Genomic DNA, 72,089 nt, shown 5'->3' on the forward strand with positions numbered 1-72,089 from the left:
GGAGTTTAGAAGACATTTGTTCCAACCCTCATGAATGACTTTGAGGGGTTCAACACTTCAGCAGAGGAAGGAGCAACAGATGTTGTGGAAATAGCAAGAAAGCTAGAATTAGAAGTGCAGGCTGAAGATGTGACTATACTGTTACAATCTCATGATGAACTTTGAATGGATGAGGAGTTTCTTATGGATGAGCAAAGAAAGTGAACAGACTACAGTATAGCATAAATATAACTTTTATATGCACTGGGAAACAAAAAAAATTGTGTGTGACTGACTTTATTGTGATATTTGCTTTATTGTGGTGGTCTAAAACCAAAACCACAGTATCTCTGAGGTATACCTCTATTAACATTTGTGATAGCAGAACCTGCCGAAAGTTGTCTGAGAAATAAATGAAAACATCTCTATTTATAAAAACAACTTACATAGAAAATTAGCCATTAAACAAACACATACATTTATTTTTATCAATGATTTGTATTCACCTTAAAATACTCCAAATAAGAAATGTAAAGAATTGATTTTGACAAATTGAAAATCACTCATTTTTTATGATCATATTTTAAAAATAAATTACTATCATATATAAAATGGTACCAAATAAAATTATCATGCCATATGGACAAAATTAGTTACAGACAGTCCCTGACTTATGATGGTTCAACTTACTTCGTTTCAACTTTATGATGGTGCGAAAGCAATGAACATTCACTACACGTCTCAACTTATAATGTTGTTACATCTGAATAAACCCATCATAAGTTAAAAATTAAAAACACACCTTCAACTTATGATACTTTCAACATGATGGGTTTATCACAGTGTAACTCCATTGTAAATCGAGGAGCATCTGTATATACTATGAAGCATTTTGGAGGGAGGGGCATGAGAACATAAACCACACCTTTGGCAAAATGATGAACAATGAGGAGCTGTGGCCCTTCCTGCAACTTACCAGGGACTATGTAGTAGCTTGAAATGGTCACTAATTAAATGGTTTCATAAAACCAACCATAGCCTGGAGGCTTCTGCTGATAGACAAATTATTTTTTGTTTGTAAAAATGTATTACATCATTCATTGAAAAAAATCTCCAAATATTTTATTTTTTAAATTTAAAATGGAAAGTTTTTATTTGATCCAGCAATCTGATTACTGAGCATATATCTGTAAGAAAATAAATTTTCTGCCCAAAAGACATCGGCACTCACATGCTCATCACTGCGCTATTGACAATAGCAAAGACATGGAATCAACTGAGGTGCTGATCAATGGTGGACTGGATAAAGAAAATGTCATACTTATACACCATGGAATACCACACAGCCATAAAAAAGAATGAAATTATGTCCTTTGTAGCAGTATGGATGCAGCTGAAGGTCATAATCCTAAGCAAATTAACTCAGGAGCAGAAAACCAAATACCACATGTTCTCACTTATAACTGAGAGTTAAACATTGAGCACAAATGGGCATAAACATAGGAACAACAGGGACTATGGACTCATAGAGGGTTAAGGAAGGGGGTCAAAAAAGTACCTATTTGGTCCTATGCTCACTGTATGGGTGACAGGCTCCATCGTACTCCAAACCTTGGCATCATACAATAAATCTATACATGTACCCTCTGTACCTAAAATTAAAACTTATAATTTTTTTAAAAAAAGAAAGTTTTTAGAAATTTTAAACTGACCCAGATTAAACAGCAGTTTTAGGGGGTGGGAAGACTGGAAAGCAGACAAAAGAAAATGGCAAGAACACAATGGGAAGAATGGGGATGAGCTGGTGAACAGAATTCAATGCAGTGGGCCTTTTACTAATAAAGTGCACTTTCAAACCAGATAAAACTGTGATAAAATGGTAAAAACAGCATTTTACTGGTCCAACCTCATTACTGAATCAATGAAGTATGATACAATATGTAACTGTTGTGCATCAGACTCATCAACACACAGAAACTCAATGTGTGTTTTTAAACAAATGAATCGAGGAATAAATGAATGGATATGAAATTTATGTTTCAAGTCTTTTGGACATTTTATTATGGTACTTTATATTTTCTTTTGTAAGTTACTATTTTCTAAAACATTTATATTTTTAAGAATATTTGATGCTTTCTTGGGATAGTAGGATGGAATATTTAAGAATAGTACTGATCATGTGCATAGAACCAGTCAAAATTTCTGTTTTCCAAAGCAGAATTTGAAATTGTTTGTAGAAATGTATTATTTCAAATGTATCAAGTAAGTTTTCTGTAAATGTTTTGTCTTTCTAATCTTTTCAAGACTAATTGAATTAAACTCTTATTTACTTTTGAATAGAAACAGGCTGAAAAATAGCTTAAACATTAAGGTTATATTACTGATGTCTTTTCTCACTATTTCTGTGGGAAATTGTGAAATATAAGTGCATGTCTTGTTGACATAACCTTTATTTATTTATTTATTATTTATTTGAGATGGAGTCTTGCTCTGTTACCCAGGCTGGAGTGGAGTGGCGCGATCTTGGCTCACTGCAACCTTCACCTCCTGGGTTCAAGCCATTCTCCTGCCTCACCCTCCCAAGTAGCTGGGACTACAGGCGTGTGCCACCAAGACCAGCTAATTTTTTTTTGTATTTTTAGTAGAGACAGGGTTTCACCATGTTGGCCAGATTGGTCTCGATCTCTTGACCTTGTGATCCACCCACCTCGGCCTCCCAAAGTGCTGGGATTACAGGTGTGAGCCACTGTGCCCGGCCCATAAATGTTATATTTTTAAATAATATATATCAATCTATTTGTCTGCAGTTCATGGATACTAAACTATATTCATTTACTTCTGCATAAAGCCATATCAGTGACTGACCAATACTCTATCAACTAAGTATGAAAAGTAATGTAATAATTTTTAAAAAATTATTAAGAATTTAAACTCTCTTTGGAATTATTTTAGAAGAGCTATCTCTACTTTGTTTTTGCCTAATCTTTTAGCAGAAATCTAATGAAAAGAAAGCTGTTTAATTGTATTTAATATTTTAAAATTCCAATAAGTTTTCAGATTGATAGTTTGCAGCTAAACCCTGCCTTATTTTCTTTTTTTTAGCCATACTAACATTCTCCAATTTCAAATCATGTTAGGGAACCCAGAAAATAAAAGAAGGTTATCCATATTTGTTTTCTATTGCTGGGTAACAAACTACCACAAAATTAGGAGTTATAAAAACACACACTTATTATCTCATGGCTTCTGTGGATAAGCTTAGCTGGCTACTCTCCCACTTAGGGTTTCATAAAGCTAAAATCAAGGTGGAAGCTGGGCTGTGTTCTCATCTGGAGGTTAGAATGGGAAAGAATCAACTTCTACTCTTGCTCAGATCATAAGGCAGAATTAATTTCCTAGTGTCTGTAGAACTGAGGACCTGGGCTTCTTGCTTTCTACCAGCTGAAGGCTTCCTTCACTTCCTAGGGGCTGCCTAGAGTTACCAGAAGCCACACCGCTTCCTAGAGGCTGCCCACAGTTCTTTGCCATTGGACTTTACTAACATGGTGGCTCACTTCATCAAGACAGCAAGGAGAGTCTCTAGAGCAAGTTTGCTAACAGTAGAGTGTTTTATATAATGTGATGTCATCCTGACGTCACATCCACCACCTTTGCCATTTCCATGGCTTAGAAACAAGTCACAGGTCCTAACTCACACTTAAAGGGAGGGGGCGACAAAAAGCAATGACCATCAGGGGAAGAGATTGGGGTGCTACCTGACAGTTTGCCACACTGTCTTCCTAAGAAAACCAAGATCTAGAATTTCTAGTAGAATTTTCTTTTGTTCATCTAAGAATCAATTGATTCTTAATTCTAAGCTTCAAGTGTAACTGCATTTTTATGGGTAAGTTAAACGTATCCATTTTTAAGCCTGTGAAAATATTTTGAAAGAAAATTACTACATTACTCTATGGGATACTTATATATGTATATATAAGTATCTATATAGAAAGAAAATACATTGAGAAAATATGTATTTGTTCACAAATGTATACAAATGAATATTTTGATATATAGACACATTTAAATAAAATGTAAAAAGCACATATATTTTGGGGGCTTTTTAGATTTAAAATACATTGTTGATCACATCTGCTAATATTTCATATTTACAAAGGCAAAGCCACCATCTAAATTAATGGTCGTAATTAGCAGATTGAGTTTTTCACCACAGGCAAATATCTGTCTTTTAGAGTTGTAAATGAGCATTTAAGGGTTGAAGCAGCAGGTAGTATATTCTCTGAGAACAAAATGATTATTTAACATAATTTATAAAGAATGAAATATTCGTACTAATTAATTCTTAAATATAGATTATGTACATGAATTCTTAATATTCCATTTTATTTAAATTTTATTTAATATTAATTTAGCCAGTGAGAAGAAATTGTGAAAGTTTTATTTGGTAATTTTGCTTGATTTCTATTCTGTTTATATAGAGTTTCTGAGTATTATTCTCAAGAATTAGGTGAAAAAGTTTTTAAATTAATTATCATATACAGATTTAGAAACTCACTTTAACATGAAAGATAGCTTTATCTATCTTTCTTTATATTTATCTATAGATCTATATATATCTTTATATCTATATATCTTTATATCTTTATATATCTATATATCTTTATATCTCTCTTTATATTAATCTAAAATATTAATATTTTAATATTTAATGTAATTGACACATTTCCTAACAATTATTTTAATAATTATCTATGGATTATGTTGATAGGTAAAATAATGAGTGAAAAATCAACCCATGGAAAATATTTGACATTTGATATATTATACTGAGAAAACTACCTCTGGGATTGTACCATAGGGATCTTGCTAAGCTGCAATACCTTAGACAAATTAATTAGTTCTATTGACCCTCAGTATAATAGACATAGTAATTATTACCTAACATAGTTATTTGATTTGGAAAACAATATGCAAATATATTTTATTCTGGGAAACCTAAAAATTGTGCCTCCTTTATTCCTGCACCTCACCTTGTAAAACACATAAATTAGTTCACAGGAATTAAAAACTTAAAAACCCAGATTATTATAACTTTTTATTTCAAAATAATTTTAAACACCAAAGACTCTGTAAAGACATTAAACAAACTGCTTATTACATCAGCTAACACTTCATATTTACAGAGATAAAGCCACCATCTAAATTAACAGTAGTATGTAGGGCTGTACGTCTTGTTAAACTGTCTTCTCAGTCTTTCGATACGTTCTATAAATTTTTTAAGGAACGTTTTGTTTTCTGATACAAAAACACATTGCATGGCTCATTCTTCATGGTGCACTCATTCTTATTTTGTTGGAATTGTGTTTAAATGCTAATACCTGGATGCTAGATGTACTCTTTCCAACTTGGGTGAGATCTCACATTCTCAACAATTTGCATGCCTCTCAAATAACAATAAAATGTCCAAATGATAATTACATTTCTAGTTTACATCATTTTTAAAAATTGAAAAATAAATTATAATTGAAACATAGTAAAATCAATTGCAAAAAAAGGTTTAATCGGCCAGGCGCAGTGGCTCACACCTGTAATCCCACCACTTTGAGAGGCCGAGGCAGGTGGATCACAAGGTCAGGAGATCGAGACGATCCTGGCTAACATGGTGAAACCCCGTCTCTACTAAAAATACAAAAAATTAGCCAGGCTTGGTGGCCGGTGCCTGTAGTCCCAGCTACTTGGGAGGCTAAGGCAGGAGAATGGCGGGAACCCGGGAGGCGGAGATTGCAGTGAGCGGAGATCATGCCACTGCACTCCAGCCTGGGTGACAGAGCGAGACTCCGTCTCAAAAAAAAAAAAAAAAGTTTAATCATATAATTTGACCACTTATGTTAACCAATAAATTAAATACAAAAGTAACTCAGAAAATCTTAGTCTTTTGGGCTGCTACAACAAAGTGCAATAGACTGGGTGTTGTATAAACTATAGACATTTATTTCTCATAGTTCTAGAGGCTGGAAGTTCAAGATCAGGGGGCAGGCATAGCCAGGTTCTGGTAAGGGCCTTTTTCACATTGTAGACTGCCAACTTCTTTTTGTATCTTCATATATCCTCAGAAAGACAATGAGCTAGCTCTCTGACCTCTCCTTACAAGGGCACTCATCTCATTCATGAGGACTCCACCCTCATTACCTAATTATCTCTCAAATGCTCTACCTCCAAGTACCAACACACTGAGATTAGGGTTTCAACATATAAATTTGGGGAAGACACAAACATTCAGTTCATTTGCATTATCTTAATGTACTACTAGCTCCATATAAGCTCAAAGGCTGTGAATTACATATATTTTCTTTCTTCCTTTTTTCCTAGCTTTATCTAAATTCAAGGGCACTGTGACCTTTTATTTACGGATTAAATGTGCATTAATCTAAAACAAAATCACTGTGATATGGTTTGTCCAGGTCTGCCACCAAATCTCCAGGTGGAGATAATTGAAGCATGGGGGAAGTTCCCCCCATACTGTTCTTACGGTAGTGAACAAGTCTCATGAGAGCTGATGGTTTTATAAAGGGGAGTTTCCCTGCACACATTGTCTTGCCTACCACCATGAACGACGTGACCCTGCTCCTCTTTCACTTTCTGCCATGATTGTGAGGCCTCCTCAGCCATGTGGAACTGTGAGTCAATTAAACCTCTTTTCTTTATAAATTACCCAGTCTCAGGTATGTCTTTATTAACAGCATGAGAATAGACTAATACACACTGAAATACGGTATTATAGAAATATAGTATTATACTGACCACATGTCTCAGTTTGGGGAGAACAGTCCAGGTTAACTGCCATCCCCTGAACATAAATATTTATGTTGAACTATTTCAACTCTCAGAAGTGCCCCAGCTTGGACAAAACTCATGCAATTGACCAATATCTAATTCACCACCTGTTGTGATATGTTATTGGTACCAACATGCTCTAAAAATGTTCCATTGGTCAGCTCTATTATTCTAATTTTTGATATGCAATTTTTTATAGAAGGTATATATTGTCTTTGTCAATTCCACTTACTAAACTCTCTAAAAAAACCCAATAAACTATTATCTATCATCCTTGTCATGAAAAGAACCCTCTTAACTTATCAGTATCTACGTTAAATTACAGAATTTCACATGATAAAATATTTTTAAACACTTTCAGACAGGAAATACACATTTTAAAATGTGTTATTGGTAATTATTAGAAAAGTATAGGAGTATATCAGCTTGTTTATAATTTTTTAATAAAAATAAAAATGTGAGCCTCTCAAATGTCCATCAATAAAATATTAAGTATTTTAGTACAAAAGAAAATTATACAGCCATTAGCACAATCACATAGTGCTCAAATAATAGATTAAGTAACTTGAAGAGATTTCCACAAAATAACAAAGTGGTTATCTCTTTTTAGAAGAACTATGGGTAATTTTTACATATTTCCTTATGTATTTATTATATTTTTAATACTTACATTTAAGCTGAATGGATTTATAAGCACATATGTATTTATTCAGTCATGAATATAATGCATCTTAACATTTATCTTGTGAAAATTATTTAACCATAGCTCTAAAAATAATATCCTCCAAAAGAAATTTAAAGTCACTTATATTCTTGGTTATTAAAATGTATCTTATCATACTTTTAACAGGAACATGAATAATAGAGGGATTTTATATAACATTGTATTCAATTTTGACATATTTGACATATTTTAGAATATGCTTTCATTTTTATATGCATAATATGCATGAAATATATAAATATGTGTGTCTGTACACATACTTCATAAGTTATATATGTCATTTCTACCAAATGGCACCTTAAATCTTAATGAAATTGGAAAGTTATTTCACTTTTTCGATAAGTGTAGGTAGCGCCCAACACAGTGTGGATGCAAAGTTCTATGCTTATCTATTAAATATGCTCAAAATATCTTTATCTTTGGTTATTTTTAACTATCTGTTTTATCAGTTTTTAATGATGATAAACTTAACTATCCAGCAATTTTGTTTTTTCTTCACAGATTTGTGCCTATAATATTACATAGCAAAGTTTACTTCCTGAGTTTAACAGTTACCAGTGAGTAAAAGCATTCTTTCTTTCGTAATATTGTATACTAAATTATATGCTATGTGACATTATCAGTTACTCCTTATGCTATTTTGATTTATTTTTGGGGGAATAGTGCATTTCACCATTAATTATGGAATTTATCTGTTTGTAACTGCCTACTAAGTTTTTAAGCACCATTTATTATCAGTTCATCTGCAGCCTTTATCATATACTAAATTTCCATACATATCTGAGTTTGTTTCTTGGCTCTCTATTCTATTTCACAATTTCATTTGTCATTCCATGCACCAGTGCCAAATTACTGGAGGTATAGAGAATTTATAGTAATGTCTGGAAAAGTTTGTTCCCGCCTACTTTCTGGTTTCATTATTTTTATTGCTATTCTAACAGTTATTTTTTTCCACATGAACTTTAGTATGACCTAGTCTAATTCCATTAAAAATAGTTGCTATTTTTTGGAAGGTATGAGTTAAAATTTAGAGAAAAACTTAGGGAGTACTAACATCTTTATGACGTTGGATTGCCCTATCTAAAAACAAGAAATATCTGTCCATTTGTTTAAGTCTACTTTAGTGTTTTTCAGAAATGTTTTAAACTTTTCTTTAAATAATCCTATTAATTGTGTGTTAATTATACATCTAAATAACTTACTGAGTTTCAAAAGTTAGTTTCATCAATGATTTTTAAGAGTTTTCCAGGTATATGTTCCTGTCAGCTACAAATATAGTTTTACTTCTTTACCTATTCTTAAGCCTCAGCCATTTCTCTTGATTAATTGCATTGATTAATACCTGCAATAATGTGCTGAATAGAAGCAGATGTTGTGGGCATACTGCCCTAATTCTTGGAAACATTACTACTCTTTCTCATTAAATAAGATGTTACTGACTTTAGAAGATATGTGGGTGTCTGTGCATGCAGGTAAATGTGTGTGTGTAGATATGTCTGTGTGTGTATATACATAATACACATATATATACAAAACATATGTATTACGTATATATACATAATACATATGTGTGTTACATATGCATGTAAGTGTGTATACATGTATACATATACACACGTATATATGTAATACACATAATACATAATACATGTGTGTATATGTACATATGTATATTATGTAATATGTACATAATACATGTGTGTATTTGTGTATATATAATACATGTATACATGTATACACACGTATCTGAACACATATATGCAACACATTAATCCGTGTAAGTGGAAAGTTTTGTTAGATTATAAATTTAAATATTTCTTTTCTACTTTTTTTGTTGTTCTTCAGGAAGTAAATTACTATGAATGTTTTTCTTTCTTTTTCTGCCTCCTATTTCTACTACTTTCCATTTTTACCTTTTCACTTCTTTTTTTAAAGTCCCATTTTTATGCTATCCTGCTAAAGACTGCTATCCTGCCTTTTGTCAATACTCATAATTAAAATTCAATTTATCCTCCTTTGGATATTGTATACATTGTTATTAATTTCTGACATCATTTTGCCTTTTTCTTTTTTGTTCAGTCAACTGTCTTTGTCTTTATTCCTGGGTTTGGTTTTGTTGTTTATTTCTATTCTTAGTTTCTGAATTTATGAATCAAGGTTGTTTCTCATATTCTTAAGTGCTTCTATTAATATATTTATTTCATCTTAATGATCATTATAGTTTTCTGTTTTATAATTATTTTTTCAGGGAGAATTTTCCTCAAATGATAAATGCCAGCAATATTTTTCTTGTTCAGTAAGAAATATCTGTCAGAAGCTTGTTGTAAACACTTGCTTACAGAGATGTCTCTTTGAGAAACAGTTCCATTCACTGAGAGAAAATAGCGCATAATGCATAGGCTTAGGGTTAGGGTCAAGGTTAGGGTTCATCAGTGTTTCTACAACATGCCTAGTTTAATGGTGCTCTTCTCTGTCATTGTTGCAAGGTTCAGTTTCTTACCTTATGTTTGTTTGTTTTGTCAGTGTTAGTGAAAAAAAATTAAACATATTAAAAAGGTGGAATTTTATTTTTATTTTAGGGCTGGCCAACATATAATTTTCATAGCATATTGTCAAGTTTCCGTAAGAAAAAAATTTTTTAAGGTTTCTTATTTAGCCTGATATATTTTCACAGGAAACAGATGCCAAACTTGATAGGGCAATTGAGGCACTCTGTACAAACCTGCAGGTAAATGTCAAGCACACTGACAGGGCATGGCGCAGAGTTCTGGGGCCAGCAGCACAAAAAAACTACACCATCTCTTTTCTAGAAGGACAAAAGGCCAAGTGGTTGCCTGAAACCTGGGGAAGCTGCCAAATAGAGTGGCAGCCAGCAGGAGCTCTGGCCATCCATAGATGGGCACAACTGAAATGGAGAGGTTAATTTGATCAGGTCTGCCTGCCCTGCTTGCTTCTGGTCACTTGCTTTTTGTTATTTTTTTTTTTTCCTTTTTCCATGAAGCTGAAGGCCATGGTCACTGAAGGCTGCACTGATAAACACTAAAACTTAACCTTCCCTGGCTACGTTATGGATAACATTCATAGGTCACCATGGTAATGGTCACTTCAGTTGTTTTTCAGGAACTTGGACCAGCCCCTGTCCAGCTCAAACCAGCTGAGACCATGGACCCTTCAAGTGGACCTGTACAAATGCCAAAGAAATGATCTCTGACTTCAGAAGGCCAAAAACTCACCCTCAGATCACCATTTAAGCCACATACAATGTATCTTCCATATATCAAAGACACTATGAAAAAGTATAAAGATCAATGACAAAGCAAAAAAAATTTTACAACATTTATGACAGCATAATAGTTAATAGAGAGATATTTAAAATATATATATATACAAATCTTGAGAAAGAACACAAAAATAAAATATAATTTTAAAAAAGATGTACATGGATATTTTAAGGGAAATTGAAATACCAATTACTACTAAACTTAAGATAAATTCACCAGTAATTTTTTAAAAAATCAATTAAATACAAGGCTATAGTGAGCTAGCGTTGCCACTTTCTATACATATGTCCTATGAAATACCATGAACCCTGACTATGCTTGCCCAGAACTAACCTGTTACTTGATTTTTCCCATTTTTCTCCACTGCCAATAGCATTTCCCCACTCCTTAAACCACCCCATTTCCCTAACCCATGAGAAGCCTTATCTTCAGGGAGGAGGATGTGAAAATTGTTCTTCCACCTCCTCACTCAGTGGCCTTGCAAATAAATCTTTTCTCTTTTGCAAAACCCATGCCAAAATGATTGATTTACCTTGTGCAGGCAAAACAATCCTGGACCTGGCCAGTAACCCAACCAAACCAGGTGAGCCCACAAGACTGGAGCCTGTTTAGTAAGCGTGCTCCTCCCCTGTCTCATCATACACTCAGTCAATTGGCATATTTTGAGCGCTCACTATAGCCTGGTATTTAATAGATTTTTTAAAAATTACTAGTGAATTTATCCTAACTTTAGTCATAATCGGTATTTCATTTTCCTTTAAAACACCCGTCCATATCTTTTTCCGATTTTATTTTGTTTTTATGTTCTTTCTTAAGATTTGTATGACATGTATATTTTAAATATCTACTATTATTTTCTCACAAATATTGTAATTTCTTTTAGTTTGTCATGGATCTTTATACTTTTTTGTAGTGCCTTTGATATATAGAAGATATATTGTGTGTGACTTAGTATACTAGGGTTTAGTATATTATTTCTTCTGAAGACTATTTCTTCTGGAGAAATCAGAAATACCTTCTTTATTTAGGAGTCTAATACATTTGTAGATTTTATTGTGATATCGACTCAGTACAAATTTTAAAATAGTTCAAAATTTGTTCATGTGTGGTTTGATAAAAATTCTAAGGTGTGTGTGTGTATGTATGTATATGTGTGTGTCTGTTTTGTTAAAAAGGTAAACTGAGGCACAACAAAATTCTAAAGAGTTGCCTTGAGCAAACGTTAATTCACAAGTCAGGTGCACCAAATCAGAAGTGTTTCAGAATCTCCATCAGGAAAACACAAGAGAAAGGACCTTATAGGATTAACAAGGAAGTAAAGCAAAGAAAATATTTGATTCGTTACAGTTATACAGTTGTCTTATTTGGTCTAACCATTGGAAGGTCTCTAGTTATGTTTATTGGTCACTTCTGATTGGTTGCAATTAAGTTATATTTTTCTTTAATATAGGTGCTATGGTCTGAATATGTCCCCCAAAATTCATATGTTGAAAATTTATTCCTTAATGCCACAGTGTTGGGAGGTGGGGAGTAATGGGAGGTGCTTACATCATGAGGGCTCTGCCTTCATGAATGAATTAATGCCTCTATAAAAAGGGCTTTTGAAAGCTGGGCTTGGTGGCTCACGCCTGTAATCCCAGCATTTTGGGAGGCTGAGGCGGGTGGATCACCTGAGGTCAGGAGTTCGAGACCAACTTGGGCAACATGGTGAAACCCCGTCTCTACTGAAAATACAAAAATTACCTGGGCTGGTGGTGCACAGCTGTAGTCCCATGCTACTCAGGAGGCTGAGGCAGGAGAATGGCTTCAACCTGGGAGGCAGAGGTTGCAGTGAGCTGAGATCATGCCATTGCACTTCAGCCTGGGTGACAGAGTGACATACTGTCTTAAAAATTAAATAAATAAATGAATAGGGCTTGCAGGAGTGAGTTTACCCTCTTCCATTCTTTTGCCATGAGGACAAAGCAAGAAGACCCTCACCAGATACCAGATGCTGGCACCTTGATCTTACACTTCCCAGCCTCAGAACTATGAGAAATAAATTTTTGTTCTCTGTTGTGGGAAGTCAGGGACCCCGAATGGAGGGGCCAGCTGGAGCCGTGGCAGAAGAATATAAATTGTGAAGACTTCATGGACATTTATCAGTTCCCAAATAATACTTTTATAATTTCTTATGTCTGTCTTTACTTTAATCTCTTAATCTTCTTATCTTCGTAAGCTGAGGATGTATGTCACTTCGGGACCACTGTGATAATTGTGTTAACTGTACATATTGACTGTAAAACATGTGTGTTTGAACAATATGAAATCAGTACACCTCGAAAAAGAACAGAATAACAGCAATTTTTAGGGAACAAGGGAAGACAACCATAAGGTCTGACTGCCTGCAGGGTCGGGCAAAAAGAGCCATATTTTTCTTCTTGCAGAGAGCCTATAAACAGACTAGCAAGTAGGGAAGATATCGCTAAATTCTTTTCCTAGCAAGGAATATTAATAATTAACACCCTGAGGAAGGAATGCATTCCTGGGGGGCAGTCTATAAACAGCCGCTCTGGGAGTATCTGTCCTAGGTGGTTGAGATAAGGACTGAGATACACCCTGGTCTCCTGCAGTACCCTCAGGCTTATTAGGGTGGGGAAAAAAACTCCACCCTTGTAAATTTGTGGTCAAACCGGTTCTTTGCTCTCGAACTCTGTTTTCTGTTGTTTAAGATGTTTCTCAAGACAGTACGTACACAGCTGAACATAGACCCTTATCAGTAGTTCTGATTTTGCCCTTGTCCTGTTTCCTCAAAAGCATGTTATCTTTGTTCTGCCTTTTGCCCTTTGAAGTGTGTGATCTTTGTGACCTACACCCTGTTCGTACACCCCGCAACTTTTAAAATCCTTAATAAAAACTTGCCGGTTTTGCGGCTCAGGTAGGCATTACGGTCCGACCGATATGTGATGTCACCCCCGGAGGCCCAGCTGTAAAATTCCTCTCTTTGTACTCTTTGTCTTTCTTTCTCAGCTGGCCAACACTTATGGAAAATAGAAAGAACCTATGCTGAAATATTGGGGGCAGCTTCCCCCGATAGTTCTCTATAAGTTACCCAGTCTCAGGTATTCTGTTAGAGCAGCACGAAGGGATTAGGACAATATGCATGTATAATAAATAGCTCAAATTAAGTTTTGATAATATTTATAAATCAAGCAAGGTTAAGATCCCCTATAAGGTCTAACTAGCTTAAATGATTAATTTTTATTTTTCATTTTAAGACACACGGCCTCACTTTGTTGCCCAGGTTGAAATGCAGTTGCTACTCACAAGTGCAATCATAGTGCACTGAAGCCCTAAAGGGATCTCAAGCAATCTGCCTGCCTCAGCCCCCTGGAGTGGCAGGGACTAAAGAATGAGCCACCACATTCAGCTTAATTATCCCAATAATTTTTTAAATAATCCATTACTTTTCATTTTAATTATATGCATCACATTAGAGTCTCTTTAATGACTATGTAAATTGTTTCACTGATCTATTTATGCCAGCTAACTCTTAAAGATTTAATCATTTTTGGCTTCTGATAAGGCAAGTCACTTTGAAGCCTGTTTCTGTTCACTGAGTCCCACGTTTTACACTGAGTTGTTTATTTGGGTCTTTCCATGAGTTTCCCACTCACAGACAATAAATCCAGTAGAGACCCTGTGTTGAGAAAACTGGGGTGGAGAGCAAGAAAACAACAGTTTGCAGAACACTTTAAGAAAACTCAAAAATTTAGCCTGTCCAATTTAGCAACATAAATCCCTCTTTATATTGCATTTATGTAAGTTGGATAAAGTGATCAAATCATCTGTGAACTTCTTTGAATTGTCATTCATAAAGTATAAAAATGGCTTTATTCCTGTCAGAAAAAAACATGTATACACATAATTGTTTGATTTGATATCTGTACTTTCTAGTCAATGTAATACAGTTTTGAATTGGGAGTTAAAGATAATCTCAACCAGGGAGGAAAATTACTACCCAGCTTCAGCTCTGATTCAGAGGAAAGTTAAGAGTTGTTTCCACATTTAAAAAAAAGTAAGTGCTAACATGTCCAAAAGCTATGTCTGCTTTCAGTGATGAACATGTTTTCTTGTTGCACCTTGGAAAACTGGGCTCATGAATGTACATCGCCTCCCTCATTCTCTGGACCACCTGCTAATTTGCTGTAAGCAACAGAATTGATGATACTATTTTTGTTTCTTAACCCACTAAATTACCTCATGCCCCAAATGATCTAATTGGTATTCTGTTCTTCAAAGCATCAGTAGTTGATTTTCATAAGGAAATGAAAATGACAGGCGAAGTTCTTGGCCTGAGCTCCTTGCGGGCAAAGCAGTCATGTGACAGGCTCGCTGTCTACAACCTCTACAGAAGGTGAAGCCTTGCTCAGCATTACCTGATGGGGTCCTATATTAAGGCTTAGAAACCCCAATTTAATTTGATTAACTATTCTGCCGTCAAGTTGTTAGCTGTTGCTCTTCCAACCCCAGACTTCAGAGACCTTTTACAGAGCCTGTTGTAAATAAATGCATTTGACAATCTACAGGATATGGTTTGTCATTCTAATAATATTGACAAAAACAACTGGATTTAAAGATGCAAGTGTCTGGCATGAGGAGTACGGGGACAGCAGAATGAAAAGGAATATTTAAGAATGCAAAAGCCAGTCAGACAGCACAGCTCTGAGCCTGGCAGTGCCCCTGCAGGGGCACTGGTTCACATGCTGATTGTGAGCAAGGAAAATCTCATTTAAACCAAGTGGGAAATTATAGTTACCAAATTGGCAATTACCTCATTCGTATATATATATTTCACTGCTACGTTCCCATCATTGCATGGGTCGCTTCTGACCTTAGGGCTCTTTACAATTCTTGATTTCATTAGTATAAAAAATATGAACTCTGAACACTGTCGGGCGTGACTTCCAGGCAGAAAGATCAACTGTGTGAACCAAGTTGAGTATCTTCAGCAGCCCCTGAGTTGTTGCACTGTGAACTGGGTATACAGACTGCTAATGCTTTGTTAGGAGTTCTTTCAACATGGAAACTACTTGACACATCAGCTTTGAAGCAGTGTGGCGTATGCATGCTCTAGAAAGGTAAAATGCTAAGGTCTGTCCTGCTGAAGAGTCCAGTGGTCACACCAGTTTCACATTACATAGGAACACAGCTTCTTCACAACCTCTGACCATCTCCACCCTCTGAAGTGGTCCATTGGATCTAAAGTCCCAGCATGCTGTGTTATTTGTAACACGCTGAGGGCTCTGCCCCACTTACATTCTTTACCTCTTCTATATGATGCATTAAAATATTTTGGGATCCATAATGAGTCTGATTTGTTAAATGATTAATTTACCCAAATGTTTATGAGCATCTATTACAGGGAATTCTTGGTGACAGGTGGCAGAATTTAAAGGAGAAACACGATAGTCATTGCTTTGCCTCCTCTGAGCTAAATATCCTGCACGGGAGACAGGTGCATTAAATTAGAAATTACAGTAATAATTATTAAAAAGCCAAGAAACAACAGATGCTGGTGAGGCTGTGGAGAAACAGGAGTGCTTTTACATTGTTGGTGGGAATGTAAATTAGTTCAACTATTATGGAAGACCTTGTGACAATTCCTCAAGGATCTAGAACCAGAAACACCATTTGGCCTAGCAATCCCATTACTGGGTATACACTCAAAGGAATATAAATCATTCTGTTATACAGATACATGCACACGTGTGTTTATTGCAACAGTCTTCACAATAGCAAAGACATGGAACCAACCCAAATGCCCATCGATGACAGACTGGATAAAGAAAATGTGGTACACACACCACTCTATGTGTATGATATACACTATGTGTATATCATATGTGGTACCATGCAGCCACAAAAAGGAATGAGATCATGTCCTTTGCAGGGACAAGGATGAAGCTAGAAGCCATCATCCTCAGTAAACTAACACAGGGACAGAAAACCAAACACCACATGTTCTCACTCATAAGTGGAAACTGAACAATAAGAACACATGGACACAGGGAGGGGAACAACACACATTGGGGCCTGTCGGGTGGTGGTAGGGAAGGGAGGGAGAGCATCAGGACAAATAGCTAATGCATGTGGGCCTTAAAACCTAGGTGACAGGATCATAGGTGCAGTAAACCACCATAGCACATGTATACATACGTAACAACCCTGCATGTTCTGCGCATGTATCCCAGAACTTAAAGTAAAAAAGTAAAAAATAAATCGGAATCAAAGTCAATTTTAAAAAATTTAAAAAGAAATTACGGTAATAGTTGATGAGTGCTATCACAGCATTTGAAGGGGCAGTAAGAACATATATGTAGGCCAGGCACGGTGGCTCATGCCCATAATCCCAGCACTTTGGGAGTCCAAGGCAGGTGGATCACGAGGTCAGGAGATCAAGATGATCCTGGCTAACACAGTGAAACCCCATCTCTACTAAAAAACACAAAAAATTAGCTGGACGTGGTGGTGGGAGCCTGTAGTCCCAGCTACTCGGGAAGCTGAGGCAGGAGAATGGCATGAACCTTGTGGGGGGAGCTTGCAGTGAGCCAAGATCACACCATTGAACTTCAGCCTGGGCGACAGAGCGAGACTCCGTCTCAAAAAAAAAAAAAAAAAGAACATATATGTAGCAAGATAGCTTACCCTAGTCAAGTGGGACTAGATAATGCATTTAATAAACAGTTGTTGGGCATCATTAAATGCATAAGATGACATTTAGACTGGTGCCTGAAAGATTATTTGGACTTGGTTCAATGAAAAGATGACAATGTAGGGGCAGGAATGCAGGTCAAGATAGAGAGAAGAACAAGCATGGAAGAAGACCAGAAACCAAAGAGAGCAACGCATTTAGAGAAATTCAGATAAGATCAGGACAGCTGTCAAAAACTAGTGATAAAAGTAGGACTGGAGGCCGAGGCCATGAGAGGTCTTTTAAGCCAAGCTAAAGAATCTGAAATGTACGTTGATATAGCCCAATGGTTACATTGCTCACAAGGTGCCTACTAAATAAGAGTAGACTTTTTTTGTATTATTAACATCAAATTTATACATTTCTGAGCACTAATTGAAGGTGTCTTGTGAAAAACTGTGTCACACAGGTCTTTCTACAGAAATACTCAATAAAGGTCTAATGATTCTAAAACTGAATGATTTTGCCAAATACAAATTATAATGTCATCTCTTTGTAATGATTTTGTAATACACATATTTGCAAATTTCCTTACTGGTCATCTTAGCAAATAGTATTTTATCTTTAAAAACAGTTCTTCAACCTTTATCAAAAGCTTAATTTCAAAAAAAAAAAAGTTAAAGGCACTGAAATAGATGATTGCAAATTTCCAGTGCACTGAAATATAATCATAAGCACATTGAATGGAAACGCTATAAATAAAAATAACTCATCAGGTTGTTTTTCTAACCAGAGGAATGCAGAGTAATTAAACCAAGAAATTAAAATCTGTAAAAATAAAAATGTAATGCTATACATCAGATTTACTGATGATTTGCAAGGAACTCATTGATCTCACGGTTTTGAAAAAGGCTGGTTTGGTCAAATTGCAGTCAATGCCTTGTTTTGCTTATCTCAAGGATTGTCTTTCATTAGCAAATTTACAAAGTACATTTTCATGTCAACTTAAATTGAATAATCCATACAGTTAAAAAGTGTGTGTTTAGCTGTGTGTGTTTCTGGCAAAGAGCTTCACAGGAGTGATTCTCATTAAAACATCTGATAGTATGATCTAATTAAAAATAATCTTCATAGTTACAAAAATACAGGCCAATGCCAATGACAAATATTCGTGCCATTCTACTTAATATTATTGATGAACAATTATAAATGGTTGAAATACACAATGGGTATTTTTTTTCTGTGTGTACATGTAGAAGACAATTCAAAGACAAGTCTTCATATAGAAATAGAGAATCATAAATTGATTGTAATTATCCATGAGAAAATATAAAATTTTTCATACTATTCCAGGTATGCCATGAAATATCTTCTTACAGATTTCTTAGCATGCACCAATAATCAACTTATATTATTTTCTATATGCAAATGATAATTTCATTAATTTAGCCACTTCTCAATATCTCAGTGTTTCTTGACGAATACATACATTTTTATTTTTATTTCGGTGTTTATAGGGAGAGCTGAAAACTGCTGAAAATGTTAATTTTTGAAAATGCCGTCAGGTGTCGCTTAACAACAGAGATATGTTCCGAGAAATGCATCGTTAGGCAATTCTGTTCTTGTGCCAACATCATAAGGTGTACTTACACAAGCACAGTGTCACCTGCTACACTCCTAGGCTGTATGATATAGACCACTGTTCCCAGGCTGCAAGCCTGTACAGCATGCTACTGTACTGAATACTGTTGGCAACTGTAACACAATGGTAAGTATCTGTGTATCTAAACATATCAAAACAGTAAAAATATCGATTTTTTAAATGGTACATCTCTATAGAATTGTTGCCATGAATTGATTGCATGATGTGAAGTTTCTCTGAGTAAAGGTGAATGTCTGGGACATTACTGTACACTACTGTAGACTTCATCAATGCTGTACATTTAGACTACAATAAATTTATTAAAAATAAATTGTGCTACAACATTACAACAGCTATGATGTCACTAGGCAATAGGACTTTTTCAGCTCCATTATAATCTTATGGAACCACCATTATATATGCAGTCCATCATTAGCCCAAATGTCATTATGCAGCACCTGACTGTATACATACACATATACACCTACAGACATACATACACACACACACGCACATACACACACACAAAAGAATACCAATCTATTTCTATGGATCAAACAAAATGAAAACGTTTGTCCTCCTCCTCCACTCCTCTTTTGATTAAAAGAGATGGGCTTCTGTGAAAAACATGAAAAACTGGGAGCAAGGAAAGGAAGTAGCTCTTTCCATATAGCCACTCTCTCTTGGAAGCAGCTGCCCTGTCCCTCCATGCTCTTTCAGAAGAGTAAAGTCGGTTGGGCATGGTCGCTCACACCTATAATCCCAGCACCTTGGGATGCCGAAGCGGGTGGATCACCTGAGGTCAGGAGTTTCAGACCAGCCTGGCCAATATGGTGAAACCCCATCTCTACTAAAAATACAAAAATTAACTAGGTGTGGTGGCATACACCTGTAGTCCCAGCTACTCAGGAGGCTGAGGCAGGAGAATCACTTAAACCTGGGAGGTGGAGGTTGCAGTGAGCCAAGATAGCGCTGCTGCACTACAGCCTGGGAGAAAGAGTGAGACAGAGTGAGACTGTCTCAAAAAAAAAAAAAAAAAGGAAGAGTAAAGCCTAGAGAGGCAAGAAAGAGTAAAGCCCTATATCCTTTCTTGGTGCCATGAAGTCCTGTCCACACTTCTGTGAACAGTCCCTTTATCAAATGCTCTAAGGAGCAGAGAGCACACAATGGTGTTGCTAATATTTTAGATTTACAGATGGGAATATGTTCTGATTGATATTTCTCTAAAAATGTTACATTATCTAATCAGCCTTGCAAATTCATCACATTGAGTGCATAAATTTCCCACCCATATAAAAATCAAGAGTGGATATAAATGACAAAAGTGATGGATTATGCTACATATCTCCTGTTAATCTCTGCAGCAGTGAGCATTAGCAGGAGACAGAGGCAGGAGAAGAGGAGGTTGGTGGCTTAATTTTTGGCTTCTTTCTTGTTGGGTCACTTCAACTGGTCCATCACAAAAGGCCATGTCTCTTTTCCATATGCCTTCATTCCCTGGGTTTCCTTAACTGTAAGGGAGGCAGAGGCTCCCTCACTGTCAATAGATCTGTGGCACTGCATTATTCTTTGTTGGTTTCTCTAAGCCGTCCTCACCCTTTGTAAGTATTTTGCTCATTAACTTTCCCCAATTTTCTTGTTTTTTTTTTTAACTAAAAAATTTATCTGAAGGTAAAAGCATGAAATAGTCATATACTTCAAATATTTTGTCCTAACTTAAAAAACGCAAAAGATTTTTCAGTCTTTCAAAATAGGTTTACTGCCTTTTGTTTTCCATTATCATTCTTGTGTAGAGTTTATTCCCAATACATTATTTCACTGTTTCTGGCTTTTTTTTTTTTTTTTAAGTAAAACGAGAACATAAAAACTCTTGTGAAAAATATACTCATGCAGAATTGTAGATTATTTTTCTTCCTTACTTTTTTATATCTTTAAATCAACAGCAAGACGAGCCTGATCACCATAGTGAGACTCTGTCTGTACAAAATGTATACAATTAGCTGGGTGTGTGGTAGTAGTCCCAGCACCTGTAGTCCCAGCTATTGTGGAGGCAGAGAGGCGAGGATCACTTGAGCCCAGGAGTTGAAGGTTGCAGTGAGCTCTGATCACACCACTGCACTCCAGCCTGTGTAACAGACTAACACCTGTCTCTAAAAAAAGAGAAAAAAATCAACAGCAAAATTTTTAAGTGACTTTCTCTATCAAATTTTTTGAACCCATTCCACTTGGTTTTTATAGAAACAACAATCTTTGCATGAATTTCTTTTCTCTTTATTTTATTTATTTATTTTTGAGATGGAGTCTCATTCTGTCTCGCAGCCTGGAGTACAGTAGCAGGATCTCAGCTCACTGCAACCTCTGTCACCCAGCTTCAAGTGATTCTCCTGCCTCAGCCTCCCGAGTAGCTGGGGCTACATGTGCCTGCTACCAAGCCCAGCTAATTTTTGCATTTTTAGCAGAGACAGGGTCTCACCATGTTGGCCAGGCTTGTCTCGAACTCCTGGCCTCGCCCGCCTTGGCCTCCCAAAGTTCTGGGATTACAGGTGAATTTATTTTCAATTAGCAAAATACAGAATGCAAATACACAATATAATAACATGTCCAACTGGCCTAAACGGGTTTGGGAACAAAAGCCACTGACAAAGATAAGCACACAGCTCTACTGGAAGAAGGAAAAGTGAAAAATGCAGGCAACCAGGCACAGTGGCTCAACATGCTATGGGAATCAACGAATATATTTTACCAAGGAATAGTGAGTATCAGTGAAGTCAGCACATTGGTTAGGCAGAGTTTGGTTGGGAGAGTTACCATTAGGTTGGCGCAAAAGTAATTGCGTTCGCACCAACCTAATAGTAAGTCTCTTAGTTTTGTACCAACCTAATATAATTGTGTTTTTGCCATTACTTTTGCACTAACCTAAGTGTATCCGTGGAAGGGATGAGAGTGCTAAGGAAGAGTGTGTAGAAAATGATCTGAAAGGTCTAGGACAGAGTCACAAGGCATACCAGCATGTCAGAGTTGAATCAAGAGGGAGATCATCTGAGAAACAGGATTAGGGGAACAAGGTCAGGAATGTTGGAGGTTTACCGGGAATTATTTGTTACTTAAAAGAGCATATTTCAAATCCTAATGTAGTTAAGTTCACAAATCATTTTTAGTTATATCGTAGCTTGGCTGCTTTCTGCTGAGATGTAGGGGACTGTTTGCTTCTTGAGAAACAGGGTATTTTGAGATGAGCGCAGGACAGTAAATTAAAGAGTCCTAGCTGTGAATTCTGCCTCTGACTCTGATGTGTCACAATTACTCAGTGTCTCTGAGCCTCGCTTACCTTAATTGTAAATATGAACAGTGAGAATTCATACAGCAGCCATGAAGATCAATATAAGGGGTCTTGCACAAAACTTACTCTTCAAAAGTGCTAAAAAACATGTTCCCTTCTTTCTTCTTCAGTCTATTCTATCTAGGATGCATTGGAAGGCAGCTGAATACCATAAAGAAACTCCCAGCCATTATTTCACAGCATATGTGCGAATTGCTAGCTTTGCTCATATTGTAAGTGGCTCAGTTTAATTTCTCTACAACTGAGGGGAAATGTCCTGCTTCATAGCCCGGAATATATGCTTTGTGATGTCTTGATGGATTGTATTGATTTTATTTCACACCACTTTTGGTCATATTTCTGAATTCAGGTGTTCTTCCATGCCATGCCATTTTAATGGTTCAGTTGAGCGTCTGGTTTTGTGCAATGTAGCCGTCCTGTTGAGATCCAATTCTCCTCAGTAAGACATCTTCCTGTGGGGAGTCATAGCACGAACCTCCACGTCCATAAAAGTATCTTCTATAGCAACAGCACCCCTCCGAAGTGTAATGAAAGGTCCATCATTTCCAGATACCCTAACCAATGCTTCCTCTCACTGTTAAGCTGATTAACAGTATATTGAACGCATATATAGAAAGACATGCACACATATGTTCATTGCAGCACTATTCACAATACCAAACACATGGAGTCAACCTAGATGCCCATAAGTGGTTTTCGACTGCGTAAAGAACATGTGGTACATATACACCATGGAATACTATGCAGCCTTAAAAAAGAATGAAATTGTGTCCTTTGCAGCAACATGGATGGAGCTGGAGGTCACTATGCTAACCAAATTAATGCAGGAACAGAAAACCAAATACTACATGTTCTCACTAATAAGTAGGAGCTAAACACTGAATACAAACGGACACAAAGAAGGGAACAACAAACACCAGGACCTGCTTGAGAGCAGAGGGCGGGAGGAGAGAGAGGATTGAAAAGCAACCTATCGGGAATTATGTTGATTACCTGGGTGACAAAATTATCTATACACCAAACCCCTGTGACACACAATTTGCTCATGTAACAAACCTGCCCATGTACTTCTTGAACCTAAAATAAAAGTTGGAAGGGAAACAATTTTTAAACAGAAAATTTAGTTCTACTAATCTATAGTCTCATTCCATTTTGCATGTATTCTTACACTATCTTGTCAACTTGTTACATTTTTCATGTTATCTATAGGCCATAAGTTACTATCAAGGAGAGATTCATAAAATGTGTTCTTTAATAGCATGCTAGTAAACAGTGTGGGCCCTGAGAATAGGTTAAAATATGAATGTAATGTATTAATAAATCGATAAAATGAATATAATCCTTTACATCATCTAACAGCTAATTTTCGGCACAAACTACAAAAATAGTAGAAGGAAGATACAAAATTGCAATTTTCTTTCTCTCCTATTATCATAAATCTAGAAGTTTTAAAAATAAGTTTCAAAGTAGTATGGGACCAAAATTTTCCAAAGATAAAACCCAAAATAGTTCCAGAGATTCATCTGTTCATGACTTGCTCACAGCGATTTGTGCACCCACCTGACCTGCAGAATTTCAACTATCACATCAGATGAACTTTAGAGTCAGCAATTGTGGAAAAATGCAACTGTAGCCGGCACTGAGAATATGGATTCTCCACATCAAAAACTCAGAGTTCGTTACTGAAATATACCAATGTAGAGTTTTCATATTCAATTACTACTGTTCTTGGCCGGGCTCAGTAGCTCACGCCTGTAATCCCAGTACTTTGGGAGGCCGAGGCGGGAGGATCACGAGGTCAGGAGTTCAAGACCAGCCTGACTGACATGGTGAAACCCCATCTCTACTAAAAATACAAAAATTAGCCAGGGGTGGTGGCACATGCCTGTAATCCCAGCTACTCAAGAGGCTGAAGCAGGAGAATAGCTTGAACCGGGGAGAAAGAGCTTGCAGTGAGCTGAGATCACACCGCTGCACCCCAGCCTGGGTAACAGAGTAAGACTCCGTATCCAAAAAAAAAGATAATTATTACTGTTCTTAAGGAGAAATTGGATAGTGCATGATGATTACTATCATGACAGATTCTGAGATATTGACTCCAAACAGTTTTGAAATTTTTATTTATTAAAATATGTTCAAAATTGCAATTCATATTCAAAAGTTTACTCTTGATGTTCTGAATAGCATTATTAAACTCCATGCCCCAGCTACCCACGTAACAACAAATAGAAAAATAACGATGGCAGCTGTTTTTATCCAAATTTATATTCTTGCACGTGCTGACTTTATTTTTTCATAATAGAAAATATTTTCTCTATAATACATGATAGAATATTATGGGTATTAATTAAAATATTTGACATGACAATAATCTGACTAGATCAATAATATATCTTGGCCAGGCGCGGTGGCTCAAGTCTGTAATCTCAGCACTGTGGGAGGCCGAGGCGGGTGGATCACGAGGTCAGGAGATTGAGGCCATCCTGGCTAACACAGTGAAACCCCATCTCTACTAAAAATACAAAAAATTAGCCGGGCATGGTGGCGAGGCTTGCAGTCCCGAGCTACTCGGGAGGCTGAGGCAGGAGAATGGTGTGAACCCGGGAGGCGGAGCTTGCAGCGAGTCAAGATCATGCCACGGCACTCCAGCCTGGGCGACAGAGCGAGACTCCATCTCAAAAATAAAAATAAAAAAAGAAAGAAAGAAAGAACATATCTGAATTACCATGTTACTACGAAGTTAGTCTTCTTTGACTCTCTAAGCCAAATGATTGCATAAAATAAGGAAAATACATAAAATCCTTTGACAATAGTTCAGCCTTGTTTCCCTCTATTGTACCAAACTTAGAAAGCACATTGATTTCAAAAAAAAAAAAAAAAAGACTCAACACAATTAGTAGGGTAGAAAAAAATTGTAGTAATCACTGTGGACGTCCAGCTTTGAATAGAACTGAAATTTGCTAGGTTTCTAATATGTGCTAAGTACTCTGTATAATTATCTAATGACAATAAATTAGAAGTGAATGTTATAGTCACACTCACTAGGGGAAGAACAGATTTACCTGTTTATCTAAGGTCACACACCTGGCTCATTAAATCCAGGTGGATTAATTCCAAAGTACTTGCATCCTCAAGTATGAAGACACTAAATAGTGACTCAAGTTGGTACAGAGTTGAGCAATGGAGGACAACTCCTCCAATTAGTGTTTAAAGTAAATAATGCAACAACAGCAATATCCTCTGAGGCAAAGATGCATGAAAAGAATTTGAAAATCCCCACTGCCCCTACGATCAACCCAACGGCCCCCTCTCCTCTACTTGATACCCAAGGCCCTGCAGGAAGGATGTTATGCATGTGCAGATTCTCAGATTCTTTTCCCCTTAAAGGCTTCCCCATCACTTTTTCTTTTTTCTTCAGAGTCTCTTTCTGTCATCCAGGCTGGAGCTGGAGTGCAGTAGCACGATCTTGGCTCACTGCAAACTCTGCCTCCTGAGTTCAAGCCTCAGCCTCCCGAGTAGCCAGGACTACAGGCGCATGCCACCACACCCAGCTAATTTTTCTGTATTTTTAATAGAGACGGGGTTTCGCCAGGTTGCCCAGACTGGGCTTGAACTCCTGACCTCAGGTGATCTGCCTGCCTCGGCCTCCCAAAGTGCTGGGATTACAGGCATGAGCCACCATGGCCTGCCTCCCCAGTGCTCATTTTTAAGCTGATTGTAATCTGCAAAATTTGTAGTACAAGTTTCCTGCCTCAAGAATACTAGCATACTGGGTCCTGGAACAGATAAAATAAGCTATTTGGATTTTTCTTCTTTCATTTGTGAAATATAAATAATAAATCTCACACGGAACTCTAAAATGAAGAATCATAAACAGACCATAGTGTCTTTTACAGAAAGAGTCTTTTGGTGCTAAATATTTGTCTCTGCTATTTAACTCGGCTGTACCTATTATAAGCAAATGTAATATTAGCATAAGAAAAAATGGGCAATTAAACATTGCAAATAACTTTTGTGTTATGACTTGCAACAAACTAGTATTTGTAAGAAATTTCATGTAGCCAAAAGGTATAATTTTGAACCAGTATTAATGTAAAATAAATCTTATATAGTACGCTAATTTATTTGCTCACATTATATCACATTAGTAAAATGAATTAATTTGACTTATAGAAAACTTGTTGACATCTTAATAAAATGTATCCCAGAAAATGACGAGGACATTATTAAATATGAAGTACCATTGTCAAGTAACAGTCACTTTAGCATATTGTCACTAAGAGACTGTTCTCTCTTTCTCTAATGGACATTAGAGCTTTATGCTGGTAATGAAAAGGAAATTTGTATAGTATGTCATTCAAAGAATAATATTCTGAAAAACATTTGGAGAATTTTTCAAAATATTTTTACTCTTTTCCATCAGTCAGTTAAATATTTTCAATCTTGTCTCTTGGATTACACATATTATAAATATCCAGAATAATCTTGCATGTGTGTACACAGATGTGTGCAAAATCTTGTTACTTCTAGTCTTTTTGGCTTGAGACACCAAGGTGATTAAAAAACAGGAAAAATACATGCATGAGAAATCTTAATAACAGAAAATAAAATAATCTCCTATATCTCACTAGTTATTCCTTTTATGAGCACAGATTATATGCTCTGCCGTTATCTCCTCCCACCATAAGTATGAGGCCAGAGAGATTCAGTTCTTGACTATCATCTGGGCTTGGATATCGGTCTAGGAACCAGAAACACTGTACTTAGGGTTGTCCACCATCCAGGTTTTTTTGTTTGTTTGTTTGTTTGTTTCTACCAAATAATTCAATCGGAAAATTCAACCAGAATTCTAAACAAAGATCATTTTTTAAAAGAATTACTTAATTACTCTCCAGGTAAACTTCTAAACAAATGCACTGAGTAATTAAATGAAAAGTAGGCAACAATTTACAGGCATATGATGATGGTGGAAATTCATTTTAGGAGCTGGAAGAATCTCTTAGCTCAAGTGACCTGGGTCAGCATTCTTATACTCTGTTGCCATCTTGGCTGACTCCATACGCCATTATACAAGAGCTCACCCTGGTACTTTAGCTCGTATTCATTTGCAACTCTCTTCTGCAACTCCCCTTGCCCACATTTTCCTGCATACTCTTCCACAGACTTTATTTCTCTTGCTTCTTTGCTCAGCTCCTGAAATCTACTATGAATAATGTATACAGGGGACACTGGATACCTTCACTGGTTTTCTGTGCTGAGCTCTCTCCAACACGAAATTTACTACTTTGTTTTCTGGTAGCATCCAAATTACGGTCTGTGCACTTCTTAAAAGCCTGGTCATCTGAACTTTGCCCCTGACTGACAGTCTTTCTGCGTAGTGAAAAGAAACCATTTCCCTTGGTTTCCAGTAGTTCTTGCAGAAAGTCAGGAGTAGGGTCACCCCTCTTTTCCTGCCCTCAAAGGAAAAGAATAACCTTCCAAAAAATCTTTGCTTCTGTGGTGCATTAATTTTTTACACTTTTAAACATCCTCTAGTTGCAGAAATGGGATATCAGAAATTATAGCGGTTAGCAGAAGTGCTGCACTGGTCCTTTGGAAAGTTCACTCCTGAAACATATGGGTATTTGAATTTTACCAAGACATTTGACAAAACCTTTCATTTCAAAATGGTAAAATGGTGAAATGTGGACTTCATACTCTTTAATGACTTTCAATTTTAGTTTTTCTATCATTCATCCAAACTGGTGGATTGATTTCCACCGTGAGTGACATTTATAATTTATGATAGGGGACTCCATCTAGCACAGTCCTATTCAGCATTTTTATTAATGATTTGAATTAGGATAAAGAAAGAATACTTAGAATAGTCAAGAAAACACAAGGAAAACATATCTTAAAGTTTACATTGTGAACTGAGTCTACTAAAACAAATTTGTGAGATGGATTCATGTAAAATATTACAGCTAGTAAGTTATTAGCTATTTCTTCATTTGTGTGGATTTCCAAAATTTTTCATTACATTTAAAAATCAATTCTTGGTGCTAACAGCTGTTGACCAGTGAAATACATTATTCGATGGGTATTTTTGAGAATCAGCTATAGCTCTGAACTGAGGCTGCTTGAGTGTCAATTCTGAACTCAATTCTCACCAGTTATGTGACTTTATTTAAGTTACATAACTTCTCTGTGCCTTTGGGGATAACACTAGTGTTTATCTTATATAATTCCTGAGAGAAAAAATAATAAAATAAATGCACATTATTTGAGCAATGCCTGACAGATGGTATGAGCTCTGTAAGTCCCAGTGATTATGATTATCTTTGCTTATTATCTTTTCTAAATATCTTTGCATCTGGACTATGTTTTCTTCTATATTCTGGCTTAAATTTTATCTTCAATAAAAATGGTGTGGTGAGAGAAATCCTCTGTTAACTGCAACTTCTTTTTAATTTTTATCTGAACGTAGGTTTACGTAGCCACACAGTACTGAAGACTTTGGAAGTTTCCTTAAAAGAGACGGCCCACAGTTCATCACTTTGCAAAGAAATGAACAATTCAAGAAAAAAATTAGATTAAATCCTGAAATTAAATCCCAGATTTTAAAAAATACTAGTAAAAATGGATCCACATGCCTTGCTATTAAGATCTAATATTCTCCCACATATGTAGTAATGAAGATTGGAAAGACATCCCTTAGGCATTCTCATGAAATGATCTGTATAAACAGCTTAAATAGAAAGTGTGATTAAGGCCTCCTCAATAACATCAAAATCACCTCCAACTTAATTCTACTCATTCAAAGAAAGAAATTACTTCATTTCTAAGTGAACACAAGATTCCTTTTTAAAGTAACAATTGGCAAACAATATTATTTGGCTTTGATATGCAATAAACCTAAATGCACTTTGAGGGTTATTAAATCACTGGGATCTTCAATGCCAAGAAGAATAAGAAGATACAATTGCTTCATTTTCTTCATGCTTTTCTCTGTGGACTGAATGTTCTGATCTTATTTACAAAGTGATTTTTGTATTGGAAAGGTAATTTTAAAAATCATGCTTTTAGCAGAAAGGACTGGGAATGAAAGTTAATATAGTAAAAGAAAAAAAATGATCCAGAGTAATACGTTCTATTTCCATTTCACCCATTTCTTGTCCCTCACATGAGTGGAAAAAAAATGGATATTTACATTGAATTTTCGAGAGTTTGACATGTTCTTAACTAAGTATCTTCAATAGAACATTTTCAAAATTCTCTTATAAACATCTCTCTACGAGCATTTTCCCAGGAACAGAAGAGGTCTATTTATAACTAAGTCTGTAAGCTCTGCCAGAAGGAGACGCTTTGCCTCTTGGAGGAAGCCGCTTCACTGAGCACCCAGCAGTCATGAAATCATTCCCCTTCAATACACAAGCTGTGCTCCTGAAGTTTATTAAAAGGTATGTGAAGAACTTTAAATATCTGAAGAACATGGGATATGACTATGTTTATATTATACAAGTACAAGATAAAGATATTTTTGAACGTTGACTTGATTTCTGATCCAAACAAAACGAAACTGAAACAGCCCTTTAAATTATGCACACATCACAATCTTTCCTCAAGCTATCTCGGTATTTCAATCCACCATCAGATGCCTTAAATATTATATACTGCTTCTAACTACTACACCATCATTCATTCCTCTACATTACCACAAGCTGAATTTTTATTTATGTATGATTCTCATCATTCTACTATAACTTCTCTTCAGTAAAATAACACCTCCCAATATAAATCACTTTTTCCAAGGAATGCTTATACGCTGTTGGTGGTAGTGTAAATTAGTTCAATGATTGTGGAAAGCAGTGTGGTGATTCCTCAAAGAGCAAAAAACAGAAGTACCATTTAACCCAAAAATTCCATTACTGGGAATATAACCAAAGGAATATAAATCGTTTTATCATAAAGACACAGGCATGCATCTGTTCATTGCAGCACTATTAATAATAGCAAAGACATGGAGTCAACCTAAATGCCCATCAAGGGTATACCAGATAAAGAAAGTGTGGTACTTACATACCATGGAATACTATACAGCTGTAGAAAATACTGAGATCATGTCCTTTGGAAGGAGCTGGAGGTTATTATCCTTAGCAAACTAAAACAGGAACAGAAAACCAAATACTGCATGTCCTCACTTGTAAGTGCGAGCTAAATGATAAAAACACATGGACACACAGAGGGGAGCAACAGACCCAGGGGCCTACCAGAGGGTGGAGGGTGGCAGGAGAGAGAGGATCAGAAAAAATAACCAATGGGTACTAGACTTAATACCTGGACGATAAAATAATCTGTACAACAAAGCCCTGTGACATGAGTTTACCTATATAACAAACCTGCACATGAGTTTACCTATATAACAAACCTACACTTGTACCCCTGAACCTAAAATAAAAGTTTAAGAAATTACTTTTTCCTCTTCTTCCTCCTTATTCTATTTGTGCATTCAGCAGCCAAACATTGCACTGTTCCTTCTTTGAACATCACCTGCCTTCTGTCTTTCCAATCCTCTTTCACCTCATTTTCAGACTTCCTTCTTGCAGCTTCCCCTAACACTCTTCTTTTCCTAAAGATGTTCTTTTCTCCTATTTTCATCTCACTTCTACCCAATTTTCACTTTTTATATAAATCTTTTCAACAGTGTTCTATAATCAGAAAATGTATATATCTATCTGAAATTTCTTCTGAACTCTAAAAAGGTATTTTAAACTATGTCTAAAGCATCTATAGTTGGTTAGACTTGAGTCAACTAAACTAAACATCTAACCCTCCAAAATCCTTTTCAGTGTTATTTGTTCCTACCTTACTTCATATGATCACTGCTACGTCCAGTTAGAAACCCATACATCATTGTTGAAATCAGTGTTCTCTCACCACTACAAAACATCTACAAATTCTTTAATTCTAATAAGAAGATGGTTTTTATTCTAATCCATTCTCAATATCTCTATCATTGTTCTGGTTCATTATCCCTCACTTGGTCTATCATAAAAACCTCCTTATTAGCTTTATGTTCTCCAAAACTTTGAGGGTTAACAGTCAATACCTCCTTCTCAAACATTTTCTTGCCCACCAATATCATCTGCTATGAAAGTTTATTGGAGTTTTCTTACTTGTGCTAAATAAGATATTGTATCCTTAAATCCTCCTTTAGAATGGAGAAAGGCCAAGTCACTTTGAATACTTGGAATTATATATTATTAACACTTTTTTATATGCTTGTTATTAATGATGTGATGGTGCTGGGAAGTATCATCAAAACTTATCCTTTTGGATACTTGGATATTCACTGATGAGCTTTTGGCCCCTTTCTCACCCTAAGCAGAAACGAGATGGCTTATTACACAGAGGCCTTTAGCTTCTGAGTCTGAAAATCCCACTTCCGAATTCCAGATATGCCACCCTAGTTTAAAGAAGAAATAACAGCTTGGACATTAAAATTTTTTCAACTTCTGTAATCCCAGCACTTTGGGAGGCTGAGGTGGGCAGATCACTTGAGGCCAGGAGTTTGAGACCAGCCTGACCAACGTGGTGAAACCCCGTCTCTACTAAAAATACAATAATTAGCTAGGTGTGGTGGTGTGCACATGTAATCCCAGCTATTCGGGAGGCTGAAGCAAGAGAACTGCTTGAATCTGGGAGGTGGAGGCTGCAATGAGCCAACATCATGCCTCTGCACTCCAGCCTGGGCGACTGAGTGAGAACCTGACTCAAAAAAAAAAAAAAAAAGTTTATCAACTCCAGTCAAATGTGCTTTCACGGGTTGCCCTCCTCCCATCACCATCACCAAATCCCAAAGCTACCCATGGGAAGAGGAAGAGAGCTGACAGAGCAGGGTTTGCAAACCAGCCTTTGAGAAGAGAACAAAAACCATATGGGAAGTACCTTCTTACTCAAGATGGACCAAAAAACACCTAAGGTAATTACACTGGAATTTGAAGGTATTTCTGGAAATAAGAGATGACAATAACTTCTCCTCTAGGCTTTGTTGCACATGAATGGTGGAGCACAGAAACTGTCAAAGAAGTAGAGCTTGAAAGGGGTGTATGAGAAGGGTGAATGGATGTGGGTGGAATCTTCACTAGATGAGCCAAGGGAAAAAAGATGGAGAACCTCTCTGATGTCACAAAGTATGACTGAGGGTGGGAAGTGCTGAAGGGAAACAAGAGCCAGTGCAAGGTAGAATGCTGCAAGTGGTGTGCCTGGCCCCGCTAAGAACAGGAGTCTGCACTGCTAGGGATGAGAGGTCAACTGCACAGCACCATGGACAGCAAATATCATAGCACCATTAACAGCAGAAATGAGTGTAGCATGGAAGCAGAAATCATATGGGACCTAGGAGTGTGTGTTGCATGTGTGTGTCAGAGAAGGAGAAGGAGGGGGACAGAGAAAGGGAGAAAAATAAAATTCTTTGTAGGTTGCTTCCAAAGCTACTCGTAAGTCTTATGGTGATACCAAGCGACCCAGAGGGAGTGTAGTGGACCAGCACTTATACAGAATTTTAAATTTGAATTAACTGAGCTTATATCTTGCACAGGCTGAATATTCTCCTGAAAAAAACACATATTTTCAAAAGGAAGTAACTAGAGTATTAGTGTCAAAAATATGGTAATTTTAGCTAAAGGGAATTATCAGGAGTAACTATAACTCAAAAAGCTATTTTTAAAAAGAGTAATGCATCCTATTAGGGAAAAATTCCTTCCTATACACACTGATAAGACACTAACATTGACTTAATGCTCAAGGTCCCATGTTCCTCTACTTCACTGCCATCCTCTTCCCCACCTCCCACCACCTGTTATAGGAGACCTGACTGGTTACCTATTTCCCTTTCAGCTCATCCCTAGCCCAAGGCTATTGTTCCCCTTTGGCTTCCTTGCCAAAAAGTCTCCCTATCCATTTTGCTGACTCTTTCTTACTAAGCCTATAAGATGCAGATTATTTGTTGATTCTCTGGGGAAGCATCTCAGACCAACCCCAGGTTGAGTCATGCTTTCTCTTAGGGCTCCACTAATACCCTATGCACATTTCTATGGCTGTCCTTGCCAGGCTTCATTAAAGCCTACAGATTCCATGTTGGTTTCCCGCAGGGCTTTGAGCTCCTGTGGACAATTATGGTTCTCCTACATATGAATGAGTCTATTTCACTGAGCATGATGCCTGACATACAATAAATGACCAATAAATATTTAATTCAACAAATGGGTAGAAATAATGTCTATTATCAAAAAGACAAAAGATTAACAATTGTCGGCAAGGATGTGGAAAAAAGAAACCCTGGTAAACCGTTGATAGAAATGTAAATTAGTACATCTATTATGAAAAACAATATAGGGGTTCCCTCAAAAAATTAAAAATAGAAATACCATATGATTCAGCAATCCCATTTCTGGGTATATATTCAAAGGAACTGAAATCAGTATGTCAAGGAGATGTCTGCACTCCCATGTTTATTGCAGCATAATTCATAATAGCCAAGATGTGAAATGAGCCTAAGTGCTCATCAAAGATGAATGAACAAAGAAAATATTATACATACATACATAGACACACACATACACACACAAACACACACACAATGGAATGCTATTCAGCTTTTTAAGAAAAGATCTTGTTATTTATGATAATGCATATGAACCTGGACAGCATATGCTAAGTGAAATAACCAGTCACAGGAAGAGAAATACTGCATGGGTCAGGGTTAGAGTTAGAATTAAGGTCAGGGTTAGGGTTAGGGTTAGGGTTAGCCTGAATACCTACATGCAAAAGAGTGAAATTGGACCATTATCTCACACTTATGGAATCTACATGCAAAAGAGTGAAAATAGACCATTATCTCACACTTGTGGAATCTAAAAAAGTTGAACGAACAGAAACAGAAAGTAGAATGGTAGTTGCCAGGGGCTGGGGAGAGAGAATGAAAAGAAAATGGGGAGACATTAGTTAAAGAGTATAGTTTCAGTTGACAGGATGGAAAAATTCTGTAGATCCATTGTACCAGTATGGTGACTATAGTTAATAATAAGGCAATACATGATTTTAAAATGCTAGGAGATTAAGTCTTCAATGTTCTCAACACTAAAATAATATGAGGTGATAGATATGTTAATTAGATTGATTTAATCATTTTACAATGTGTACATATACCAAAATATCACGTACACTGTAAATATATACAATGTTTTTCAATTACACCTTAATAAACCTGAGGGAAGAAAGGAAATAAAAATAAAATGTTTCTGAATAAATTTAACCAAGGAAGTAAAATATCTATACACTAAAAATAACAAAAAATTGATTAATAAAATTGAAGAAAACACAGATAAACAAAAAGCTATCCCATGTTTATGAACCAAAATAATTGATATTGTTGACATTTTCATACTACCCAAAGCAATCTACAGATTTGATGCAATCTCTATCAAAATTCCAATGGCATAATTCACAGAAATAGAAAAAAAAAATTCATGTGAAATCATAAAAGACCCTGAATAGCCAAAGAAATCTTTATAAAGAAGAACAAAGTTGCTGGTACATCATGCTGCCTGACTTCAAAATACAGTACAAAACTGTAGTAATCAAAATAGTATGGTACTGGCATAAACACAGACACATAGACCAGCGGAACGGAATAGAGAGTGCAGAAATAAATTTAAATTACACATTTGTGGTCAATTTATCTTGGACAAAGATGCCAAAACTACACAATGAGAAAAGGATAGTCTCTTCAGTGAATGGTGGGAAAACGGAATCTCTACATTCAAAAGAATGAAATTGTACCATTATCCCACACAATATACAAAATCAACTCAAAATATATTAAATATTTAAATGTGGGACTTGACATTCTCGCTAGTAGGAGAAAACAGAGATGAAAAGCTCATGACATTGGTGTTGGCAAAGACTTTATGTATATGACCCCAAAGCACAGGAAACAAAAGCAAAAGTAGATAAAACTGTATCAAATTTAAAAGCTTCTGCAGAGCAAAGGAAACAATCAACAGAGTAAGAGACAACCTACAGAATGTATGAGAATATTTACAAGTCAGGGATCTGATGAAGAGTTAATACCCAAAACATATAAGAAACTCAAACAACTCAATAGCAAGAAAACAAACAGTCAGATTAAAAAATGAGCAAAGGATTTGGGAATAGATATTTCTCAAAAGAACACATACAAGTGATCAACAAGCATCTGAAAAATTGTTCAACACCACTAATCATTAGAAAAATGCAAATGAAAACCACAACACGATATCATCTCACACCTTTTAGAATGGCTATTACTGAAAAGATAACCAGTGTGGAGGGAAAGGAGCCCTTCTACACTGCTAGTGGGAATGTCAATTGGTACAGACATTAGAGAAGACAGCATGGATGTGTCTCAAAATTTTAAAAATAGAACTGTCATATGACCCAGCAATCCCACTCCTGGGTATATATGCAAAGGAAATAAATTTGGTATGTCAAAGAGTTATCTCCATTCCTATGTTCACTGCAACATTATTCACAATAGCCAAGACATGAGGATACTGTAAATGTCCATGTACGGATAAATGGATAAAGAAATTGTGATGTATACATATAATGGTATATTAATCAGCCTTAATAAAGAAGAAAATTCTGTCATTTGCAGCATCATGAATGAACCTGGAGGACATTATGTTGAGTGAAGTAAGCCAGGAACAGAAAGACAAATATTGCATGATCTCACTCATACGTGGAATCTAAAAAACCTAAAGTACTAATATATACTATGACATGGATGAAACTCAAATACATTATACTGTGTGAAACAAGTCAGACACTAAAGGTTCAAAGTGTATGATTCATTTAAATGAAATACCCAGAATAGGCAAACCTATACAGACGGAAAGCACTGGCAGTCGCCAGGACTGTGGGGAGGTGGGAATGACAAGTAATAATTGCTTAAATGGTGCAGGGTTTCCTTTTGAGACGATAAAAATAGGAACCAGATAGTGGTGTGGGTTGCACAATATTGTGAATGTACCAAATGCTATTGAATTGTACACTTTAAAATGGCTGAAATGGTGGATTTTATCTAAACAAAGAAAGTTATTTTATCATATGTATGTTTTGTTAATCTTAATTACTCACATAATAATATGTTGTGAACATCTTTCCATGACATTAATCTTATGAAATACTTAAAAATTTAAAATTTTATGATTTTTTTAAAGTGAGCTCATAGAAGCAGAGAGTACTGTGGTAGTTGCCACACTATGGAGGGTGGTAGAAACAGAGGTTTAAAATTTCAGTTTTAAAGCAGAAATAAGTTCTGGAGATCTAATGTACAGCACAGTGACTACATGTAATAAACTGTATTGTATACTCAAAATAAGAGGGTAAGAGAAGATCTTAAATGTTCTCACCACACACACACACACACACACACACACACACACACACACACACAATGGTAACTATGTAAGCTGGTGAATATGTTAATTAGCTTGATTGTGGTAATTATTTCACAATGCATCCATATATCAAAACATCATGTTGTATATTTTAAGTATCTTCACTTTGTAATTGTCAAGCATGCCTCAGTAAATCTGGGAAAAAAACTTAAAAATAGATGGATAAATGAATATTGAATTTTAGTATCCTGATGATAGGATACGAAAATGCATCATCAATGGGATTATGTTTAGCAAACACAAAATACATTTCTCGGACCTCAAAAATTGTCCACCATAGTCTTATTAATATATAATTCTTTATTTTTGCTATTATGACTAGTTCATCAACTTTACACATTGATATTCTTATGGAGTAGTTTACTGCCACACCATGTCACTTAGTTTACAGAAAAACAGTAAGCAAGGTGAAACAACCCATCCCTGAAAGGGTTTGATAAATATTGGCACACTCAGAGCAGAGTTACCATTATAAGATATTACTGGAGGTAGAATAATAGATCCAAATTAAGGGCAACTTCAATTTCTGTACAGCTAGGCTCTAAATCTCAACGATATGTACTGTTATGCCGACTTAGGTGCTATTAGAAGAAGGAGACTGATTTTCAAAGTTTACTCTTACTGCTGAGGGGGGAAAAAAGGCAATGATTTTTTTAATTGTGTGGAAACTTAGGGCAAATTAACTTCATTTATCTCAACAATTTTAGTGAAGGGTTTGTGTCTCAGGCTGCTTTGTAAAGGTAAATAGCAATGTGGATTACATTCAAGACAAAAAACACAAGAGATAACAGACGATCTTCCTCATTATTGAGGCTCATGACTAGAACAGAACATTGGTAACTTACTAAAAATTCCACCAGGTCTTATGTTTAAGGAGCCTTAAATGATTTACCAATTGAAAATGTAACTAATAATGTGAAAGAAAGTGGGAGAAATACTGATTGTAGCCATAAGATTAAATTCCACCTCCAAATGTCTTTTTTCCTTAACTATGTCTTACATAAGTTGCTTTCTCAGACAGCAAAAAAAAAACAAAAACAAAAACAAAAAAAACAGGTCAATTTGGTTAATGCAGGCATCAGAGAGTTTCTTCCATTTATTTATTTATTCACTTATTTATTTATTTATTTATTTTTATTTTTTTAGAGACAGAGTCTTGCTCTGTAGCCAGGCTAGAGTGCAGTGGCTCAATCTCGGCTCACTGCAACCTCCGCCTCCTGGGTTCAAGCAACTCTCCTGCCTCAGCCTCTGAGTAGCTGGGACTACAGGCATGCGCCACCATGCCCAGCTACTTTTTGTATTTTTAGTACAGAGTTTCACCGTGTTGGCCAGGATGGTCTCGATCTCCCGACTTCGTGATCTGCCCGCCTCAACCTCCCAAAGTGCTGGGATTACAGGCGTGAACCACTGTGCTCAGCCTGAGTGTTGATATTTTTAAGGAAAACATGCGTTGGTTCCTTAGTTACGTAGGCAATTGTCTCAAATATTGTATATATTTCCATTTGCCAAGACGTTTGGACACAGCTAGTGCATCTCAAACTGAAGTTGCAGGTCGTTTGCCCTGAGTCTACTGTGGAACCTGAACAGGCACCAAGAGCCAGACAGAACCAAGAACATTTCATTACCAAGAAGAAGGAAGGTATGATAGAGTGCCATACCCAGCATGACTCAGAGAAGAGTTTGTTTCATCCTTGGTACTAAGGTTTAAAAGTACTGGATTGAGTTTTTTTCCCAAACTATTTTCCTAACCATTTAAACAGCACTGTCTTATCATAAATCATGTTGGCTTAGGGCCAGTAACATATGGCCTTTATAGAATTTCCCTTTTGAGTTAGATAAACGCATTATTTTATAGCAATGAAATTTAAGTCATGATTATATCCTATAGAAACATACAGTCTTTAGAGAAAAATGAATAAAAAAGAAAAGATGGATTGGGTATAAAATTCACGGTGAATGCATACACAGTGACTTAGACGTGTTCATTAAATATAATCATAGTATAATTTGTTTCTTAATGAAGTAATAGAGAGAAGCACTGATAAAAGAAAAATGGGTGAGATGAGAGTGGGGATGTTATTCAGGTCATATATGCATAATCAAACAGACAGATCTCATTTGTGCATGAGGGAATGGCAGCTCTGTAACAGAATCATGAACAAAATTACCAAAAGAATATTTTCTTTTTTTTTGCCACTTTCAAGAAATGGCTGGTTCTTTTAATTTCAGCAAAGCAACCATTTGTAAAGTTTGTATTTCTCTTTTGTAGAGAGGCAGAACCATAAAACATAACTCGTCAAACCAATTCAAATGAATTATGTAACAGAAATTGTTAAAAGTGAAGAAATAGGCCGGGTGCAGTGGCTTGTGCCTGTAATCACAGCTACTTGGGAGGCCAAGACGGGAGAATCACTTGAGCCTAGGAGTTTGAATGTAGCTTAGACAACTTAGTAATATTAATACCCCATCTCGGAAGGAAGGAAAGAGGAAGGAAGAAAGGAAACAAGGGAGGAATGGAGGGAGGGGGAGGGGGGAGGGAGGGAGGGAGGGATTTCATCCAAGTGAAGAATAGAGAAGTAAAATACTCTAATATAGTAATATTGGTAAGCTTCAGCACAGTCATAAGGGTAAATAATTTTTATTTTGCTAAAAACAAAATAAAAATCTCTAGGATTGTATCTTAAAAAGGGATATTCGCTTGTTAATTATTTAGAAGTTCTTATGAAAAATGAGTCAGTCTACTTTTAAAAAAAAAAACTTTATTTGACCATCAATGATAGACTGGATAAAGAAAATGTGGCACATATACATTATGGAATACTATGCAGCCATAAAAAAGATGAGTTCATGTCCTTTGCAGAGACATGGATGAAGCTAGAAACCATCATTCTCAGCAAACTAGCACAGGAACAGAAAACCAACACCACATGTTCTCACTCATAAGTGGGAGTTGAACAGTAAGAACACATCAACACAGGGAGAGGAACATCACACACCAGGGCCTGTCAAGGCGTGGGGGGCTAGAGGAGGGAGAGCATTAGGAGAAATACCTAATGTAGATGACGGGTTGATGGGTGCAGCAAACCACCATGGCACTTGTATACCTACGTAACAAAACTGCACATTCTGCACATGCACCCCAGGACTTAAAATATAATTTAAAAGAAGGAAAAAAATTCAAAAAATAATAATCCCAAAATCTCAGTATCCAGATATCATTACTGTTGTTAGTGATACATTTATACACAATGTAAGTACATTTGTAAATAAGATATCATAGTAATGCACTACAAGAAATGACTTCCAACTCTTTTCACTTAATACTATATAATGGCCTTATTTAAAAATACAAATAGATCTATCTGCTTTTTTCCAAATTGCTAGTGATATCAATAGTAATTTATTTAACTACTCTCCTCTTAATGGAACATTTAGATGCGTCTAACATATTGCTACCACTAACTGTATTCTAATAGATATCTTCTTATATGCTTACATTGCATGTGCATTTTAAATTTTGAGAAATTGTCAAATCAGCAATATGTTTGAGAATATTTGTTTCCCACATTTTGTCACCACTGAGAACCTTGAATTACTTTAATCTTTGCAAATTTGATAGGCAAAAAGGTCACTGTTTTCATCAACATTTATTATTAAGGAAATCAACGATCTTTTCAGCTAATTTTAGGGATCCCTCTGACAAATCTTCTATGGATTTGGTCATCATTTTCCTTATTTTGCAAGGTATTTTTATGTGCTATAGATATATGTATTACAGATCATTTATGGGGTACATGAAACTCTATGAGGAAGGGTACTGTTAGAAACGAAATGTATGTGTGTTCCCAAAACCATAGGGCTGAAGCCCCAACCCTGAGTGTGGATGTACTTGGAGTAAGGAAGCCACTAAGGTTAAATGAGATCATACGGGTGAGGCTCTGATCTGATGGAATGAGTGTCCTTATAAGAAGAGACACCAGAGAGCCCTTTCTCTCCCTCCAACTACATGCACAGAGGAAAGGCCATGTGAGAATATAGTGAAATGATGAACATCTGCAAGCCAGGAGGAAGCCCAAACAGGAGACCAAATCAGCCAGAATCTTGATGGTGGACTTTTAGCCTCCAGACCTGTGAGAAAATAAATTTCTGTTGTTTAAATCAACTAGCCTATGATATTTTGTTATGGCAGCTCAAGCAGACTGACAGTTATCATTAATGTCCCTACTTCACAATAAATAAAACACAAAGCCTAAAAAATTAAATAAATACTTCGTCGAGGTCACCCAGCAGTATGTGTTGGATACAAGATCCCACCCCTGAGTTTCTGACTACCAGAAGGCATTCCTATCACCTTGAGCATCAATCTATTATTTTGGACCACTGAGATCTTTGTGGTTCATAATTCAGTCCACTTTTGCTTTTTCCCTAAAATTAGTAAGTTAGTTTTCTGTGTTGCATAACACACTACCACAGACTTAGCAGCTTAAAACTAAACTCCTTTACTGGCTGATAGTTTTTGTAGGTTAAAAGTCCAATCACAGTTTACCAGAGTTCTTTACTTCAGGATCACACCAGCTAAAATCCAGGTATCATCCAGGGCTATGGTCTCATCAGAGGCTCAAATGTGGAAAGATCTGTTTCTAAGCCCTCTCAGGATATTGATGTAATTCAACTCCTTGCAGTGATAGGACTGGGGTTTCTGTTTTCTTTCTTTTTTGTTGTTGTTGTTAAATTTTTCATTTTTTCCAATTTTATTGAAGTACAATTGACATATAAAATTGTATATATTTAAGGCATATATGATGCCTTGATATATATGTATATATTGTGAAATGAGTACCACCATCAACTTAGTTAACACATCCATCACTTTACATAGTTACATGTGCGTGATGAGAAATTTTAAGATCCATTCTCTTAGCACATATCAAGTATAGAACACAGTATTATTAACCATAGTCACTAAACTGTATGTTAGATCCCAGAATTTACCTTCTAACTGAAAACCTGTAGTATTTGACCAACACCTTCCCACTTCCCCCAACTCCTCAGTCCCTGACAACCACCGTTCTACCCTCTGTTTCTATGAGTTTGACTTTTTTGAACCCAACATATAAGAGAAATCTTATGGTATTTATCTTTCTCTGTTTGATTTATTTTACTGAGCAAAATGCCCTTTAGATTCATCCATGTTGTCACAAATGACAGGATTTCCTTCTTTTTGTGGCTGAATAATATTCCAGTGTATGTGTGTGATATTTTCTTTATCCAGTCATCTGCTGACAGACACTTACGTTGTTTCAATGTCTTGGCTATTGTGAATAATGCTGCAATGAACGTGGGAGTGCAACTATCTCTTCGAAATGCTGATTTTGTTTCTTCTGGGTGTATACCCAGAAGTGGGTTTGTTGGATCATATGGTAATTATATTTTTAACTTTTAAAAGAATCTCCACACTGTTTAATATAATGGCTGTATTAATTTATGTTCTCACCAGTGCTGCATAAGGGTTCCCTTTTCTCCATATCCTACTCAAAGCAATCTATAGATTCAATGCAATCTGTTTTTTCTCTGTCAACTAAGGGTACTTCTCACCTTCTTGAAGTCACCATGGTTTCTTGTTACATAGCCCTCTCCATAGATTCTATCACAAAATGGCAGTTTAATTCTTCAAAACCAGTGCTGATGTTTCTGTTCCTATAGAGAACTCAGTTTCCCCTTTGAGGGCCTTCATCTGATTCAGCCAGGCCCACCCAAGAATATTTCCCTTTTTATTAACTCAAAAGAAACTGATGTGAGGCCTTAAAGACATCTGCAAAAATATCCTTTCGTCTTTTCCACATTCTATTGGTCAGAAGTAAGTCACAGGTTCCACCCATGCTTAAGGGGATGATTATACAGGGTGTGAACATGAGGGGGCAGGAATCATGGGGACTGCCCTGGGGTCCACCAACCACAGTGAGAATCATGTGTTTGTCCTTAACTCTAAAATCCATGTTCTTTTCCAGTAACTGCTGACAATCTGTCCTGTGGAATTTTAGGGGCAGAGGAGATGCTGGTCAGCCAGAGGATATAGGGGAAGAAGAGAAAAGGCATAACAAGAGGAAAGAAGAGGCGACTAGAGAGAGTCATATTCATGCCACAGTAAGCAGAAGAGTTATGTTGGAGCGATGGCTTTATATAAGAAGTTTTAGCTCTCTCTTGTCCCATATCCAGCTTACTATGTAAGAAAATTACACAAGTTTTTTTCAATTTCATTTTTTCTTTATGTCAATGAGACACCCAGTTTTTCTTGTCAATGACAGCTCCCTCATGGTGTCCCTCATACTTTGTGCCTCAACTAAAATGACAAATTCCACTCTCCCACATCAATTTGTTTCTTCCTCCCTTATACTTAGGAGAATAGACCTCAGAATTGTAACTCAGAGTTCAGCTGACTCTCTCCTGTCCCTTAAGATTAGTGTGTGTCCCTAAAACTGTACCCTGGGGTAGTAGAGAACCTTCTCCAATGTCTCCACAGTCACTAAGGCCTTCCTTCTTGGGTCCCCTCTGGCTGAAGGCTCCTTTGAGCTTTTCTGGATTCTACTTTCTATCACATCACCTTCTGCCAGTGCCTTTCCACACAGCATTCTGTGGTTACCAAATATAAGGGCTACTTTCAAGACAGAGGTAAAGTTTGAAATATACAGATAGAAGGTGTTTTCACATGACAAAAATGTACACCATTTGTTTCTAAACATGAAGAACCTCTTAAGAGTTTAGTCAGCTTCCCACTACCACTACCACCAGCCCTCACACAATATGATCTCACTGGGTCTTTTTATTTTTTTCATGTCTCTCTCACTTACAGTTTTTCTCTTATTTAGAATCGGAAAGAAAACAATAAAAAGTCATCTGATTTCCTCATACTGAGTAGCTCCCCATGTGATTTGGGTGTTGTGGACACTCATGTCCTGGTGACTGTACCTCCTAGCTCAAGCTGCCAATCACAGTATTTTCCCTAAAATGTTCCCTTCCCAAAATGGAAACCTCATGTTTGTTGTCAAGATAATAAAAGTTGCACATTAGCGGCAGATTTATAATCTTGCTAAATCAGAGGTCCTAGAGGATACTTACTTAATTTGTCTTATTCATTTTGGGAATACCCAGTCCCCTGCCATGAGTCTAACAAGCCTTCAATATGCAGATTGCATTGAGCATTGGAAAGATATATTGAAACTTAGCAAGTTTACATAGAAAATACTATTCAAGCGCAACCTGTGTTTCTTGTTAATTTGCAGGAATTTATGCTTTCTTCTGTTTGCTGGACTTCAGAAACATGAAACTTGAATATTGTATAATAAAATATAGCTCCCTATTATATCAAACTCCACACTCCTAGACCTACCATCTCAAATACACTGCATCGTGCATCTCCAAATACACCATGTATACACCACATTTACCACTCCAACTGTTTTACATGCCATGCCAAACACCACATCCCAACAACACCCACAATGTTCATGTCCATCATGCCCATCACAACATACTGCACCACAGTGCATAATGCACACTATACCACACCCCACCACACACCCATACCCTGTACCTACTATCCCCAACAGAACATATTACACCACCCACACAATAGAACATGGTATACAATGCCACTTCCAATATATCATGTATCACATTGCATCATACCACATAGTACACTGTCCCACAATTACCATCACAATACACCACACCAAACATACACAAACATAAATATGTGGTTCTGGTTCAATCCTGAGTGAAAACAAGGAATGTTAAAAATTTAAAGATGACTCAGTCCTCTATTAGAATGAAACATCACAGAATACTGACCTATATAAAAATTAACATGGACTCCACGGAGAAATATGTATGTCCAGACTTATAAAACACATGAATACTTATAAGGAAAACTGTAGCTATATAGGGAAACCAGAAAACTGGGATGCGAGAAGGAAAAGGAAAGTTGAGTCCCGATAATTTGTGAATGATCCAGAGTGACTCTTAAGATAATGTGTTGTCTGTCCCTCAATCACTTTTCTCTGACCAGACAGAATTTGTCACACAATGTAAATATTAACTTGTTTATTTCCCAGCCTACTCTGTGAGGACACAAATCAACATCCTTGCTTTTTATTTTCTCAGAATATTACATAACACCTGGCACACAGTAGGCTTTCAAACAGTTTTTATTGAATCACTCCCATGAACAGAGGGATTAACTTACTGAAGTTACAAAAGCATAATTTGAAGATACATCTACTCTAAGGAAGTCTCTAAAATTAAATAATATTGTTAGGAGACTTTTCAAGCCCTTGCTCCCTCATTCATTTTCATCCCCTTTCAAATTTCATGGGAAATTTTAGAGCATTCGATTTCAAACAGAGTTGTGTGACAGGTTTCAAATTAAATAAAAGTAGATTTCCCTATGATTTAAAAGTGGAGTAAGTTTCTAATCAATTATGCTTATATTTCGCTTGGCTTGTCCTTTACAGCATAGAATTTCTAATGGTGTATAAAGTTGGGAAAACCATAAACAGTCTCTCTGTCATATGCTATCGTTTTCTTTAATTACAGTCTTATTTGGTTTCTTAATGAAGTAAAAATAAAATCCAATATATAAACGTTATGACATTTAGGGATATATAATTCACGTTCTCATCCTGTGATTGATTTTCCTTGATGAAGAATTAGAGTGGGTTAAGACCTTTAAAACCAAATATATTCTAAGCTTCTCAACACATCAGTTTCCAAATAATTGTATTTTATTTTTTTCAAAGCCATTGAAGTACAGAGCTTTATAGCTCCTGTGAGGCCATCTTTCTGAACGTAGGTATCTTCATGAAAATGCAATTAATGTAATTCATCATGCACTCAAATTTGAAAAAGACTGATCCAAACTGCACATTAACTCTGAAGGCAACCACAGTGATTCTTATTTATCATGAAAATTTTTTTCTATCACCTCATCGTGCTCATTTTTATGAGTGAGCTAATGGAAAATGAGATGGTAAATATTATAAACAAAAATATCTTTAGTACATCCTGAGATTTGCAATGCACGTTGACTAATATTAAATAGTGATTGTAATTATTTTGCTTCAAACAATCATATATTAGAATACAGACTTAAGAAAGGGGCAGAGCAAGACGGCAGAATAGGACTCTCCAGCAATCATCCCCTGACAGAAACATCAATTTTGACAACTATTTACACACAAAAACACCTTCACAAAAGCTAAGAGAACCAGATAACCAGGTAAGAGATCACAGAACCTGGGAATACCACAGAAATAAGAAAAGATGCATTGAAGAGGGTAGAAATAACAGTTTCCATTATCTATGTTGCCTTTTTCCCAACCCAAGGCAGTACAGTGTAGAAAGCGATGACCTCTGCATGAGGGAAAGAGAGGGAAGTGAGCCAAGACTTTGCCTTAGACTCTGACACTGGGCCCACCACAGTAAAAGCCAGCACCAGATAGACCCCCATAGCCCCAGAATACAGGTTGGTACCCATGAACTGAGGCTCCAGATCAGCCCCAGTGCCAAAATTCAGGCCTGTGCAGTGGACTCAATCTCAGTCTACACCACTATGAGGCTGACTTCAGTTGCCCTAGACTATGAACAGCACTCAGTAGCAGGCTGGCCACAGTGGTTCTGAGCTTCAGGCTAGCCTCAGTAGCCTCAGGTTTCATGCCAGCTCCAGTGGCACCAGGCTTCAGATTCATCCCAGCACAAGACTGGCCCTGAGAACATGGGCTTTAGGCCTGTCCCCAGGAATATAACCTATAGGTTCACCCTAGCAGACCCAATCAACCATCCGAGTGAATTCAGGCACCAAGACAGCCAGCCCAAGGGCTCCAGCAGCAAGTCTGCCCATGGACTATGGCAGATGCCCTGCCAGAATCTTGAGATAGGCTGATTATTGAAGTGCTTTCCCAGAAAAAGTAACTCTTCAAAACCAGAATAAGTATCTACCTCTTCATATGTGCTGACATTGACACATAGCCACAAGGATCAAGTATGTTGAGGGAAATATGACATTACCAAACTGACAAAATACAGTGCCAGTGATCAATCTTAAAGAAATGGAGATATATGAACTGCCTGACAAAGAATTTTAATGGCTACTTTAAGGAAGTTCAGGGAACGTCAAGAAAATAGAGAAACAATTCAGCAAAATGTAGAAAATAAGAAATGGCCAAAACAAGAAATTTAACAGAGAGATTGAAATAATTTTAAAAAGCTAAACAGAAAATTTGGAGATGAAAAATACAATGAACAAAATAAAAATGAAATAGAGCACATCGATAGCAAAATTAATGAAGCAGAAAGATTCTGTGAACTTGAAAAACAGATTATTTGAAGGTACACAATGAGAGGAGAAAAAAGAAAAGGAATTAAGAAGCTTATGAGATCTTATGCAACAGCATCAAAAGAACAAATTTGGGGTCACAATATTTCAAGAAAACAAAGAAAAAAAAGGAGTAGAAACCTTGCTTAAAGAAATAATATTAGAAAACTTTCCAAACCTGGAGAAAAGATATACACATCCATGGGCAGGAAGGTCAAAGATCCCCAATTAGATCCAATCCAAACAAGACTACACCAAGACATGTTATAATCAAACTATATAAAATCAAAGACAAAAAGAGGATCCTGAAACACGAGAAAAGAAGCAAGTTACATATAAAGGAGTGTCAATATGACTAGCAGTGGATATCTCAGCAGAAATCTACTGAGAACAGACCAGGAAAGAGCGGGATGATATATTTAAAGTGCTGAAGAAAAAAGAACTGCCAACTAAGAATACTGCACCCAGCAAAGCTTTCCTTCAGAAATGAAGGAGAGATAAAGATTTTCCCAGCCAAATAAAGGCTGAGAGAACTCCTCCCCAAAAGACCTGTCTTACAAGAAATGCCAAAAAAGGTTTTTCACGCTGAAAGAAAAGGATGCTAATTAGTAACATTAAAACATAAAAGTATAAAACTCACTGGTAAAAATAATTACAAAGTCAAATTCAGAATATTCTAATACTGTAATGGTGGTATGTAAATCACTTACATCTTTAGTTTGAAGGTTAAAATAAAAACTATTAAAATAATAACTGCAACAATTTGTTCAGGGGTATGCAATATAAAAAGATATAAATTGTGATATCAAATATATAAATTGTGTGGAGAGTGGTAGAGTAAAAGTATTGAGATTTTTATCTGATCATTAAGTTATCACCCTAAAATAACCAGTTATAACTACACAGTGTTTTATGTAATCCTCATGGTAACCACAAGGCAAAAACCTATAGCAGATACACAAATGAAAAAAGTAAGGAATCAATACCGTTAAAGAAAATCACCTAATTGTAAGGAAAGATAGCAAAAGAGAAAGGAACAAAAAAATCTATAAAACAAACAGGAAACAATTACCAAATTGGCAATAGTGAGTCCTTACTGATCAATAATTACCCAGCATGTAAATGAATTAAATTCTCTAATCAAAAGACAGAGTGGTGGAATGGATTAAAAAAACAAGATCCAAATATCTTCTGCCTACAAGAGACTCACCTTAACTGCTGACACACAGACTGGAAGTGAAAGGATAGAGAAAGATATTTTATGCAAACTAAAACCTAAAGAGAACAAATGTAGTTATACTTATGTCAGATAAAATGGGCTTTAAGTCAAAAACTGTAAAAGAGACAAAGACATTATATTGATTATAAAATGTTAAAGGTATCAATACATCAAGAGGATATAACAATTATAAATATACATGCACCCAATATCAGAATGCCTAAATATGTAAGGCAAATAGTAATACATCTGAAGGGAGAGATAGACTGTAATACAGTAATGGTAGAAGACCTCAATACCCCGTTTTCAGCAATGGACAGATCATCCAGACAGAAAATCAACAAGAAAACCTCAACTTAAGCTACACTTCAGGTCAAATGGTCCTAACAGACATATCTAGAACATTCCATCCAACAGCAGAATACACATTTTCCTCAAGGGCACATGGAACTTTCTCCAGGATAAGTAATATTTTAGGCTGCAAAACAAGTCTTAACAAATTCAACAAGATTGAAATCATATCAAATATATTTCCTGCACAATAGTATGGAACTAGAAAACAATAACAGGAGGAATTTTGAAAAATTTACACATATACGGAAATCAAACAACATGCTCTTAAACAACTGATGGGTCAGAGGAAGAAATTTAAAGGGAAATTTTAAAATATTGTGAGACAGACAAAAATGGGAACACAACATACTAGAAATTATGGGACATAGCAACAGCAGTTCTAAGATGGAAGTTTATTGTAATAAATGCCTACATTAAGGGAAAAAAAAAACTCAGGTAAACAACCTAACTTTACACCACAAGGAACTAGAAAAAGAGGAACAAACTAAGCCCAAAGTTAGCGAAAAGAATTAACTTTCAAAATAGATGAGGAACTCAAATAACTCAACAGAAAATAAGACAACCTGATTTTTTAATGGCAAGGGATCTGACTACACATTTCTCAAAAGACTACATAAAAATGGCTGACACGTAAATAAAAAATTCTGAACATCACTAATCATCAGGGAAATGCAAACCAAAATTCCAGTGAGAGATCAAATCTGTTAGAATGGCTGTTATCAAAGAGATGAAAAATAACAAGTGGCAAAGATGTGGACAAAAGGCAACCCTTGCACACTGTTGGTGGGAATATATATTAGTACAGCAATTAAAAGAAAAACAGTACAGAGATTTCTCAAAAAAAGTTGAAAACAGAACCATATGATCCAGCTATCTTACTTCTGGGTATATATTCAATGTAACTGAAATTACTATTTCAAAGAGATGTCTTCACTCCCACGTTCTTTACAGGATTATTCACAACAGTCAAGATATGGAATCAACTTAAAGTATCCATCAACGGATGAATGGAATTTTAAACTGAGATGTGTGTGTGGGGGCAGGGGGTTGTGGGTATGTGTGTGTATGCATGCATGTATAAAGGAATACTATTCATCCATAGAAGGCAGGGAATTTTGTCTGTTGCAATAACATAGATGAACCTGGAGGACATTATGTTAAGTGAAATAAGCCAGGCACGGAACGGCAAATGCCACATGACTTCACTAATAGACGGAATCTGAACAAGTCAAACTCATAAAAATGGAGAGTAAAAGTTGGTTGCTACAGGCTGGTAGTTGGGGGGACGTGGGATATTTTGACTAAATAATACACAATTTCAGTTAGACAGGAGAAACAAGTTGAAGAAATCTATTGTACATCATCATGACTATAGTTACTATAGTTACTAACAAAATATTGTATACTTGAAAATTTCTAAGACAGTAGGTTTTAAGTGTTCTCACCATACACAAAAAAGATAAGTATGTGAGTGAGGTAATACATATATTAAACGACTTGATTTAGCCATTTCACAATGTGTACATATATTAAGGCATTACATTGTACACCATAAATATTGCAATTTTTACTTGTTAATTTAAAAATAAATTTTAAAAAGTTGAGCTTTTGAAAAGATTAGCAATATTGACAAATCTTTATCAAGAAAGACTAAAAGTAAGAAAAACAGAAAAAGCACAGAAATTGCCAAAGTTAGAAATGAAAGTGGGAGCTTCACCAATTATCTTAGAGAAATTGAAAGGATTTATAAGAAATATTATGAACAGCTTAATGGAAACAAATTAGGTAACTTAGATGAAATGAACAAACTTCAAGAAACTTAAAGTAAAATGAATAAATTATTAAAACTGACTCAGGAAGAAACAGAAAACGTGAATATATCTATAATAACTACAGAAATCAAATTAATAATTAAAAAATCTTCCAACAAGAAAAATATAGGAAGAGATGGCTTCACTGTTTACTTCGATCAAGATTTAAAAACAGAAATAATAGCAATTCTTTATAAAATATTCTAAAAATGAAGAAAAGAACACTTCCCAACTCATTTTATGAAGGCAGTATTACCCTGATACCAAAGCACACAAAGACATCACAAAAATAGAAACTACGTACAGATATTCCTAATAAATATACATGTAAAATACTTCATCAAAATAATAGCAAACAGAATCAACAACATATAAAAAAGAATTGCACACAGTGATCAAGTTGGATTTATTCTAGAAATGAAGGGTTGGTTTTATATCTGAAAACCAATTACTGTAATGCACCATAGTAATAGAGTAAAGAACAAAAAATACCTGATCACTTCAATAGATGCAGAAAAAAAATTTGACAAAATCCAACAGCTATTTATAATGAAAACTCTTGACAAACTATGAATACAAGATAATTTCCTCAACCTGGTCAAGGGAATCTACGAAAAACCTGCAGCTGACATCATACCTCCGCCTCCCAGGTTCAAGCGATTCTCCTGTCTCAGCCTTTCGAGTAGCTGGGATTACAGGTGCCTGCCACCACGCCCAACTAATTTTTGTATTTTTAGTAGAGACAAGGTTTCACCATGTTGGCCAGGCTGGTCTCGAACTCCTGACCTCAGGTGATCCACCCGCCTCGGCCTCCCAAAGTGCTAAGATTGAATTTTCCCCCTAATATGAAGGAGGCAGGGCTGTTCACTCCAACATCATACACACAAATTGACCCAAAATGGATCGCAGCCTAAAAGGAAAGAGCTAAGACTACAAAGTTTTTAAATAAAACACAGAAGAAAAGATAGGAGAAAATATCTATCATTTTGGTTGTATAAAACTTTCTTAGACACAAAGACAAAAGCATCGTCTATAATTTTTTTAAATAAGTTGGACTTTGCCAAAATTAAAAATGTTTGTGTTTTAAAAGACACCATTAAGAAAAAAAAAAAAAAAGACCAGCTTCAGACTAGGAGAAATTATTTGCAAATCATCTCATAAAGGACTCATACCAATAAACTATAAAGAATTCTTAAAACTAAGAAGAAAATAACCTAATTAAAATGGGCAAAAGTATAGATTAGACATTTACCAAAAAAGATATGTGAATGTTTAATAAGCACATAAAAGACAGTCAACATCATTAGTCATTAGGGAAATGTAAGTTGGTACCACAATGTAATAGCACATCACACTGACAAGAATGGCTATAACAAAGAAAGCAGTCAATAACAAATGTTTTAAAAGATTGCGGAGAAAATGGAAATACACGTTTCTGGTGGGGTAATTAAAATGATATTACTGCTTTGGAAAACAGTTTGGTGATTTCTTAAAAATTTAAATATAAATTTATCATATAATCTATCAATTTCACTTCTAGGTATCTATTCAAGACAAATGAAAGCATATGTCTATACAAAGATTTGTAATTGAATGTTTCTAGCAGGATTGTTCATCACAGTCAAAAACTGGAAAAAAAAAACCCACAAGCCCATTTACTAATGAATGGATAAATAAAATGTGGTACATTCATGCAGTAGAATACTATTTAGCAATAACAATTAACTATTCCTGCACGCAAAACATAAACTTCAAAAATATTATGCTAAGTGAAAAAAGCTAGACACAGAAGATCAGAAGATCACACATTATATACTGTATTCCACTCATATAAAATGTCCAGAAAAGAAAATCTATAGAGAAAAAAAAGCAGGTTGCTGTTTGCCTGGGGCTGGCAGTGAAAGTTGAGATTGACTTCAGATAGGCATGAGGAATCTTTTCAGAGAGACAGAAATAATGAAATCGTCATGCTATTGGCAGAACTCTGTAAATTTATTAAAAATTATTGTGTACTTAAAATGGGCAAAATGTATGCTTTGTAAATTAAATGAGCAATTCTATTTAAAAATTGATACGGATAGTAACTTGTAAATCTAGGCATTTTTGTCTTCACAGTCTAAGCTACACTACATGGTTTCTCTAAATATACTAATGTTCATGACAGGTACTTTTATCCTTGGACTATTTAGGGATGTAGTAGAACTGCTTAAAGACTAATTCCTAGCTAATGGCTAGACGTGGTATAATAATTAGAAATCAGACTGAGGCAGGAGAATCGCTTGAACCCGGGAGGCAGATGTTGCAGTGAGCTGAGATCACGTCATTGCACTCCAGCCTGGGTGACAGAGCAAGACTCCATCTCAAAAAGAGAAAGAAGAAAGAAAGAGAGAGAGAGAGAAAGAGAGAGAGAGACAGAAAGAAAGAAAGAAAGAAAGAAAGAAAGAAAGAAAGAAAGAAAGAAAGAAAGAAAGAAATTAAATCAGACTTACAGCAGAACTTTTATTATTAACATAGTCATAAGTCTATATTGGGAAACAATGCCAAGGAAAGAAAAAGTTGGTTGAGATAAGATTACTGATCCAAGATACAATATATAATTTTTGCAAAACACTAACAGCTATTAGAAGCATTTTTTTGCTCAGAGATGCTAATAAACACTGTCAGGTTTTTATCAATAGAAGTATCAATTAGGCATATATTAGAGAATTTGCTAGAATTCTTCTCTGCCTTGGACATTAACCAGGCAAACTCTATTTTATTTCCAGCTTATGCTGAAATATAAATTAGGTCTGATTGAATAACACTAAATTGGAAAGCATAGTTTATAACTTTCAAAATCATATTTAGCCTTCTTAATACGTCCCTAAAGCAAATTCCCTTCAGGGCATATTAAATTTATATGGTATCATATAACAGCTTGTGAAGTGCAAGCAACACATATTAGTAATAGAGAAAAAAGCTAGACACAATATTAAAATCAAGCTACATGAGATATGTTTCTTCTATTTTCAGAAACTAGTATCATTTTTTGTTTATTCAAAGGGTACTGAAATTAGTTAAATGCATATAAGTCAACTGCCGATGTTTATTTGAAAACATGTCCTTTAAAAATAGAAATTCTTATAGGGCATATGTTCCTCAGTCTCTTCATTTTAATATTTTCCTTTATACTTACTCACGTTTAATAACCAAGATACAACAAACCAAAAAATTATGTAGAATACTTGATACTGAAACATTAAATTGAATTCGAATTACTATACCACATTCAATATAGTAGAATTAAAGTATAAATTAGTTTGGTTAAAGATAAACAAAACTGTGTTTCCTATCTCACAATAAGGTTATTTTGAAATAAAAATAGTAAACATTCTCAGTAATGCATATTTATACGAATAAAGTTGATAAACTTGATGTATGTTTAAAATATGGCACAGAATTTTATGAAATTTAACAGACAGTATGTGATAGTAAGCTGTAAAAAAGAGGAAAGTATATTAGATTTTTATCATGTTGGAAGATGACAATAGCATGTCTGGGGACTAGAACTAGGACTTCATTTCAAAAATAATTTCTCTAGATACAATGCCTACATGTTACATTATCTATAATAGAGATTTCACTTATCTTTATTTTTATATTCCACGACTAAGGTGACATGATTTTTCAGAAATTATTATTTTATAGTCCTTTAGGCAAATCTGAGTGAGATGTGTTAAACTATTAAATGTAAAACATTAGACTATCTAGTAATACCTTCTAACTCACCATTTATTCTGATTCTTCTGACAGGCAAATAATAAAATTTCTTTGATGTTATCTTTCAGTATTGGTTGATTACATGCAATGGTTAACCAGATAGGTTTTGCTTTAACAAGGGGAACCATTTCCTTCTGCATGGTAAGGATCTATAATTTGTCTGCAGATAAATCATCAAACAATCTATTGGGGACATTTGTCAGACACTGGTGATAAAACCCTCATATAGTCCTATTGATCTTAGAACTAAAGTGTCCTTGAGACATGCACTTATACCAGATAATACCAGTATACAGAATAAGCATGGTTCTTGAACTAAACAATCAAATAATACCATGCGGTATATAGACAGGTATAATCCTGAGTTGCACATTTATCATAGCTGATATTCTTGCTGCTGCCATTGCTCTGAAGTACAATTACCACATCTATAAAATGGAAAACCTTACAGAAATTCAAAGTTTTCTTCAGGTTCGATATTTAATGATATTTTTAAAAAGATCATTAATCTTTAAGCACATAAAATTAAGTAGACATAAGTCAGAAGTTTGATGAACAGTTACAGGTAGATGAGTTGATGAAAATTTTCATGAGTACCTAAACAACTTTACCTCATGGATTTAAGAATAAGAACTTAAGGCCAGGAGCGGTGGCTCACACCTGTAATCCCAGCACTTTGGAAGGCTGAGGCAGTTAGATCACCTGAGGTCGGGAGTTCGAGACCAGCCTGACCAACATGGTGAAACCCCATCTCTACTAAAAATACAAAATTAGCCAGGCATCGTGGCACATGCCTGTAATCCCAGCTACCTGGGAGGGTGAGGCAGGAGAATCGCTTGAACCTGGGAGGTGGAGGTTGCGGTGAGCTGAGATCGCGCCATTGTATCCGGCCTGGGCAAAAAGAGTGAAATTCCATCTCAAAGAAAAAAAAAAGAATAAGAACTTAAAATAGAATTATACTTGTATACATTTGTTTAAGAAATAATTTTCTAGAATTTCTTTTATAAATTAAGAAAAAATAGGAATTCTGGTTTTGGTAATGCCCAACCTTACTCTGAGAACAACTTTCTAACTAAGAACAACAAGAAAAAGAAAAAAACAAAAACAAGTTTAAAATGTATGTGTGAAGTGTCAAAGAGTTTATGGGCAACAAAAATCAGAGGGTGAAAGTCCAGCATAAGAAACCCACTGAGATGAACTCAGCATTTACGGCCATGTTTATCACAGAAACTGATGCTGATTTCAGAAATGGCTGAGAGGTTGAAAAGATTGACAAGTCTTTTTGACAGGTTTACAAGTTTAAGAGTTCAAAAAATAAAGTTAACTTGCTGTCAAGTAGAAAGGGCTTTGGAAAATCACAAAGTCTATGACTTGAAAACCAAAAGGACCATACCATAGAAGACAGGTAAGCTGGGGATACACTCGTCTTCTCAAGAAGTGATTGCTAACAGCCCTACTTTCCATCGAAAGCAAACTTAAAAGCGCTCTGGGAAAAAAGGTACATTTCTCTAGGGCTCAAATAATTTTGACAATTTCTTATTCACAATATCCAGCACTGAATAAAAATAAAAGTCACTAGAAGCAGATGTTATTAAATGACAAAATCGAGGAAACAACAGAGAACATAACAGATCCAAAAGTCAGGTAATGCAATTATCACGAACTTTAAAATAATTCTTCATATGGATACAGAAGTCAGATTGAGAACGTTATCATGGAACAGTAAGCCATAAAAAGATGCAAATGGAATGTGTTCAATGGAAAAAAATCAATAATTGAAAATAAAAATAACGAACGTGTTTAACAGCAGATTATACATGGCCAAAGAGAAAATTAATTACCTGTAATACAGGAAAGAATAAAATGGCCAAACTAATTAATAGAGGAAAAAAGGGAAAAAACTAAGGCTTATGGGGTGAAAGAAGTTGATATGTTATTGGAGAACTGAAGGTGAGAATAGAAAGAAGAAATAGAAAAAAAGATACTGGCTGAGAATTTTCCAAAAGTGACAAAGGACATCAAACCACAAATTCAAGAAGCTAAAGGAAAGAAAAGATGGATTCAAAAGGAATCACAGGCAGGCCATATTTTAACTTTTGAAAACCAAGTAAAAACAGAAATTTTTTTTTTTTTATTATACTTTAAGTTCTGGGGTACATGTGCTGAACATGCAGTTTTGTTACATAGGTATATGTGCCATGATGGTTTGCTGCACCCATCAACCTGTCATCTACATTAGGTATTTCTCCTAATGCTATCCCTCCCCTAGCCCCCACTCCCCTACAGGCCCCGGTGTGTGATGTTCCCCTCCCTGTGTCCATGTATTCTCATTGTTCAACTCCCACTTAAGAGTGAGAACATGCGGTGTTTGGTTTTCTGTTTTTGTGTTAGTTTGCTGAGAATGATAGTTTCCAGCTTCATCCATGTCCCTGAAAAGGAAAAACTTTAAAGTATCCAGAGGGAATAAAACATAGTACCTTCAAGGAACCAAGAATAAGTCTGGCAATAGACTTCTCAACAGAAATTATGACAGTAAGAAGACATAGAATTAAATCTACAAAATGATGTAAGAAAACAAACGCCAAGAAGGAATTCTGAGTGAAAACACAAAATATTGGGTGAATCTAAATGGACGTAGATGGTATAAAATATTAACAATAAAGTATTATGAAGTTTAAAATATATAATGTGAAGAATTAAAACACCTGAAAACAATAACATATCAAGTTTAGTATATTCTAAGAATATTGTTTTCTCTGGAAAGTAAGAAAAAGTTTTATCTATGTTAACTTTGATAAGTCAGTTACATATGTGGCATGACCTGCATCTTTACGGAAATCACTAAAATCATTTTCAAGGAATGTGTAACATAAAATTATAGAAAGGAAAGGCATAATAAAATATACATTTTAACTTACAGTATGGGAAGAAGAAAAACAGGGAAGGGATAGAAAATTAAGCGGTAATTTAAACTTAAAAATTCAAATAATAATAATAGCATTATGTATGTAGATTGCCAGACTGAATGACAGAACAAATTCCAACTACATCTATTTGAAACAGACACACCTTAAATATAAGAACACAGAAAACAAAACAACAGAAAAATTTACATTATAAATACATTAAACAATAGGAAGCTGGAAAATGCTTTAATGTAACTTGAGGTAAAGAAGAACACTTTATATTGGTAAAAAGTTTGGCTCACAAGAAAGATGGAATAATTCTAAATTTGTATGTAAATAACATGTAAAGAAAAATGTAACTTGCGAAATTATATAACTAAAAGGAAAAATTAAAATCTATCATTAACATGTGATATTTCAATTGATCCTAGTGTCTGTTTTAAAAAGCAAACAAAAACTGGTAATGACATCAAAGAATTCAACAACAGTAAGAAAAAAATAAGATAAATTGATGTAACTTTTACATACTGAATACGATACCTCTAAACTTTGAAATGTATCTATCTTTTCCCATTTCCCAAAAGATTCATTTAAAAAATCATATCTTGAGATATAAAACAATGCCTAAACACTCTGAGAACTGATGATACGTAGTATATAATCCTGTACCATGAGTAATTAGGCTAGAACTTAGTCAAAAATAAATAAAACTAGAAAACTCCCTCTTAACGTAAGAACTTCCTGTTTAAACTATAGATTCAGAGGGAATTATAATTTAAATTGAAACATTTTAAAATAATCTATATGATATTTTTAAAACATGGCCTCATATTCCTTTGTCATCTCTGTCATTAAGAAGTGAGTTCCATATACCTTGCCCTTGAATTTACCTCTATGCTTTACCAATAACAGAAGAAGGAAAACAGGCTATGCCAGTATCCAGCCCCTGTCTCAGGGAACTGGTAGGTTCCGCTTTCTGTTTTCTTTGGACACTCACTCTTGGATTCCAAACACCATGTTGTAAAGCAAGGGGGGAAGCCATTACCAAACCCGTGTAAAGAAGCCAACTTAGAGGGCAGCAAAGGCCCCAGTTTGAGTGAACCATCCTAAAAGTAGAATCTGCCCCCACACAAGCCATCCTGACCAATGCCACACACAGCACAGACAAGATTTCCTTATCAAGTCTGACCAAACAGCAGGCTCATGAGCCAACTAAATGATAAATGCAGAAACCGGAAACAATTTGCTAATGGCACAATATGACTGTTTGAGGAAGCAAGTCTGGAAAAGCGGAAGAGTATGCATTTCACTTGTTCAGCAATTTATTGAACCAGAATCTAAAAAGAAGATCCTGTTTTAGTAGATGGGCTTACAAAACATACTCTCCCATCAATGGCTGAGATGCAAAAATTATGTCTTACACAGTTTGCTTTTTAGCTGAAATACCAAACGTGTGTTTAAGGATGACAGGGTAATTGGAGGCACCTGATTGCTTGCTTTCTTCCAAGAATTCATAGACAGCATTTCTGTGCTATAACCTTCTATGAGCAGGTTGAAGGCCATATAACTCACCTCGAGAACAACCTGAAAGAACAACATAAAAGTTAGAATTCTCAATTTTCTCACATATGCAAGTGAATATGCAATTCAACTCTTCCAAGGGAAAAAAAAAGAGGACTTGGAGAAAAAGAAACCAGAACTGAATAATGTAAGTGAGATACTTTCATAGACTGTAAGCTAAAGTCATTGATCCCATACATAGAAAAAATGTTAAGGACAGCCAGAGAGAAAGGTCAAGTTAACCACAAAGGGAACCCCATCAGACTAACGGCTGACCTCTCAGCAGAAACTCTACAAGCCAAAAGAGAGGGGGGGCCAATATTCAACATTCTTAAAGAAAATAATTTTCAACCCAGAATTTCATATCCTGCCAAACTAAGCTTCATAAGTGAAGGAGAAATAAAATACAGACAAGCAAATGCTGAGAGATTCTGTCACCACCAGGCCTGCCCTACAAGAGCTCCTGAAGGAAGCAATAAACATGGAAAGGAACAACCGGTACCAGCCACTGCAAAAACATGCCAAATTGTAAAGACCATCGAGGCTAGGAAGAAACTGCATCAACTAACAAGCAAAATAAACAGCTAACATCATAATGACAGGATCAAATTCACACATAACAATATTAACTTTAAATGTAAATGGGCTAAATGCTCCAATTAAAAGACACAGACTGGCAAATTGGATAAAGAGTCAAGACCCATCAGTGTGCTGTATTCAGGAAACCCATCTCACGTGCAGAGACACACATAGACTCAAAATAAAGGGATGGAGGAAGATCTATCAAGCAAATGGAAAACAAAAAAAGGCAGGGGTTGCAATCCTAGTCTCTGATAAAACAGACTTTAAACCAACAAAGATCAAAAGACACAAAGAAGGCCATTACATAATGGTAAAGGGATCAATTCAACAAGAAGGGCTAACTCTCCTAAACATATACGCACCCAATACAGGAGCACCCAGATTCATAAAGCAAGTCCTTAGAGACCTACAAAGAGACTTAGACTCCCACACAATAATAATGGGAGACTTTAACACCCCACTGTCAACATTAGACAGATCAAGGAGACAGAAAGTTAACAAGGATATCCAGGAATTGAACTCAGCTCTGCACCAAGCAGACCTAATAGACATCTACAGAACTCTCCACCCCAAATCAACAGAACATACATTCTTCTCAGCAGCACACCTATTCCAAAATTGATCACATAGTTGGAAGTAAAGCACTCCTTAGCAAATGTAAAAGAACAGAAATTATAACAAACTGTCTCTCAAACCACAGTGTAGTCAAACTAGAACTCAGGATTAAGAAACTCACTCAAAACGGCTCAACTACGTGGAAACTGAACAACCTGCTCCTGAATGACTACTGGGTACATAACGAACTGAAGGCAGAAATAAAGATGTTCTTTGAAACCAACGAGAACACAGACACAACATACCAGAATCTCTGGTACACATTCAAAGCAGTGTGTAGAGGGAAATTTATAGCACTAAATGCCCACAAGAGAAAGCAAGAAAGATCTAAAATTGACAACCTAACATCACAATGAAAAGAACTAGAGAAACACATTCAAAAGTGAGCAGAAGGCAAGAAATAACTAAGATCAAAGCAGAACTGAAGGAAATAGAGACACAAAAAACCCTTCAAAAATTAAGTGAATCCAGGAGCTGGTTTTTTGAAAAGATCAACAAAAATGATAGACTGCTAGCAAGACTAATAAAGAAGAAAAGAGAGAAGAATCAAACAGACGCAATAAAAAATGATAAAGGGGATATGACCACCAATCCCACAGAAATACAAACTATCATCAGAGAATACTACAAACACCTCTATGCAAATAAACTAGAAAATCTAGAAGAAATGGGTAAATTCCTCGACACATACACCCTCCCAAGACTAAACCAGGAAGAAGTTGAATCTCTGAATAGATCAATAACAGGCTCTGAAATTGAGGCAATAATTAATAGCTTACAAATCAAAAAAGTCCAGGACAAGATGGATTCACAGCCAAATTCTACCAGAGGTACAAGGAGGAGCTAGTACCATTCCTTCTGAAACTATTCCAATCAATAGAAAAAGAGGGAATCCTCCCTAACTCATTTTATGAGGCCAGCATCATCCTGATGCCAAAGCCTGGCAGAGACACAACAAAAAAAAGAGAATTTTAGACCAATATCCCTCATGAACATTGGTGCAAAAATCCTCAATAAAATACTGGCAAACTGAATCCAGCAGCACATCAAAAAGCTTATCCACCATGATCAAGTGGGCTTCATCCCTGGGATGCAAGGCTGGTTCAACATAAGCAAATCAATATACATAACCCAGCATATAAACAGAACCAATGACAAAAACCACATGATTATCTCAATAAATGCAGAAAAGGCCTTCGACAAAATTCAACAACCCTTCATGATAAAAACTCTCAATAAATTAGGTACTGACGAGACGTATCTCAAAATAATAAGAGCTATCTATGACAAACCCACAGCCAATATCATACTGAATGGGCAAAAACTGGAAGCATTCCCTCTGAAAACTGGCACAAGACAGGGATGCCCTCTCTCACCACTCCTATTCAACATAGTGTTGGAAGTTCTGGCCAGGGCAATCAGGCAGGAGAACGAAATAAAGCATATTCAATTAGGAAAAGTGGAAGTCAACTTGTCCCTGTTTGCAGATGACGTGATGGTATATCTAGAAAACCCCATCGTCTCAGCCCAAAATCTCCTTAAGCTGATAGGCAACTTCAGCAAAGTCTCAGGATACAAAATCAATGTGCAAAAATCACAAGCATTCCTATACACCAATAACAGACAAACAGAGAGCCAAATCATGAGTGAACTGACATTCACAATTGCTTCAAAGAGAATAAAATACCTAGGAATCCAACTTACAAGGGATGGGAAGGACCTCTTCAAGGAGAACTACAAACCACTGCTCAATGAAAGAAAAGAGGATACAAACAAATGGAAGAACATTCCATGCTCATGGGTAGGAAGAATCAATATCGTGAATATGGCCATACTGCCCAAGGTAATTTATAGATTCAATGCCATCCCCATCAAGCTACCAATGACTTTCTTCACAGAATTGGAAAAAACTACTTTAAAGTTCATATGGAACCAAAAAAGAGCCCACATCGCCAAGTCAATCCTAAGCCAAAAGAACAAAGCTGGAGGCATCACGCTACCTGACTTCAAACTATACTACAAAGCTACAGTATACCAAAACAGCATGGTACTGGTACCAAAACAGAGATATAGATCAATGGAACAGAACAGAGCCCTCAGAAATAATGCCACATATCTACAACCAACTGATCTTTGACAAACCTGACAAAAACAAGAAATGGGGAAAGGATTCCCTATTTAATAAATGGTGCTGGGAAAACTGGCTAGCCATATGCAGAAAGCTGAAACTGGATCTGTTCCTTACACTTTATACAAAAATTAATTCAAGATGGATTAAAGACTTAAATGTTAGACTTAAAACCATAAAAACCCTAGAAGAAAACCTAGGCAATACCATTCAGGACACAGGCATGGGCAAGAACTTCATGTCCCAAACTTCAAAAGCAATGGCAACAAAAGCCAAAATTGACAAATGCGATCTAATTAAACTAAAGAGCTTCTGCACAGCCAAAGAAACTACCATCAGAGTGAACAGGCAACATACAGAATGGGAGAAAATTTTTGCAATCTACTCATCTGACAAAGGGCTAATATCCAGAATCTACAATGAACTCAAACAAATTTACAAGAAAAAAACAACCCCATCAACAAGTGGGTAAAGGATATGAACAGACACTTCTCAAAAGAAGACATTTATGCAGCCAACTGACACATGAATAAATGCTCATCATCACTGGCCATCAGAGAAATGCAAACCAAAGCCACAATGAGATACCACCCCACACCAGTTACAATGGCGATCATTCAAAAGTCAGGAAACAACAGGTGCTGGAGAGGATGTGGAGAAATAGGAACACTTTTACACCGTTGGTGGGACTGTAAACTAGTTCAACTATTGTGGAAGTCAGTGTGGCGATTCCTCAGGGATCTAGAACTAGAAATACATTTGACCCAGCCATCCCATTACTGGGTATATACCCAAAGGATTATAAATCATGCTGCTATAAAGACACATGCTTGCGTATGTTTATTGCAGCACTATTCACAATAGCAAAGACTTGGAACCAAGCCAAATGTCCAACAATGATAGACTGGATTAAGAAAATGTGGCACATATACACCATGGAATACTATGCAGCCATAAAAAAGGATGAGTTCATGTCCTTTGTAGGGACATGGATGAAGCTGGAAACCATCATTCTCAGCAAACTATCGCAAGGACAAAAAACCAAACACCACATGTTCTCACTCATAGGTGGGAACTGAACAATGAGAACTCATGGACACAGGAAGGGGAACATCACACACCGGGGACTGTTGTGGGGTGGGGGGAGGGGGAGGGATAGCATTAGGAGATATACCTAATGTTAAATGACGAGTTAATGGGTGCAGCACACCAACATGGCACATGTATACATATGTAACAAACCTGCATGTTTTGCACATGTACCCTAAAACTTAAAGTATAATTAAAAAAATTAAAAATAAATAAAAATAAAAAACAGACAGACATGACTAAAAATCGATAGAAGGAAAACAAGCCCAGATTTGTAATGTCTATCCTAGATTTCCACATTTTAAAGATGGAGTTTGACAGATTATGATAAAAAGTATTCTAAGAATTAAACAGAGAGGCTAGAAAGCAAATGGAAAAGAAAATGGCAATAAGGCAAAGACTTGGATCAGATCCCAGGCCCTCAAAATCAGAAGATGATAAAGATTTTCAGCCGAGTTATACCTCATTACAAACCACTGTGAGTGAAGAATACAGGTATGAAAGAATGAGATGAGAATTCTTCATTACCATTCCAAGGTGAAGAGGTAGGCTGTTCTATCTTAGCAGCAGTAAATTGTTAAATTCTATGTCAATTTCACTATCACAGAGCTCTGCAACATTTCACAACTGCCAATTTGGTCTTCAGCCTATAGAAACCCCCAAATCTCGGTCTAAAACTCTAAATACTTCCAGGATTTGTAATTCTTGATTAGATGTTATTTTTCTCTCTTAAACTGAAAAATGCTTCATGATTTTTAAAATTTCTTCCATTTCCGTTTGACATACTGTTTCTCCCAATATTTTAGGCTGAGAGTAAACGGAATTTATTCTAAATTTTTAAAAAAAATATATAGACACTTCTTGCATCTCGGTTAAGGAAAGGAAGATATGTTGCTTACAGCCGCATGCTATCTATGGATATATTTACTCGGCTTCTCTAGTTGTGATCTCGCCTCACTGCAACCTCCACCACCAGCGTTCAAGTGATTCTCCTGCCTCAGCCCCCTGAGTAGTTGGGATTACAGGCATGAGCCACCATGTCCAGCTAATTTTTTGTATTTTTAGTAGATGGGTTTTGCTATAATGGCTAGGCTGGTCTCAAACTCCTGGCCTCAAGCTATCCACCCGCCTCAACCTCCCAAAGTGAGGGGATTACTCACTTTGTAGGTGAGCATGAGCCAGCGCTGCTGGCCAAATATGTTCTGTTCATCAGTGCTCTTTATTCTTTTTGCTAATCATATTGGTCAATATTTGTAACATGAACGTTCATGTCTTGTAGACCATTCGTTAGAACGCTTGTCCCTGCTTCTCCAATCAGTTGCATGCTTACTAAGAATGCGTGAGGCTGTTTCTTATGTTTTAAGCTAGTTGTGCTTAATATGTCTATGAAGTTTAACTCAATTATAATAAAAATGATAAATATGAGGGAAAGACAATAATTGTTTCTTCTAAGAAAATTAATTTGAATGCTTTGGAAAGGCATATAATTTAAACATGCTTTTGAATTAGACATGAATGAGAGTCCAGGAAAAATTTAGGAACATAATTAAAAAGATTTTGCCAGGTGCAGGTGCTCACACCTGTAATCTCAGCACTTTGGGAAGTTGAGGCAGGAGGATCACTTGAGGTCAGGAGTTTGAGAGCAGCCTGGGTAACAAAGTGAAACTCCGTCTCCACAAAACCTGAAAAATAAATAGTAGCAGGGCACAACAGTACACACCTGTAGTCCCAGGTACTTTGGAGCCTGAGGCAGGAAGATCACTTGAGCAGAGGAGTTCAAAGCTGCAGTGAGCTATGATTATGTCACTGAACTCCAGCCTGAATGACAGAGCAAGACCTCATCTCAAAAAAGAAAGAAACAAACTAACAAAACCTTGCTCCTAGATGGCTACACAGGTTTTTTAATCTTACTTTACACACACACACACACACACACACAGCCATGGAGGGAAGTGGTGGAAAGGGGGAGTGTTGTTTAATGGGAATATAGCTTGAGATTTACAAGATGAAAAATTTGTGGAGATCTGTTTCACAATAATGTGAATATACCTAACACTACTGAACTGTACACTTAAATAAATGCCAAGCTAGTTATCATAGATGATAGAGTTATAAGCATATTTTTCCTAAGAACTGCAATTAAACATTGCCCTTTTAAAAAATTGGTTTCATATCAAAAGATGTACAAAGAAATAATGCACATTCAAGTATTGAGTGAACATTAAACATAAAATTCATAGGAGTGATAATTTTTATGATTTTCCACTTTAACCAAATCAATTTTGTTCAATACGTTGGTGGTGAATATTACTGTATATAAATACTTGTGGTTACTAAATCTAAGAAGGGAGTCTTTCTCAACTTTGGTGTTGGCGTTTTAAAATTATGTTTCTTGGATAGAATCCTAGAGAACCAAGGCAGAGCTTTCAGAGCTGTCATGGTGGGGATGAAGATGGGAGAGGGCATCTAAGAGTTGGGAAGAGGGTATAAGTCAGTGGGTAAAAAAGTATACCTAAGACTCCAGGACCCCAACTCCTGGACTGTAAATTCTTCTCCAATGAAAAACTCACGGATTTCATTAGTTATATGTTGTGTTCCTGCAGAGTTCACAAAACGAAAGCTTCCAAGGATTTTAAGTTAGAGAAATATGGTTTCAGATAGCAAAAGACAAGGAGAAGGAAGTCACTTTTACTGTGTGCTTATTATGTGCCAGGAACTATCCTAGACCTTTAAAAAATGTAGACACTTTTGATTTCATCTTCACAGCAAATTTGAGAGAGAGAGTTATTATTATCTAATTTTATTTACAGAAAATTATGCCTCAAATACATTAATTAATTCAGGCAAAATCACATTGCTTATAATAAAAGTCAGGTATTTTTTCAAATCCCTTTTGTTTCAACTTTACCTAGCAGGTCCCTTTGTCTCACAGATGTCAATTATGTGTTTACATCACAAATTATCACACAGGCATATATATATATAGATATATATGTGTGTGTGTGTGTATATATATATATATACACACACACACACACATATATATATATGAATATGTTTTCTTGGAACACCATATGTCATTAACATTTTATTTTCAAAAAGCATTCAGCATTGGGAAGAAGCAGTAACCCAATTATGACTTTAAATAAATGTGAAAGCAATATTCCGAGGCAGGTTATTCAACGTGTTAACAGAAATATTTTAATGAACTGCCCAGGGAAATTCAGAAGCAGAATCAAAGAGTGATGATACTCTCATTTGGACTTAAGGCTAAGTTGCATTGCATTAAATTTTCAATTCTCAGACTCACATTATAAGGGGACTTAGTGTAAAGAAAAGCACTGAGAAATTTGGACTATGGTACCTTAACATCCCCACCCATGAAAGGTACAAGCCAAGAAGAGCTTGGACCATGTATAATTCTGCACAGTTCATTGTACTTGTTCTGAAACAAATCATCTTGAAGGAGCAAGCTCACACCAAAGTCAGAAGAAAGCATCTATGTTTCTAGCTAGGAAATCGATTATTTCAGCTAAAGGAAACTCAGATATTCATTTCACCAAAATAAATTTACATACAAACAAAGATACCACTCTTTACAATTTAGCTGTCGTATGAGCAAAAAAGTTGATCACTTTCTTTTGACTCCATGAAGATGAAAGGTTGAGAGCAAAAAAAAATGTGTTGGAATTCCTAATACAAGTTCCATGATACTCTGTTGATTCTACTTCAAGTTTTTATAGTCACGCATACAGTTTGGTCATAAAAATTCTCATACACATTATATTTTTAAGAATTAATTATTCAGAGACATAACTCTTGGAATTTAATAAGCTTATGATTTTCTTCTCTTGGACAAATTACAGAATCACATTTCTGCTTCAACCTATCTCCACTTTTCTATCATCTGATAACTCTCAACTCTTGAATAAAATTTGAGGTAACAAACAAACATAAAAGACACAATGCAACAAAAAGTAGTCACATGATCCTTAAATTGCCTTTACTATATTGCTGTGCTATCAAGGGCAAGACTTTTCTTTGTTCTGATACTCGCTGAACAGCAATACAGATATGTGATCTTCACATAACTACGATTCGAAAAAGGGGAGCGGGGAGGACAATCTCAAATCAATTTACATTAAAGCAAAGAATTTTTGGCAATATTGCTTTCCCTTGCAATCTCTGTAGGCACCAACAAAAGCACGACTTGTGGTGGGGGGAGAAGGTGTTTTCTGAAAAAAAAAATAGCTTTTTCAAAGGCTGTTTATTGCTTTAAGTGTTATTTAAAAGCTTTTTAAAAAGCAGCTTTTTTCTTCTCCTTAGGCATCAACAGGGGATAATTGCCTTGACACGCTTTTAAATAACCCTGTTTAAGACACAGAGGAGCATCAAAAGCCTCTGCTTAGAAAACTTTTTACTTAACTGGATTGTGTGAGAGTGGAGCTGGGGTCAGCCATAGAAACTCTCTCTATAAATAATGACACTCTGAATTTTCCTTCAGGATGATTTATCTTATTTTATTTAAATTTTCAGATAGTAAAATGGAATTCTTTGTGTACATGTCTATGAACGTTAACACATGCATAGATTCATGTAACCACCATGATGATCAGGATACAGATAAGTCTATCACCCCAGAAAAAAATCTCTGTGATGTTCCTTTGGAATCACAACCTCCTCCCCTCAAACTCTGGCAACCACTGATCCGTTCATCCTTACACTTTTGTCTCTCAGAATGTCACACAATGAGTAACATGTTTCGTTTGTGACTAGGAAGATGACTGACCTGAGAGCTGAAGTGTGACTTACGATTTTTTTCTGCATAGAAGATGAACGGAGGCAATGAAATCATCTGTGAAATATGAAACTCTTGAACCCTCTGTGGCAGTTGCTCACCCAATGTGCTTTAGAGTCTCTAAGCCAGGTAGTTTGCAGCTTCCAGAAGTATATACTGCAACCTGGGCAAATCAGAATGGATAAGGTCCTTCTACAGAGGGGAACATTCAAATTCTGCAATGGCTGCAAGTTGTGATATCAGGACTAGAAGCACCAACTCCTTTTCTTTTCAATAACTACTGTATTATTAAGTAGGATAAATTCTTGGGTATTTTTGTCACCCCAAAAGTTAACTGGGTCGTTCGTCCTTTACCTACAGCAAGCCAGGGCATGTTATAGCACCACATGGATGTGAAAGAAGAAAATTAAGCAGCCTTCATCTTAAAGCTGAAAACTAAATTTCCATCTCCCTTAAATATAGCTGACCCTAAGGTTTATTAGTTTTACATTTCATTTTGAGAAACTTCAAGAAATTATATACATCTAAATTAAGAAAAGATATTCAACTATTTTTAACATAATGAAAGAGCTGCTCGGGTCAGTTTAATAGTATTTTATGACTTGAAACTATAACTGTTTTGAGGTCTGTTTGAAATGGATCCCAAAAAATTTAAAAGTGTAATAATTTCAACTAGATTGTATGAATTTTAGGATTGTAAAGTGTTTCGCACTTGCTGTTTTAGATTGCGCTAGGGTGAGCAGATGTTCAACAATTTGAAGTCTGTTTAGAATCTTCCTACCTGCTGGGTTTAATTTCAGAAGCAAGCACCGTTCTTGAAGATAGACAAATGTTATTTGTTCTTTTATCCGTGCACCACGTTGCACTAACTTTCATCACTTTGAGCTCTGTTTATGGCAGGTCATTTCTAGTCTACATAAAACCTAATTGTAATCCTTAGAAGGAATGGGTAAATTTTGTTTCTGCATCTGTTAAATGAAATATTAAAAAATCATTTGAGATATACAGAGAGAACATATTTATGTGTTATTCTGAGTTGAGAACAAAAACCCACAGATTTTCCAACTGTATCAAAAGAATACAAAGACCATAAGAAAAGTGTTTATTCACCTTCTTTACAGGCTTGTAAAATATCAAATAAAATTATTTTACATTAATTTTTAATATATTAAATACAAGTATATTCTAATTTTCTATGCTTAGATTTTTAAAATAATTTCTATGGATGCATTCATATTTACAATGACTGATGACAGTTTTTCTCCTCATTGTCCTGATTCTGTTCACTTTATTTTCTGCAGTATTGAATAAGTTCAGCCCTCCAGTACCACATTGAATAGAAGTAATGAGTAATGAGAACAGACCTTCCTGTTTTATTCCCTTCTCAGAATAAAAGCATTCAGCGTTTGAACATTAATGGTTTAGAATTTTGTAGATTCTATCTTATTAAGGAAGTTTCCTTCTATTGATAGTATGCTAAATGTTCTAAACATAAAAGAGTAGGGAACTATCAAATGATTTTTATTCATCCATTGAAGTAAAAATTTGACATTTCTAATTTATCCTGTTAATGTTTGAATTGTATTTATTGATTTAAGAATGTGAAATCAACTTTGCATTCCTGGAACAAACCTCACTTGTTCATGATATGTTATGTTAAATGTTGTGAGATACATATATACACACACACACACACACACACACATATGATTTATTTGATGTATGTATTTGATGGATTTATTTGATTTACAAATATTTTATTTAGAATTTTACATTTATTGTCATGAATATATTGGTCTGTAATTTGCCTTCTTGTAATGTTCTTGTCAGATTTGGGTATCAAGGATATACTAAACTCATAAATTAATTAGGAGTATTTTCTCTTTTTCTCTTTAATGGAATATTTGGCATAGGAATTGCAATATTTCTACATTAAAATGCCATAAAAGCTCACTGGAAAAACTATATGGGAATAAAGTTTTGTTTTGCTTTGTTTTTGAGACAGGGTCTTATTGTGTCACCCATGCTGGAGTGCAGTGGCACAAACAAGGCTCACTTCAGCCTCAGCTTACTGGGATCAAACGATCTTCCCACCTCGGCCTCCCAAGTAGCTGGGACTACAGGTGCACACCACCACACCTGAATAATTATTTTATTTTTTGTGGAGAAAGGATATTGCTATGTTGCCAGGGCTGGTCTCGAACTCCTGGGCTCAAACAATACCCCCAACTTGGCTTCTCAAAGTGTTGAGATTACAGGCATGAGTCACTGCACCCAGTCAGAATGAAGATTTCTTTTTTTTTTTTTTTGGTAAAAGATTTTTACTTAGAGTTTTAATTTCTCTAACAATTACAGGATGTTTGTATTTCCTTTTTGTTCTCATTTTAGCTTTATAAATTATATTTTTCTAGGAAACTTTTAGAATATTCATTTCACTTGAATTCTAAAATTTGTTGCCAAAAGTTATTTATAATATCCACTAATGAAGTCGAAGATTAGTGATGGATGAACAATCTCTTAAGAAACCGGCCCTTTGAAGGATGCCAAGGAACCAAATCTTACAATAGTAAAAACAAAAATCAAATTTTTCTATATAAGACACATGTTTAAGCAACCAAATAGTTGACAAGAGCTTTTTTACATATGTTTGTTGGCTGCATAAATGTCTTCTTTTGAGAAGTGTCTGTTCATATCCTTTGCCCACTTTTTGATGGGGTTGTTTGGTTTTTTCTTGTAAATTTGTTTAAGTTTTTGTAGATTCTAGATATTAGCCCTTTGTCAGATGGGTAGATTGCAAAAATTTTCTCCCATTCTGTAGGTTGTCTATTCACTCTGATGATAGTTTCTTTTGCTGTGCAGAAGCTCTTAGTTTAATTAGATCCCAGTTGTTAATTTTGGTTTTTGTTGCCGTTGCTTTTGGTGTCATGAAGTCCTTGCCCATGCCTATGTCCTGAATGGTATTGCCTAGGTTTTCTTCTAGGGTTTTTATGGTTCTAGGTCTTACATTTAAGTCTTTAATCAATCTTGAGTTAATTTTTGTATAAGGAGTAAGGAAGGGGTCCAGTTTCAGTTTTCTGCATATGGCTAGCCAGTTTTCCCAACACCACTTATTAAACAGGGAATTCTTCCCCCATTGCTTGTTTTTGTCAGGTTTGTCAAAGAGCAGATGGAGGTAGATGTGTGGTGTTATTTCTGAGGACTCTGTTCTGTTCCATTGGTCTATATATCTGTTTTGGTACCAGTACCATGCTGTTTTGTTTACTGTAACTGACAAGAGAGGATTTCTTTTTAAAGAAATATTCTAGTTAATAATTGAAGAAGGAATAATAGAATCAGAATATCACTGTTTTGTATATGGCTGCTAACATCCAAGAGAAAGATGGATACTCGGTACCTTCTAATAGAAGTACACAAGGCCATTGCTATGATTTGGATATGGCTTGTTTGCCTCCACCAAAACTCATGTTGAAATTTGATCCTCAATGTGGCAGTGTTGTGACGTAGGGCCTAGTGGGAGGTGTTTGGGTTGTAAGCACAGATCCCTCTTACGGGGTGTGGTGGTGTTATTGCAGGAGTGAGTGAATTCTCAGGCGAATGGATTAGATCCTGCAAGAGTGGGTTGTTATAAAGCCAGGATGCCTCTCAGGTTTTCCCCTCTTTGCATGTGTCTGCTTTCTCTTTGACATTCTCTGCCATGTTGTAATGTAGCACAAAAACCCTCACCAGGAGCCACGGACATGCCCTTAAACTTCTCAGCCTGCAAAACCAAGAACTAAATAAACCTCTTTTGTTTGTAAATGACCCAGTCTCAGGTATTCTCTTACAGCAACACAAAACAGAATTAGGCAGCCATCTATGAAGTAATTATGCCCCAAATTTACTAACTGAAATCAGATCACACCTGTAGATTTAATTTCCAATTTATAGGAAATGCAGACAACAT

General features: G+C 35.9%; 1 long non-coding RNA gene across 1 annotated transcript; it reads left to right on the forward strand.

The window, feature by feature from the left end:
- Nucleotides 1-3,727: 3,727 nt before the first annotated feature.
- On the forward strand, nucleotides 3,728-29,546 carry LOC131383769 (uncharacterized). Its single transcript, XR_009214028.1, has 3 exons — nucleotides 3,728-3,862; nucleotides 8,039-8,094; nucleotides 28,940-29,546. It is a non-coding gene; the product is annotated as an uncharacterized LOC131383769 (long non-coding RNA).
- The last annotated feature ends 42,543 nt before the right edge of the window (nucleotides 29,547-72,089 follow it).

This window comes from Hylobates moloch, unplaced genomic scaffold, assembly GCF_009828535.3.
Source record: "Hylobates moloch isolate HMO894 unplaced genomic scaffold, HMol_V3 SCAFFOLD_6, whole genome shotgun sequence".
NCBI lineage: Eukaryota > Metazoa > Chordata > Mammalia > Primates > Hylobatidae > Hylobates > Hylobates moloch.